This window comes from Pinus tabuliformis, chromosome 6 (genome assembly GCF_031772625.1).
Source record: "Pinus tabuliformis cultivar Carrire ecotype Pingquan chromosome 6, CPIR1, whole genome shotgun sequence".
Classification (NCBI taxonomy): Eukaryota; Viridiplantae; Streptophyta; class Pinopsida; order Pinales; family Pinaceae; genus Pinus; species Pinus tabuliformis.
In genome coordinates, this window is record NC_142292.1 from 1,551,727,481 (window position 1) to 1,551,799,569 (window position 72,089).

General features: G+C 35.6%; 2 protein-coding genes across 2 annotated transcripts; both read left to right on the top strand.

Annotated features, from left to right (window-relative positions):
• The first annotated feature begins 27,937 nt into the window (after nucleotides 1-27,937).
• LOC149264648 (transcription initiation factor TFIID subunit 4-like) lies at nucleotides 27,938-28,768 on the top strand. The gene has a single exon (XM_089400166.1). The coding sequence runs from the start codon at nucleotides 27,938-27,940 to the stop codon at nucleotides 28,766-28,768; it is 831 nt and encodes a 276-aa protein (XP_089256292.1).
• Nucleotides 28,769-49,224: 20,456 nt separating this feature from the next.
• Nucleotides 49,225-56,030, top strand: LOC149264649 (uncharacterized). Its single transcript, XM_089400172.1, has 2 exons — nucleotides 49,225-49,770; nucleotides 55,929-56,030. The coding sequence occupies exons 1-2, from the start codon at nucleotides 49,225-49,227 to the stop codon at nucleotides 56,028-56,030; spliced, it is 648 nt and encodes a 215-aa protein (XP_089256298.1).
• The last annotated feature ends 16,059 nt before the right edge of the window (nucleotides 56,031-72,089 follow it).

Below are 72,089 nucleotides of genomic sequence, written 5' to 3' on the forward strand. Positions count from 1 at the left end.
AAACTTTTATCACCGGTCATGTGGAATGAGGATCCACTGTCAAGATACCAAATACAACCCATCATCGATGACACCATGAATGTGATGAGGATAAAATCCATTTCGAACTGAGAGGATAGTGCCTCACCTTCTAATTCAACCAATGATCCCTTCTTGGACTACTTTGATGGGAAATTAGTCGTATAATGTCCCATATCATGACAACTAAAGCATCTCACTTTAGACTTGCCACCCTTCTTCCCTCCATGAGAAGAATTGGATTTCGAATGGGAAGCCTTCCCATTCCCTTTCATTGCCTTAATATCTAAGGCCAAATTTTCTTCATCATCATCCTTGGATGAAGAGCCATCCTGTGTGCTCCTCCTGATCTTCTCATGCATAAGATCTAACCACAGTCGTTCCCAATCTGGTAGTTTATCCCTTCCATTCACACAGTCCTGGTAGTTATTCCAACTCTTTGGAAGGCCAAGGAGAGCGAGACTCACCATATCATCATCGAAAATAGCTATTCCCACATTGATAAACTCATATTTGCAGGTAGTGATCTTGTTCAGATATGTGGAATAGCGCCACCCTTCTCCATCTTGATTTCTCGAAGCTTATCCTTGAGCATAAATTTCCTTTGGTCTCTACTATTCTGGTAGAGGTCTTTCAATGTCTTCCACATTGAAAATGGAGTATCCTTCCCATGGAGACTCGGGACAATATGGTCTTGAACTCCCTCAAGGATGATCTGTCTCGCTTTCACCACACACTTCTTCCACTCAGCCAACTCTTGTGTATTAGTTGAAGATGACTTTTGGATTTCTTGATCAATGAATTCCTTCAAGCCATTTTCTTTCAATACAGCCTCCATTCTATCCTTCCATGTTATGTAATTGATGTTGCCTTCCAAGGCATACTCGAGTCTCAAGCCATAGAACGCCATTGGCCAACCTTGAAGTATTATAAGAATTTAATTTTCACTTGCAACCCTGAACATCAAACTTTGAATTTTGTCCTTAGTATACTATTCACAGCTCCGATAAACCTTGCTCCGATACAATGTAGAAAATCTAGTGTGTAGGTTAATCCGATAATGTAATATAGATCAAAGCAGAATACTATAACCTACTTCTACTATCAATTTGTGGAAGCTTAATGATCGAGCGGAAAAATATAAGCAGAAGAAGAAGAATCAATTCACAATACACATAAAAATACTTTGGGGTAAGACTCAGCTAAAAACCCCACTATCTGTATTATCATACAAGGTGGAAATACATCAGCTCACAAAAGATTGAATAGATAGATCAACACCTTAGAATTTATCCTCTTCGAGGGGGCTACCTCCTTTACATTAAATAAATGAACAATTATTGGATGATACAAATGACAAGGCCTCCTTTTTATATATAGGAGTCTAAGGGGCCATAATATAATCAGAGCCGACATAGCAATAATAATGTAAGGGCACAATAATAACAATAGTGGGCTTCTATGGGGCATAATAATAACAATATGGGGACTACATGGGTACAACAATATAATAAGGGGGTTGTACTAATAAACATAAGGGGTTACACTAGTAGTATAGGGGGCTAACATGCATTTCTCCTTCAAAAAGTGTTGTCCTCAACGCATGAGTAGTTCTTGATGCTTCTGTATAAAATTCTTGTCCTCCCATCTAGAATCTTCTGTAGATAAGTTCTTCCACTTGATGAAATACTCTGAAATTGATCGACTTCGTCACTGTCGGGTTCTTGCTTCTGTGATTGCTCCAAGTTCCAATATGATTTTTCCATCCTCTTCAACTTTTGACAATATTGTTTGAATTGGGATCTTCAACAACTTTTGAATGAGTGGCCACACTTCTTAATCCTTCTTCCATTCATCCCTTGCTATTTTTATCCAATCTGGTTGGATAATAGGAATAAAACAAAACAATGCTACCACATCTTCATCCTTTCTTGAGAGTGCATCTGCAACAAACATTTTCTTCCATTTTCTATAAATGATATCAAAGTCATAACCCAACATATTTGTGACCCATTTTTTCTGTTCCTTTAAAGATAATATTTGTTCTATAAAATATTTAAGACTATCATGATCCATTTTTACCTTGAAGTGTCTTTTCATTGGGTAAGGTCGCCATTTCTTAAGTGCATGTAGTATTACCAACATTTCCTTCTCATAAATAGTTTGCTTGAGATGTAGCAATAAAAATACCCAATCACCTACATCAAAACATTTTTCACTACGATGTTGATCTACCTGTTGGTTCATTCGATTTTTCGCCAAAGTGGCATTATCCTTTAAAAGTTGGAGAACTTGTGTTGATGCTCAATGTGATCTTTCAGTGCTTGAACCTTTTTCTTCTTGATATGTCCTTCTATATTGAGAGTTTGAGGAGTGGTAATTTCTTCCAATGATTTACAAGATATGGTCGGATTCATTTCTTGATGCTCAATGTGATCTTCCACTTCTTGAACATTTTTCTTCTTGATAACTCTTTCTATATTGATAGTCCGAGGAGTGGTAATTTCAGCTAATGCATTACAAGATATGGTTTGATTCATTTCTTATTTTTCGATGTGATTTTTCACTTCTTGAACATTTTTTTTCTTGATATGTCCTTCTATCTAGATAGTTGTAAGGGGTATAATTCCTTGTTGCCATAATTTTTCTTTCCACTTTCTAACAAAACCCTTTTTCTCTTTTTTCTTCCATTTGTTGTGGTTTTTCTCAAAAGAAGGTGTTGCTCTTTGTATTCTCATAATGTGCTATAATTTCCTCTGTGAAAATTGACCACGTAATAAGTTGTTTACGAGAACAAAGCCCTTTATACCACAAAAATTGATCTTGTTCTAAATATGAAGATGCAATACATACTTTTTGTAATAGTGGTACACCATATAAATCAAAATATTTCTCCATCTGTAGTATCCAATTTACTGGATCCTTGCCATAAAACTTCTTCATCTCACTTTTTCTTGATTTTAGGAGCTCGATCTTGAAACAATTGTAACTATGTACTTTCGAATCTTTAAGTTATGAAATTGCGACCTACAATAGCCCTCTGCGTACTATTTTGAATGCCACCAGTCTTATCGAATTTAGATTCTCTAAGAAAGATTTATGTACAATCTTCCACGATGACCTGATTATATACCTTTTCAGAAGAGCAAAATTATACGAAGTGCCACGTGTCACTATTTTGACCTTAGGATCTGAAAAATATACACAGGAAGCTATAGTCTGTCCTCTTTCTATAACTTCTGATGAAATTTCAATCTGATGCTCAAAACAAAAGTTATGACTAATTTCCCCAGGTCCCTTGTTTGGAATGTAATTCAGGAGCCTTCAAAAAGGCCAACTTCCTCAGACCATATCTCTGCAAATATAGCAGGAAAATATTTGAAATTTGGACCCAAGGTTTAGAACGATTTTAACCCAAATGGGTTTTTTTTGCATCTAGAACATCGCAGAAAAATGTTATAGCGAAAATGCGACGATGACATGTTTGGAGCAACGAAACCCTAGGATCCAAAGCTCTAATACCAAATGTTATGAAACCAGTACACATAAAGATAGAATAGATAGATCAACACCTTATAATTCAACCTCTTCTACAACCTCCTTTACATTATAAATGAACAATTCTTGGATGATACAAATGACAAGCCCTCTTTTTTATAAATAAGAGTCTAAGGGGCCATAATATAATCAGAGCCGACATAACAATAATAATGTAAGGGCACAATAATAACAATAATGGGCTTCTATGTGGCACAATAATAACAATATGGAGACTATATAGGTACAACAATATAATAAGGGGGTTGTACTAATAACAATAAGGGGTTACACTAGTAGTATAGGGGCCTAACATTCAAGCCATTGTCTTCTAATACAACCTCCATTTTATATTTCCATGCTATGTAATTGGCACTGCCTTCCAAGGCATACTCGAGTCTCAAGCCATAGAACACCATTGGCGAACCTTGCAGTATGATAAGAATTCAATTTTCACTTGCAACCCCAAACTTCAAACTTCAAATTTTGTCCATAGTATACTATTCACATCTCCAATAAACCTTTCTCCGATACAATGTAGAAAATTTGGTGTGTAGGTTAACTCGATAATGTGATATAAACCAAATAAAAATAAGTCTATAACCTACTTCTACTATCGATTTGTGGAATCTTAAAGATCGAGTAGAACAATATAAGCAGAAGAAGAAGAATCAATGCATAATACACATGAAAATACTTTGGGGTAAGACTTAGCTAAAAACCCCACTATCTGTATTATCATACAACGTGGAAATACATAGGAATTATACAGAGCCTTATCTCTCATAGCTAGCCGGCGCTTAGTACAATCATCACAAATCCTCACAAGTAGTCATGGCTTCTCTCAAGCCTTCCTCTTCCTCCCATGCTCCTATTTCCTTGGGTTTTTCCTCTATGGGATGATCTACCTTCAACCAAGTGGAACACTATCTCACACACTGTAAGAACTATGCAATCCTCAACGAATGATTCCTTCTGCATGCATGAGTTTTCTTTATAAGAAAACACATGCAACTGATAATACATTGTCCTTGACATTTAACTTAATTGGGTCTTTCTTAGAATAGACATGCATGAGTTTTTGATGAGGGAATCTTCAGTTAACTGGGGTACAGTGGTTGAATGCATACGTGCATCAACTGATTGTTAACTCACCATTAGTTCCTCAAACAGTTCATAAAGAATTTAACTGGAATTAACGCAATTGACTGAGTTAACTAATTACAACTCAAATATAACTCAATCTTGTCTCCTTAGTTTAAGGGATAACTCTTGCATGACTTTAGAAAGACTTCTAACTTGAATTTCTCCAACTAATTAAGTCAAAATAACTTAGTTAATTATTTCCAAGTAGCTGTTAAAACTAAATTCGATTTCAATTCACATTTAATTCAACGACAAATTAAATTGGAATATTCTTGTTGAAACATTTCAACAAGGGTCTTATATGATAAGAAACATATCCAGATACGCGATGTGGAAACTAACATGGTGAGATGTGAAGGTGACACCTCAAAAGGATATGTCACCTATCAGCCATGTGGAGTTGTAGGATGTTAATGTGGCCCTGAAGAGGTAATATTATATTAGCAAAGTTTCTATGTAGCTGCAAATGACGAGACAATTACTATGGGTTGATAAATTATTTATTGGCGCCGTGAACATAACTTAAGTAGTAAATATGACAGAGAGTAATCCAAAAATTTCTAGCTCTTTGAATGTGTTTCATGCTTGAACATATTGGCGCACCTTGTTCCCTTAGCATTCAACACTAGTGTGTTTCAGACCCAACAAATACTAGTGTGATGGTACTTCACCTAGGCTACACATCACAACATAATATCTTTTGAAGCGGCTTTAACTTAATGTTACTCAGTGGAATTATCATAACATCATTATAGAACCAAGTTGTTGCATTGTCACATCCATATTTTTTATTAAAGTTGTAGTAAAAATTAAACCACAAATTCAATAAATCAAAACAACAACACAAATCCATAAGAGTTCATAAGATTTATGTAAAATAGCTCTCCAACCTCAATGTTTCATTACATAGGTGAAATTACAATTTTTGGATAATTTGGATTCTCCGGCATAACTCCGACCTTTTAAAATTCATAATCACAAATTCTTAGTTCAACCTCCCAAAATTACCAAATTTCAACTTCTACTACAAAAACACCAAATTTTAGTTATACGACTAGAACTCACCAAATTTGAGTCTGTCTAAAAAGCACCAAAATTTTCTTAGTGTAGAAAACACTATTTTTTTGTGTCCAGAAAACAATGAATTCATTGCCTCATGCAGTTTTGAATCACTTCCATCCCACCTAAGATTCCTATTCTCATTACATGCTTCACATAAATTGAACAATTGTGTTCCATCTATCCATTAATTTCTCTATCTGTAGATCATTTTGTGCTTCTTCTCAATCAAACTCACCTTGGTTATAAATATGCATCAAGGTTGTGAAATGAACGAATTTACTTTCACACCCTTTCATCTATCCCATTCATCGGCTCATTCCATACAACCACCTATAATAATTCCATTGATCTACTTCTCTACCCATATGACCAACATGTCATGTTGGTCATTCTAGCAATCTATTCTTCTACAACTACAACAAAGTAGTTACTTCCGTATGAGTTGTATTGCATTTTTTTTAGCTTTAACTTTAATGTTTGAATATGAATTATTCTTTTAATGATCAAAAACTTGGGCACTCATGATAAGGGAGTCTCTTTTATCACTTTATTCATTATGTGTGCAATCATTTTCTTTAATCTATATTGAATCCTTTTGATCTCCTTCTTCATATATACACTACAGCTTATGTAGAATTTCTTTTGAGTTCCCACAATGTCTCACTTTATCAAAGTGTGGAATTTATATTCCACTCAAGATAACCTTATTCTATTTTGTATTATATTTATTCTTATTTCCATCTTACTATAGAAAACCACAAATCAAATCGAAAACACATTAAATAAAATTTCATACTTACCTTGCAATGTGCATAAAGTGAATGATTCAATAATGGTGCTCTAGATGAGGAAAGTGAATCCCGATTAGCCATGGTCCCTTATGATCTATCTTCTAGTGGCTAAAATCTTCCTAAAGGAACCAACTCTAATACCAATTATTAGACTTATGATTATACCGAGAAGGGGGGGTGAATTGGTATAAAAGTACATTTTATAATTATTAACAATATGAAACAATTTAAGACAATTCATCAACAATTAAATAAAAAACATAGTATAACACTAAATGTACGTGGAAGACCATAAAAGGAAAAAAGTACAAAACTTATGTCATAATATTATTTTAGGCTTCAACATACTATTACATTAAATTTTGTAAGAACCAACTAGAAGGATACTCATGTCACTTGATGTGCAGGGACCAACCCACTCAGCCTTGTAGATCCCTCTTTCATCCATTTTCAAACTCAAACCCATAGAAATTTTTTTCATTAAATCTTCATAATTATTTGAACTAGTCATTATTTCAACACTCAATCAGCGAGATATTCTACTCTGACTCAAACATACTCAAACCACCAACATTTCATTCAATCATATCTATAGACCTTGTCTCTGGATTTTGTCTCTTTCCTTGGGACTATATTTAATCATAGCTTTTCAGATCTATTATGTCATCTCTTTTATTTATTTTTCCACAACAACCTTCATATATCACATTCACTCTTCTTCAAATATATTCCTCTACATTTTTTATTTTGGCCCTTTATTTACCATGGTTATCAATTAATTGCATTTACCCATGTAATTATTGGTTTCTAGCAACCTATGTATCCATCAATGGCGTGTGAGAACTTATCATCATTTTCCATTATAAATTTTCCTCATAAAACCATACAATGGGCCCAAGGACTAATCATATCATTATATAGCATATGATATAGTTTGGTGGAAACAATACCTCGAGCATGGTATGATCCCATATGCTTCGATCTTCCCTTCAACCTTCCTTCAACATTAAGTACCTAACTTTCATCTGCCCTTGACCTGGGGCTGAGACTATTGACTTACAAATCCTTGATAACTTATCTAGGGTCAAGATGAACCATGTGACACTTACCTTGTTCACCCCACAAATCTATGAATAGGTTGTATGCCTTTTCCTCCATGTGGAACTTTGTTGTTGAAACCTTTACGTTGCTACCTCTTTACTTGAGCTTAATTGAGATATTTTTTATTACTACATTCTTTAATTTCTAATTAACTCTTTTTGAGTTTACCTATTTTTTATTTAAGTTGGTTGGCATAAAACCTTTCATATTATAGATTAATCACTATTTATTTACACATTTGGTCAGCTAAATAAATACAATGTTCTTCCGTGGATCTCTTAAGGATGGGTTGTTATATTTAGCCTATTCTTCATGGAGTATTAAAACACTCTTCATCTGGCAAATGCAATGCATCATTGGATGGATAGATCTCTTCACACTCGATGACTTTGATAGAGTGATAAGGACCCACTACTATTTTGGATCAAAAACCTTTTCCCTCAAATATTTTGGCCTAAATAAAATACACAAGAAAAAATCCTTAAAACATTGACTTGGAGACAATTCTTAAGACTGCCACATGAGCTATAATGTCACTTCCACATCATCACCATGTTATCTTTCTTCCATATCTCATGAAACATCACTACCACATGTCACTCGACAAAGAGACGCTTTCCCATCCAAAAATTCCAAATTCACCTGCCATGTGGCATGAATACAGAGTGTCGCATCATCATATGTTCCAAGGAATTGTCACTTGTCATCACTCTTCTACCTATCATCAATGTGGATACCAGATATGGTGAGATTCATATGATAATGACCATGCATGTAGAAATCTGGGCCATTAGATTAAGACATTCACAGTAGTTAGATCCACCACATACATAGGTGACGTTAAACTCTATGCATATTGTGAGTTAGATGTGAATTAGCTACATCGGATCAAACTCTTCTTTTTCATCAAATCCATCATGTGCAAGGAATCATATAAAACTATGTACATGTTTTAATCTAATGTTGACCCTAGACATTAGAACAAATTGTTCTCTCTCATCAAATTCATCGTATCTTGGACCGCACATTAACCTTCACACTTTCTATACACCTAGTTTAAATCTAAATTATTGATATTCTAATGAAGATGAAGCTTAGTCATTAACTTTGGAGCCAGTGCCTACGCCATTTCCTTGGACACCTGGATTCCACATTGTCTACCACATCACTCTTTTCCACATCACATGTATGTCCACATCATCACAAATTCCATGTGTCCTACTTCATAACATGTAATAACTTGGCCACATATGTGCCAGTTGTGCACTGACTCCGCTCCACCTATGTTGCACATGGAAACCTACATTTTGTGGCTTCTTTTCTCACCAAAACCATTTTTTTGAACACCACTAATTTTATGGACCCCCAATAGCAATTTTCTACTTGGGGGCGAGGGGGCCTTGCATAAAATCTCAGTCATCAATCTCCATTTCATGGTATGGTGTGAATCCACAATGCATACCCTCCTTCTTGTTAAATGACGACCATGTGGGTGGCATGGTGCGTGACACACTCAAAGTGAGTCATTGATTTTCACAAGTTGCACAATGCACCTTCAAAATTTTAAGGATGGAAAATTTTCTTGAAGTTTAAAAACATTGGCGAATCTCACTAATCCCTAATATGCAAAGTATAAAATGTTTATTGATATATTTTTAAAATTATTCAAATTTATAATGATTTTATATATAGTCTCTATATAATGTTGGCGATTTTTAAGGTAAATTAATTTTATATTCTAAAATTGGGGCGAATAATCATTTATAGAAATTGGAAATTGGCTAATCTTTTTTCTGGAAAGATCATGGAAACTAGCCCACTAGGCGAATATTAGCCCCTAAAATTTTCCATGTTATGCATAGACTAACATGTGGGGAAGGATTAACTCCCATGCAACTCAGGGGCCCCACAATCCATTTATTTGTTTCTATTGTGACATCCTCATATGATCACCTTTCAACGTTCACATGTCTTACCAATTTCATAATTTACCCTTGGGAGCTCAAAATTTTGAATTTCTCGTCATACCTAATCAATTTAAGTTTAAGTAGATTCTTATTGAGTGACTGAAGACTTTTGTGGTGAGAATTTTGGGTATCTTTAAAATTTGGATCATAAACCACAATAGCCATATTTTTGTGTCGACGTTTCAAGTCTATAACAAGATTCATCATAAGGACAAATCCATGAAGAAGAGAAAGGTTGTAGGGATATAAGTATGAAATGGACGCTAAGAAATGAAAAGGAGATGACTCAATTAAAATTAAATTAAGGAAATATTATATAATAAATTCTCTTAAATGAAATAATTATATTAAAATCATTATATAATATTTCCTTAAGTTAATTTTCATTGAGTCATCTCCTTCTCATTTCTTAGCCTCCATTTCATATTTATATCCCTTGAACTTTGCTATTCTTTGTGGATTTCACTTGACAATGAGTCTTGTTATATACTTTGAAACATCGACACAAAAATATGGCTACTATAGATTCTCATTATTTACAAACTCACATCATTTGCAAAAGGGAAATTAGATCTTCTTGAAACACCACACTGAGTGGATTCTCATTATTTACAGACTCGGATCATTTGCAAAAGAAGAGAAATTGGATCTCCTTGAAACACCAAGTTGCCTTTTCAATCAATTAATAATAAAAACAACCCTTCAATATATTCCTTTGACATCAATGACAATGGTTGCCATCAGTTAAAACACATTGATAACCACTTACAGGAAGAAGGGTAGAGGGGAAATGTAGCACCAAGGAAGCCTCAACAAAAACTTAGATTAGCAAGTTTGTTATAATATTTAAGAATGATTTATCATTATTTTCTTTCCTTTCTACTAGAACAATTTGCAATATTGCATGTTACATGTACAATGTGGCATTTTCCTTACAACATTAGTGTGAGATTTTTTTACCATCTTGATAAAGCATGACTTAGGAGTACATGTAGACATTCATAATGATTATAGGTATGCAATAAAAAGAGTTCCAAGAATCTCATTTCAACTTGAGTAAGGTAGCTTATTGGAAGTGAAGGATATGTTATATGTTCTAGGGTTAAAGAAGAACATTTTTTCAATCTCAATCATGGAAAATATGGCTTTTTCCATGGACTTCTAGAAAGGGAAAGAACTCATTAGGTAAGAATTATCTATCCATGTCATAGCTCACGTAATTGGGGTTACACATGGAAATTTGTACAGGTTATGAGGCGAGCTTATTTGAACCTTGGATCATAGTAATGGAAACCTATATGAATTGGGCATGAGAGGATATGGCACTTGCATTACAATGCATTTTTTATTTTGAGGGAAATTTCTTGGCATTATGACACAGGTTTGGCACTATGACACAGGTGTTGTCCTCGATGGCAACTCACTGACATGGCAGATCACTGTTCAGGCTCTAAGAATGAAAGAAAAAGAGATATACATAGGTTTCCTTTAACTAAGTCGCGTATATAGGTGGTATTTCCGATCAAAAGTCACATATGCGTATGTACACACTTTCATGCACAAAAAAGCGCGTACATGTGGGAAAAATATTTTTGGTCAATGGTATTTAGTCCTTGGTATTTGGACCTATGGTTTTGGACCATAGTATCTTGTCCAAAGTGTTGAACCCAGGTATTTGGTCCAAGGTATTGATTCGTTATGGTTTTGGACCATGGTATTGTGTAAGGCCTAAGACTATAAAAGGGGAAAGAGATCATTAGGCATTAACATTGACTTAAGTATTGAATATCCGATGAAGAGCTAAATCTAAAATACTGGTCATTGGGTTATGGTGCATAGCTGGATCTGAATCTAGGATGAACCTGAGCGCAAGAAGAAGGATAAGTACTACTGATGGGTCAAGATCTTAAGGCTTGAATAGTAGTATCTTTGTGTGATTTTGATTTGTTATTTTTGGCACATGAATTGATCTATAAATCAGATAATCTGGGTATAACCGATGTCTGAATAAGTAAAAAAGGATGAATTATCTTTTAGAGATTTGTACACAAGTTCAGCGAAGAAAAGGCGTGTATACATGTTGGTTTTGTAATTCAAAATAGTGTATATGCAGGTTGGCCTTAATTCAGAAGAGTATGCATGCAGGTTGTACACATTGAAGTAATGTGTGCCTCTTGATATACGTTTTAGCTACTTCTGTTTATTGTTGCAGTGGTCTGGGTTTAGAATTGGTGTTTGGTTACTATTACTATTTTCTGGGTACAACATTCAGAGAAGTGACTATTTGATTCAGTTTTGTTTGGTGGAAAGGATATTGGTTGATACAGATATACTTGATGTTTGATTGATGTTATTCATGGATCCAGTCTGAAAATTTATGAAATGTGGTCCCTGGAAGAAAATAGAAGGTTGTAGCCTTCTATAGATCAGCACCTACATACTAGTACCTCAACTAGTATAAGAGCTAAGTGGGTTGTAGCTCCTTTCTAGGAGAAGCTGGAGAACGAGAGAAGGTTGTAGCCTTCTGTAGGCAGGAGCCTGCATACTGGTATAAGACTACACCAGTACAAAATCATTGTAAAAAGAAGTTTCTAATTAAAAGAAGGTAGAGACAAATTGCAGCAGGTGCTTTTCACCCACATTGGGTTTCCACCTTATATCTTTGTGTCCATGTGTGTGATGGTCTGTTCTATTTTACTACTCGTGTTTACTGTTCTTATGATTAATGAAGTCCTCATGCACTGATTAAAGATCAACAATTAATAAATCTTAAGTTTTCTGATATACACTGGTTTCTTTAGACACAGTAGCATATATACGCAGTTTCCCATAGCTGAAGTAGCGTATAAAAATCTGATTGTGAAATGAAAAATAATTGATTTGATAATACTAATTCACCCCCCCCTGTCAGTATTATTTACAACAATTGGTATCAGAGCAGGTCCTTCAGAAGAGGCTTGATCGCTTGAAGGAAGATCTATCATCATAAGCAACTACGAAAAGGAGGCATCTATCAGGCCACCAATCTTTGATGGAAGCAACTTCGCATATTGGAAGGTAAGAATCACAGCGTCTCTTCAATCTCTTGGTATAGAAGTTTGGGATATCGTGAAAACAAGATACACATTTCCATTAAAAACTCATACAGATACGGCTGGTAAAAAGCAACATGAAACAAATCCAAAGGCTATCAATACTCTATTAGGGAGTTTATCTCAATCAGAATTTGTCAAGGTTATGCAGCTCAAAACCACAAAATAAATATGGGACAAGATCGTTCTAAGCTATGAAGGATATGATCAGGTAAAACGTGCAAAACTACAAACTCTCAGAATCCAAATGAAAATCTCAGAATGCACAATGATGAAAGTGTGGCCAATTATTTCTTACGTATAGATGAGATTTTTAATTGTATGAAAAACTTGGGTGAAGATATAAAAGAAGCTACTTTGGTTGAAAAGGTTCTAAGATCTTTGTTTTCGAAGTTTGAATCAAAAGTTTCGGCGATAGAAGAAAAGCAGAATCTTCAAAGCATTACCATGTCACAGCTACACGAAATCCTAATCGCTTTCGAAATGAGAGAAGGGGGACCATTAGACATGAGAGAATCTGCATTCAAAGCCTCAGGAAAAGGAGAATACAATGAGTCAGAAGGAGAGGAAGAATCAAACTTTGTCAAGAACCTTCAACGGGGTTCTGGAAGATTCAGAGGTAAGCTACCTTTTAAATGCTTTGCTTGTGGAAGAGTCGGTCACTATGCAGCCAAGTGTCCTCATAAATATAAGCTTGACAAAGGTAAGGAACCAGTTAGATGGAATGGAAAATAGAATGTAAGTAATAAGAGCTATTATACACATGAAGACAGTGATGGACTTTCAAATAGTGATGAAGATGAACAAGGTATTGATTATAGACTTTTGATGGCTTTTGAAGATGATGATTTCTTGGATGCTATAGATGAAGAAGGTGTTTATGAAGAAATTTCTAAGCTTAAAATTTGTTTAGAAGAAAATAATATCATTATAGATACTCTGACATTCCAACTTGCTGAAAGGGAAAAACACAATGAAAAGTTAGAATGTGAAATTGTGGGACTTAGAAAAGATGTTGAGAAAACAAAAGATCTTAATCTTAGATTTGCTAAAGGATATGAAACTTTAGATGAGATTATCAAAGTGCAGCATTCTCCTCTAATCAAGATAGGTCTTGGGTGTACTGAAGAAGAATCTCAAGCACAGAATCCATCTACCTCCAAAAGTTACCTTGAAGCAGCAAGGAGAAGCGAACATGTTGACAATCGACAATAAAGGCAAAATGTAGATCACGAGGTAAATCACGGACAATTTACTTCAAGAATGAACAGAGATCACCAAGTAAATCGAGAGAAATCTACTTCAAGGATGAACAATAGCTACAACCAACTGCAGGTAAATCATTCTCAATTTACCTCAAGAACGAATGGCTATGGAAATTACAATCACCTGGACAGAAGGCTTGATAATCGCAGGAATTTCTTCAATGACCAATGTTTCTCTTGTCATAACTTTGGACAAAAAGCAGCTCAATGTGTTGCCTATAAGACCATCATGACCAGAGAAGCACGAAATCAAAGGAGTGTGACTGGAATCATGAAAATAACCTACAATAACTTTTCTACTCTTGAAAATGAAATAGAATGTGCTATTTGTAACGAAATCGGTCATGAAGATTCTGAATGCAGGAGTAGGTTTTGGCAAAAAACTCAGAAGGAGAGAGCTTCATTGAATCCCAAAACATGGAGGAAGAAAGAACCGCAATGAGAAAGATGTTGCATAGCCTTATATGTGGAAGGGCAGGAAAACCAGTGGTACATCGATAGTGGATGCTTGAAACATATGACAGGTGATAAAGAAAAACTTCAATCATATAGTGCCTTAGAAAAGGAAAAGAAGGTCTCATTTGGAAATGATACCCCTGCATTTATAAAAGGTAAAGGTTTTGTTCTTTTGAAAGAAAAGGTTAAAGCTAGAAATGTCATGTATGTTTATGGCTTAAAGCATAATCTATTGAGTGTCAATCAAATGTGTGATCAAGGAAATGAGGTAATATTTCGATCAAATGGATGTATTGTTCGTGAGCTTAATACAGGAGAAACAATGATCAAAGGAATAAGAACACCAAATAATTTATACATACTCAAGGGAGGACAACAGCAATGCTATCTAAGCAAGAATGATGAACACTGGCTATGGCAGAGAAGATTGGGGCATCTAAGCTTCTCTCAAATAAGGAAAGCATGCAAATATTAGGCAGTTTGTGATCTCCCTGACATCAAAATTCTAGAAAATACAATATGAAACTAATGTCAGTTTGGGAAGCAAACCAAAACTAACTTCCCTGAGAAGGAAGGATCAGCTAGTAGGCCACTTGAACTTGTCCATACTGATGTATGTGGTCCAACTAGGAAGAGGTCACCTAGAGGAGAAGAATACTTAATATTGTTCATTGATGACTTTTCAAGGATGTGTTAGATAGGACTCCTGAAGCATAAAGATGAAGCTTTTGAAAATTTCAGAGCATTCAAAGCTTTGGATGAAAACGAATCAGATCGTAGAATCATATGCCTCAGGTCTGAACGAGGAGGGGAATTCACCTCGGATGAAATTTTCAATTTTGTGAACAACATGGAATAAGAAGGGAGTTCTCTACTGCATGGACTCCTTAGAAAAATGGAGTAGTGGAAAGGATGAATAGAACGGTTCAACAAATGGCTCGTGCTATGCTTGATGAGTCTGGAACTCCCACAACCTTCTGGGGTGAAGCTGCATTTGTTGTAGTTACTATTCTCAAGAAGACAAATGTCAGGGTAAACAACACTCGGACTCCTCATGAACTTTGGTATGGTAAGACTCCCACAGTTAAATACTTCAAAGTCTTTGGAAGCAAATGTTACATCAAAAGGACTGATGAAAACCTTGGCAAGTTTGAACCTAGAGCAGATGAAGGCATTCTCCTTGGTTATTCTCCCCACATCAAAGGATACAATAAAAGACTTGGAAAAATTGTTGAAAGTATTGATGTAGTGGTTGATGAAGAAGGAAACATTCCTAGGCAGGTAAAACCCAAAGATTTCGAAGATGATGAGGACTATCCTTCAACACCAAATCAAACTTATGATGAAGAGGATACCCATGAGGCACCAGAAGAACAGATAAGGATAGAAGAAAACACTCCATCCAGGTATGTTCATAAGAATCATCCAGAAACTCAAATTTTGGGGCAGAAAGAGGCAGGTGTACAAACAAGAAGAATTATTTCAAAAGCTTCAAGCTATCTAGCATTGCTCTCCTCCACTGAACCAAAAAATGTAAGAGAAGCATGAAAAGATGAATGTTCGGTCAAGGCCATGAATGAAGAACTTGAGCAGATTGAAAATAATAACACTTGGGAGTTGGTTCCTAAACCAAACGATAAGAATGTCATAGGGGCGAAATGGATATTCAAAAAATAAGCTAAATGAAAATGGAGATATTATTAGAAACAAGGCCAGACTTGTTTGTAAAGGGTATGCTCAACAAGAAGGTATAGACTTTGAAGAAACGTTTGCACCGGTTGCTAGACTTGAAGCCATAAGAATGTTCCTTGTTCTTTCTGGATTTCAGAAGTTCAAAGTTTTTCAAATGGATGTGAAATATGCCTTTTTAAATGGAGACTTGGAAGAAGAAGTGTATATTGAGCAACCAGATGGATTCATCCTTGGAAATGATCCAAAACTTGTATGCAGACTTAAGAAGGCACTCTATGGTCTTAAACAGGCTCCAAAGGCTTGGTATTATCGTCTGGAAAAATACCTCCATCAACAAGGTTTTTCAAAAGGATCAGCAGATAGCAATCTATATGTAAAAATTGAGAATGATAAATTGCTAATACTTGTTGTGTATGTTGATGATATCATCTTTGGTGAGAATGAAGAAGCCATGAGTCAAAATTTTGCTTTGCTGATGTAGAAAGAGTTTGAAATGTCCTTGCTTGGTGAGCTGACATATTTTCTTGGTTTACAAGTCCAAAAAAATAAAGATGGTATCTTTTTGTCACAAACCAAGTACCTGAAGGAGATCTTGAAGAAATATGGCATGGAAGATTCAAAACCAGTATCTACCCCCATGGTAACAGGATGCAGCCTCAGCGCCAATGATGATTCAGCAACAGTACATCAACCAACCTATAGATCCATGATTGGCTGCTTTATCTGACAGGTACCCAGCTAGACATCATGCATGTAGTGGGAATAGGTGGAAGATTCCAGGCAAATTCGAAAGAAGCACACCTTCAGGAAGTTAAAAGAATTTTAAAATATCTTCAAGGGACACAAAACAATGGCTTATGGTATCCTAAAGATACAGATCTCACGCTTCATGCATATACAGATGCAGATTAGGCAGGAAGCGTGGATGACAGAAAAAGCACTAGTGGTGGTGCATTCTTTATGGGTTCCAGATTAGTCTCTTGGTTCAGCAAGAAGCAAAGTTCAATTGCTTTTTCTACAGCTGAAGCGGAATATGTGGCTGCTGCATCTTGCTGCACACAACTCGTTTGGATGATGCAAATTCTGCAAGATTTTCAAATCACATATACTCCACCTATCTCTATTTTATGTGATAATACAAGTACAATTAGCATTTCAAAAAATCCATTCATGCATTCAAATACCAAGCACATAGCTATCAAATATCATTTCCTCCGAGAACAAGTTCTTGAACAAAAGGTCAAATTGGAGTATGTTCCCTCCAAGGAACAGGTTGCTGATATACTTACCAAACCACTGCCCAGGGAGACATTCGAATACCTCAGACTTTAGCTGGGAGTAACTGATGCATCATCTTGTCGTTGAATCTTGTCTGATTCAGAGAAAAGTGGTTGTACACGAGTTTAATGAGAAGAATCTGTGCACATACGCCGGTTTATGTGGATACAGTCACGTATATGTTGGTTTGAAGACAAATAGTGGGCCAAGCTTACGATGAAAGGAGTCCGATATGGGTCTGACAGATACCATCTGGCACAGGTTCAAGGGGAGCATATATATTCTTCTAATAATGCATTGTTGGCATTATCCTAGAAGATCTTGGTTCAAGATCATAGTGTTTTGGTTTCAGGGGGAATAGGTGCAGAAGAAGAACATTGTTGCTGGTCTGAATAATGATTAATAGATGTTGCTGATGATATTCTTTGATAACTATCATAGTTTGGTTGTAGATATTTCATCTCTATGTCATGTATTTCTTTTCTTATCAAGGTCATGTAATGGCCTAATTTGGTTTCCCCACTATGCCTGGGATGGATAACATAATTTTCTTGTTTTATCTTGTGTAAACTTTTGGTGTATCCCCACTTGGTTGGGAGATGGATGTATGTATGAATCTTTGCTGAGAGGAAGGTCATTTATGATGTATAAAGTTATGTATCCTCTTGTAGAACATCTTCTTGTAGACCTTGCCTACAATTAGGGGGAGCATGGACAACACAACAGAGCAGAGATTTTAGCATGAACTCAAGGGGAGCATAACCCTTTGCCCTTGATGTCAAATGGGAAGAATGACTTTGAGTGACTTGGGGTTGCCATCAAGTCCAAAGGGGGAGATTGTTCGCATTATGACACAGGTTTGGCACTATGACACAGGTGTTGTCCTTGATGGCAACTCACTCAGATGGCAGATCACTGCTTAGGCTATCAGAATGAAAGAAAAAGAGATATACATAGGTTTCCTTTAACGAAGTTGCGTATAGACACAGGATTTCCGATCAAAAGGCGCATATGCGTATGCACACACTTTCATGCATGAAAAAGCACATACGTGTGGGAAAACTTATTTTTGGTCCATGGTATTTAGTCCTTTGTATTTGAACCTATGGTTTTGGACCATAGTATCTCGTCTAAAGTGTTGAACCCAGGTATTTTGTCCAAGGTATTGTGTAAGGCCTAAATCTATAAAAGGGGAAGGAGATCATTAGGCATTAACATTGACTTAAGGATTGAACATTTGATGAAGAGCTAAATTTGAAATACTGTTCATTGGGTTATGGTGCATAGCTGGATCTGAATCTAGGAGGAACTTGAGCGCAAGAAGAAGGATAAGTACTATTGATGGGTCAAGATCTTAAGGCTTGAATAGTAGTATCTTTGTGCAATTTTGATCTGTTATTTTTGGCGCATGACTTGATCTATAAATCTGATAATCTGGTTATAACTGATGTATGAATAAGTAAAAAGGATGAATTATCTTTTATGGATTTGTACACAGTTTCAGTGATGAAAAGGCACGTATACACACTGGTTCTATAATTCAAAATAGTGTATACGAGGGTTGGCCTTAATTTGGAAGCGTATGCACGCAGGTTGTACACATTGAAGTAGCGTACGCCTCTTGATATATGTTTTAGCTACTTCTGTTTATTGCTGCAGTGGTCTGGGTTCAGAATTGGTTTCTGGTTACTGTTACTATTTTCTTGGTACAACATTTAGAAAAGTGACTATTTGATTCAATTTTTTTTGGTGCAAAGGAGATTGGTTGATACATATATACTTGATGTTTGATTAATGTTATTCATGGGTCCAATATGAAAATTTATGAAACGCGGTCCTTGGAAGAAAAGAGAAGGTTATAGCCTTATTTAGGTCAGCACCTACGTGCTAGTACCTCAACTAGTACAAGAGCTAAGGGGGTTGTAGCTCCCTTCCAGGAGAAGTTGGAGAACGAGATAAGGTTGTAGCCTTCTACAGGTAGCAGCCTGTTTACTGGTATAAGAATGCACTAGCACAAAATCATTGTAAAAAGAAGTTTCTAATTAAAAGAAGATAGAGACAAATTGCAGCAGGTGGTTTTCACCCACATTGGGTTTCCACCTTATATTTTTGTGTCCATGTGTGTGATGATCTGTTCTGTTTTACTACTCTTATTTACTGTTCTTATGATTATTGAAGTCCTGATGCACTGATTAAAGATCAACAATTAATGAATCTTATGTTTTCTGATATACAATGGTTTCTTTACACAGTAGCGTATATACATAGTTTCCCATAGCTGAAGTAGCATATACAAATCTAATTGTAAAATGTAAAACAATTGATTTGATAATACTGATTCACCCCCACTCTCAGTATTATTTCCAACAAAATTGTCACGGTCTTCCAAATTTTAGTATTGAGGAGTAGGGTTTTTGAAAAGGGTACATGCTTAGAAAGTAATCCAAGGTTACTTTTGAAAGTAAGGAGTCCAAATATAAGGGTATTTTTTTTATAAATTTGCATTTGTGGGTGATGTCAGTGAAATTAGTACAAGGAGGTGTGTACTACATGTCTTTTACGGATGAGTTCTCAACGAAGACATGGATATACTTTGTGTTGAGGCCTATAGTCAATTCTGAGAGTCCATGACTCTTGTGCAGAACCAATATCAAAATCCCAAGGCCAAATAATGGGGGGTGATTATACCTCTAATGACTTCAAGGACTTCTACAAGGAGGTGGGAATTAAGAGGGAGCTAACTATATCTTACAACCCATAGAAAAATGGGGTTGCGTAGAGGAATAATTAGTCAATCATAGGGGTTGCTAAAACCATGATCCGTGACCAAGGTTTTTCCATGCTCCTTTGGCCATAGGCATTTAATACAATAGTCTACATCTAGAATATGATTCCTCACATGATATTGGAAGAAAATACACTAGAAGAAGCATTGGTTATTGTGAATCTAGAGGCGATCCATTTATGCATATTTGGTTTTCCAATGTATAAACATGTACCAGAAGAGAGGATGACCAATATGAAGTCACCCAACATAAAGGGTGTGTCTGTGGGATACACCAAGGCTTCTAAGTTTAACAGGATTTTCATTCTAGCCCAATAAAGGACTATGGTGAGTTAGGATGTGAATTTAAAGGAGAACATTTCCTTCCATGAAGTTGCGTGGGACCCTACTAGTGAGAGAGTATGAGAGGAAGGAATCTCTAAAGGTTGAGTATAGATCAATAGCCTCTAATGCAAGAATTCAATCTTCAAGTGGGGAGGAAGAGATATCAATTCCTTCTAGTTATTTTAGGAGACATTAATGATTCATACAAATATTGAGGGATGTTCATGAGAAATTGTAGGGTCCCATGAACATATTCAAGGAGAGAAAGTCTCTATAGAAGATTCTAAACTATATGGAATAAATGTGTAACATTGTTACTTCTATGTCTTCCAAACTTGAGGAGGTAAAAAACCAGTGGGATTGAAGGAATGTCATGACAAAGAATGATATGCTGTAAAATATGCTAATACCAAAGGGAAAATAATTTTTCAAGTAGCTTTTCAAGGAGATCCTTTTTTACTAAGAGGGAGTGCTGATGTTTGTAGCATGAGACCAAAACTTCCACATAAGTCTAGTCTTAGATGTGTGAAATCCATTGAAAAAAGGGCCTTTATTATCTTTGTAATTGAGTCTAATTATAGTCAATTATTAAAGTGAAAACTCTTTTTCATATAGAATTAGGAAAGTCTAATAGAAGGAAATTTCAGTACAATAGTGATGTACTTGAATATTATTGTGTCGCGCTCTACATCCCAGTATAGGGTAGATGTGTAGGTGTTAGATGTAATGTAATAAGGATTGTATGTCAACATTTTTAATGTAAGCTATATTATAAATAATAATAATAATAATAACTTAAGAAAACAATACAATCTTCATGTTCTCTTTACTCCTCCTTAGAGAAATAAATCGGTTTCAACCAAGTAATGAAAATATTTTAATTTTGTTTTTAATAATAAAATTACAAACATTTTGTTAGATGAAATAAAAAGATATTACCATGGGTCAATATCATGGTTTACGATACCATTGGCCCATTTAGGCTTTTGATTGTTATGTTATGAATCTAAGCTTTTAATTATTCTGTTACAATATCATGGGCCAATACCACATGCCAAAAAACTATAACTTATTTCACAATCAAAATATCTTATAAATATTTTATTTTAATTTTATTTTGTGATATTTTTAGTCCACTTGAGGTAGCTCAAGTGGCAGTGTCCATGGAAATGAAATCGCACCGAATCAGAAGTCTTGGGTTCGCATCGTGTGCTACCCTCCCCCCGTAGTGGGGTGAATAATGGACATGTAAAAACATGAAAATAAGAATCCTACCAAGCTTACAAAAAAAATTATGATATTTTTTTAATTAAATCTAAAAGAAAAAATGTTATAATTACTTTTGAGATATATCTAAACCTTCAACCCCTCCATCTTCACGACTACAAAAAATAGTCCCATAGAGAATAAATCAAGATTTAAAAAAAATAAAAATTAGAATACTTTTATATCTACATAGGTGAAATTTATATAATACAAGTAATATTGTACAGAACCATGACAAATGCATCTTAACCAAGGATCCAAGCGAAGAGAGAAAGAAAAGTTACTAACAATGATAGAGGAAAGATAATGCATAATTCTTTTATTTTTTTATTATTTTATTTTCTTTGACATGATTGATCCAAAATATATGTTTAATGTTTTACAATCAATTACGTTTCTTGTAATTTAGTTACTTTCTTAAATACAATACAATGGGATCGGATTAAGAGAGAGAGTGTGAGGGGGGAACAGAGTGGGGGAGAGACGGAGAGAGTGGAAGGAAGAGAGATAGGGGGTGAGAGAAGGAAAGAGGGACGGAGAGAGATGGATTTGGAGGGGGGAAGAGAGGGAGGGAAGAACAAACACATTGAGAGATAGAGGTGGAGAGAGAGGGAGTGACAAGGGAGAGATAAAGATAGAATGCGGGAGAGAGGATATGATAGAAGAAAGAGAAAAGGAGAGGATAGAGATAGGGAAAGAAGGGGAAGAAAAAGAAATGGATAAATAGATATTGAGATGGGAGAGAGGGGGAGTGAGAGAAGGAGAGAGGGAGAAAGATGGTTATAGATTTGGAGGGCGGAGAGAGAGTGTGATAGGGGAGAGACAAAGGAAGGTGTGAGAGAAAGGGAGATATAGAAAGGAAGAGAGAGAGTACTTGAGAGAGAGACGGGGGGAGAGAGATGGAGATGGACGGGGCGAGATAGGGATGGGAAGAAGAAATACATAGAGAGAGAAAGGTAGAGGGGGACAAGGAGTGAAAAGGGAGAGATGGAGAGATAGTGAAGGAGAGAGGAGAGGGATGGAATAGAGAGAGAGAAAGGGAGAGAAGGGGAAGAGAGAGAGAGAGTGAGATAGAAGGCGAATAGAGAGAGGGAGAGGAAGAGGGAGGGAGGGAGAGATAGATTGACCCGAATAGAAAATGACATCAACCCATAGTATTCATCCAACCATGGAACTTACCCATGGTATTGTAAGTGGCATCCACCCATGGTATTCATCCACCCATTGTATTCATCCACCCTTGGAATTTACCCATGATATTGTACGTGGCATCCACGTATGTGATTGAAATCCCCATCTAAACACTTTGGAAACTCAGACTCGCGTTGCAACTATCTCGTCATCACAAAAATTATGAAAAGATAGTTGATTTTAAGTCAACAATATTTCCCTCATGCGAACTCTGATTCAGTCGATTTTTTTGATTGAATTTGGGTATTTTTTGCAAGGAATCTAGTTCTAAAATTTTGTTTTGTAAATTTTTCTCCAAAAGTTTTTGATCTGATCTACAAATTCACTGCCCAAAAAAATCCTGCAAAAGATAAAAAAAAAATCTTCTCGTTGTGGAGGTTGTAGCATGCGCATGAAATTTGTTGAAGATCACTGCAAAAGATTGAAACTGAAATATACGTCAAACCCCCATTCCCATAGAAATGTAACCTGAATTCGATACCACTGATCTGGAACTTAGGGGGAGGCTCCCAAGATCTAAAAAATTGAAATGGATCTTTCGAGGGGGGAAGCACCCAAGAAGTGAAAAATTGAAATGCCAGAAGAAGAAAACCACAAATAATATTTTTTATTAAAACAAATAATAATTGTAAATTCTACATTATAGTGGACAGTCTGTCCTTTTACAACATGGGACTTGTTACTTATAGCCTCTTTTTGTTACAATACCACAGGTAAATTCCATGGGTTGATAAATATCATGGGTGAACGAATACCATGGGTGGATGTCACTTATAATACCATGCGAAAATACCATGGGTGAATAAATACAATGGGTGGATGCCATTTACAATATCATGGGTAAATTCCATGGGTGGATGAATACTATGGGTTGGTACCATTTTCTATTCGGATCATGGTTATGGGTTATCCACAAACCCACACTTCATTGAAGTGCATTTACTAGGCCGTATGTTGTTAGTATCACAATTGGTCGCAAGCATTACAGGAGAGATGGAGCAAGGTATGGATATAGATGCCAGTGGGAGAGAGGGAAGAAGAGAGATATAGAGAAAGGGAGGGAGTGGTGGAGAGAGGGAGGTATGGCAGAGAGAGGGAGGGAGTGGTGGGGAGAGAAGGAGAGAGGGAGATACATAGACACAAAGATGGAAGGTAGAGAGAGAGGGAAGAAGAAAGAGACACATAGAGACAAATACATACATAGAAGTTAGATCTAAAAATTCGTGAATAGTTTTTCTTTTCACTAAATAGATGTATTGATTAGTGTAGTTGTTGATTTCTAATATTATTTGATTGCTTTCAATAGATGCATTAATTTAAGTGTAGTTATTTATTTCTAATCCTATTTGTTAACTTGCGTTAGATGCATTGATTTCATTGTAGATGTTGATTTCTACTCCTATTTGATTTCTTGCACTAGACGCATTGGTTTCAGTGTAGATATTCATTTCTAATCGTAATTGATTGCTTGCACTAGATGCATTGATTTTAGTATAAATGGTTATTTCTAGTCCTATTTGAGTGTTTGCATTAGATGCATTGATTTTAGTGTAAGCACATAAAAATTATGGATAACGTGAATTGATTTGCGTTTTATAGTAATTCAAACATAAATAGAATACTTTAATTTTGGTCTTAAATTAGATGTTCATATACTTTTGTAAACTATTTGTAATTGGCTTCTTTTTTATTATTCTCATTTTCCATCATTCAACATTGTTAATCATTTTTCATGCAAACAAGGTAATAGGAAACAACTACTATTGAAAATTATTTGTGTTTTAACACTCCATAAGCCACAGTGCTTGACTTTGAAGAAATTTAATATACTTCTGGAGAGCAAGAGAGACAAGGTATGATGCTTACTATAGTAGCTCGAGTTAAATATTTGAGTAGTCTATGATTTCAACTACCCTTTTCATATGATCAATATGAAAAGATGGCAAAACTAATAGGTGTGACAATAAGAATAGCAGAAAGTTTGAGGTAGATAAAAATGATGATTTTTTGTTATTGACAACATTATTATTATTTGTATTGTTTATCGTTCAATATTGTTACAATGTCACTTTACATTCAAAAAATATATTTCATTAATTTTCATCATTCAAGTTGCTAGTAGTCTCTCTCATCTCAGTAAACTTAGGTAACTAAGCAAATTTGAAATTAAATTGACAAAACTAATCTTAGACATATTTATCTTATTTAAAATGATTATAATAATTATATGTTCAATGAATTTTGTATGACCACACACCACTGAAACAAACCTAGATCCATCTTAACCCCGGATCTATCAAGTGCCGAGAAGCATCAAATCTCTCGACGTGCAAACCTCTCCTGAAGTTTTGCACACAAATATTAGGTTTGCACCTCGAGAGATTTGATCCCTCTTGCCGCTTGATAGATCCAGGATTAAGATATATCTAGGCTAACTTATTGATCTCAAGTGAGATAAGATATCACATTAGTTGTCAATCACTTTAGAGATTAGAGTTTGTAGATTCAATTGAATGTTATATATATATCTATATATCTATATATATATATATATATATATATATATATATATATATATAACAAATTGAAATAAAAAGTCGTGACGTAGAGAGTGTTGGAAAAACATAAGTGAGACACAGATAGGGTGATAAAGGATTTTCATTCAATGTGCAAGTTCAAAAAAGAAAATAAGAAATTGTGTGAATAATAAAAGAAGATTAACGCAACTCCTAAAAATTGGAAGGGATGTATATAGAAAATGTAGAGGAACCTTACGAAGTCATACACAATAGGTATAGAGGAAAATTTAGGAAGTCATTCAACCCTACAAAAGAGAGAGGTAGATGATAAATTTGATCAGCAACAAGAGTCATATAGCTCATGTAACAACATATAGGTTGTAGTTCGTTTAATAGCTTATATATAACAAATTGAAAGAAAAAGTCGTGACGTAGAGAGTGTTGGAAAAACATAAGTGAGACACAGATAGGGTGATAAAGGATTTTCATTCAATGTGCAAGTTCAAAAAAGAAAATAAGAAATTGTGTGAATAATAAAAGAAGATTAACGCAACTCCTAAAAATTGGAAGGGATGTATATAGAAAATGTAGAGGAAACTTACGAAGTCATACACAATAGGTGTAGAGGAAAATTTAGGAAGTCATGCAACCCTACAAAAGAGAGAGGTAGATGATAAATTTGATCAGCAACAAGAGTCATATAGCTCATCTAACAACATATAGGTTGTAGTTCGTTTAATAGCTTGTGTTCATACAATCATACCTGGACAAATCGTTGTCATATAGGGTCAGATATAGCCACACCAATTTGTATAGGAGGGACTACTTGCAAGAAAGTTTATAACAGGTCTTGGCAAGGTCATACAGGCTCTAAGATGCACCAAAACAACTAGGTTTTGTTGTAGTTTTCTTGTTTTCTCAATTGTCTATTTTCCCATTTTGATTGCCTTGTAAGCTTGGATTAATTATAATGAAAAAATAATTTTTGAAAGACATAATTTTTTTTGTGTATATTTTGGCAATTAGTTTCCTATGCTTCTCCTAGTTTTTTATTTCTAAATAATTTTTTAACAAATAACTTTTTTTTACCATGTGTAAAAGTCAATCTAAATTATGTTTTCAATTAAAAAAAATTATCCAAATTATATAAATGAAGTTGAATGATAACTCTTTTAATATATAAAGAAAACTTATTATAATTTAGTTACAAAACCATTAAGAAGGAAAACTAGTTAATGAATGTTGACTTATCATTCTTATGGATGGAAAACCAAACCTCACCCATTAATAATCTGCAAAGGAACAAACTTTTATTACCTAAAATTTGAAAAAAAGTTCTTAAAATAATATATATATATATATATATATATATAATAAAAAAATAGATATAAAATTAAATATATCATAAATTTAAATTACAATGGATTTAAAATTAAGCTAACAACCATATACGCTCCCTCCGCATCTTCCTTTGACAATTCCTCCGCTCCCACTTATCCAATTCCTTCTTCTCAAATAAATGCTATTGGTTACATAACTTTGTCATGGTTACACCGTTATCTCATCCTTGATGAACCAAGCTTTCTCCTAAAATCCAATTTTCAGTTCATTAAATATTTCCAATAATGTGGAGGCCGAAAAAAATTAACCATAAACGAAAGGAGAAAGACAATATAAATATACAGTCGTCTTGTTTCCCAGTGAATTAAATAGATCCGAATTGTAGTTTAACGAGGCTGAGGAGGTGCTGGGAGAGTTATAGAAATTTCGAGTATATTTAGAGAAAATTTGGAAAAGATTTTTATAGTTGTTAAACTTCAAAATTTTAAGTGTCTTAGACTTTTTTGATGGTGCTAAATCCAATAAAAATACAATTCAAAAATTGCCTTTACAAGATTTTTTCAAATTATTTTACCCAGATTCGAACCACTTTTAACCATGCAAACAATTCCTCCGCCTTGTTTGACAACTCCGATCCTCAATGGCATATATGTATTATTTCCGGTTATTCGAAAATTCATTAAACGAAGCAGTTATTCTGCCATGTTTCCCACAATGTGGACGCCGAAAAATATTAACGAAAAAGGAAGACCATGAAAATATAAAGTCGGCTTGTTTCTCAGTTAATTAGACCTGCAATGGCGTGTAAGTATGGAATGTGGACAGCCAATAAGGTAAATCTTGAATACAATTTTTATTAACAAATCATATAAATATATGAGAGTGACCATTAGATTTCATATTCTAATGTCTTTTGGGTTCTTTTCGACGGTTTATCTTCCGCACCATATTTTTGGACTTCTTTTAAGAGTTTATCTTCCTCACCATAATTTTTTTCGAAGATTAGGTTTCCAACTGTATTACATTTTAGTTATCCGAATATTCATTGAATGAAGCAGTTATTCTCAACCATGGATCAAAATACAGAAGAAAAGTTATTCTCAACCATGGATCAAAATACAGAACGAGAGGAAAAACCCGATGAATATTTGACTGAAACTGGAAAAGCTACGAAATATTTCCCACATCCATTTGGAAACGCTGTAGCTCCGAATACCAGGCCGATTGTTAAAAGGGAAGCAGAAGAAGAGGAGCTGCCAAGTGCATGGCCTTTTAAAAAGCAAAGAACTGAAACCGAAAGAGAGCAGATTGAAATTCGGAATGAAGACGAACATAATAAACTGATGTTACTGCACGATCGAATGGGTAAGAAATTAGTTGAAATTACTGGAAAATGCGGTGTAAAATACATAAGCAGAGACGTTTTGCTCTGCCTTTCAAGGGCAGTGGAGCAACGTTTGAGAAAAATAGTAACCCGCCTAATTGAAATAACCAAATTGCGCGCTGATCTGGGAAAGCCAGGGAATGACAAAATAGTTATCACTTCTAATGTAAAATCTCAAATTATATTCTCAGATAAGGAATCAGTGACTGATGAGGCGCCGAAAGTTTCAAGTGATGCAGAGGACAAATGTCAAGATCACTTTGAGATGGCAAAGGCATCGATGGTGACAAGAGCAAATATGGCTGTAAGAAAAGCAGTTGGGGGAGATGAAGAAGATCAACTATCAAAATGGCAAGCGTTAGCTGAACGATCCAGAGAAAAGCGTAAAGAATTCGATAAAACAACTAAAGTCTCCACTGATAAAAGAGCTTCTGCTGAACTAATTCAGAGCAAAATAACTGTTAAGGACATCATTCACTATCTGGAGAGGGAGCAACAGATGGCGAGATCGACATTGATATATCGCTTATATGACAGACATAAAAACGGATGAAGAAAATGATCATGAGAATCCGCCGTTCTATGTCAGATCAGGTTGAAGGTGTTGCTGAGTATTTTTTTAATCCAGATAAAAGTTTCCCGTTGATATTTTAGAACAAGATAAATTCATAGTTTGAGTAATGAAGATCGTATCATTTTAAAGAATTTAATGTTAAAGAAATAAAATGAATCTAGCTATTTGTTATGCAAATATTCAAATATAATTTTTTTATGGTGAGATGAGTAGCTAAAAAATACAAGACACTTCTAAAAACTGGCTAAGTAAAGAATCATTCAGATTGGCCACCTTGTAACCAAGATGTGTTGAATTAGGTTGGAAACGAAGATTGAAATTTATGGAAAAAATGATAAAAGCGAAGTTTTGTTTAGCAGATATCATTAATTGTGGAACTCTTTGTTAGTGGTACGCTTTGTTAGTGGTGGGATCATTATTGAGTACTGTTATAATAATTAAATAAATATAATGTGTTTTTTGGTTTACTTTAGAAAAGTTTTTGACACTTTTTTAGATAAAGTTTTGGAGGATGTTGGAAGAGATGAAAGTTACGGTTTTTCTGACAAGTATAAAAATGTTATTGCCAATTTCATGACCATGGTAGGTAATACAAATAAATTAATTGTAATATTAGAGTAAAGCAATAGTATCCATGGTTCTTTACCTTTTTTCTAATACATAATAATTTAGAAGAGTGTTTGGAGGAAGCAAATCATGTTGGCCTAATTCTCTTTTGTATAGTCATTACTCTTATTCGTTATGCTAATGATATATGGATGTAAGATTTAGGGATGCAGTGTCTACACAAAGTCATGGAGAAAGATAGAAAAAACCCACCCAAAAGAAATATGGAGAAAGATAGAAAAAATCCGCCCAAAAGCAATTTAATGTATAAGAAGAGGTTAAACAACATGGAAGACAAGAGGCTTCCTAATATTGCTTCAAGCTTTAGCTCAAAACACCTTTATCTCATCAAGAATGATTAATTTTTTATAAACAATTGGAGGACAAGGAAAAGATCATTTTGCAAAATAAGGATAGATTAAAAATATTATCACCTCAAATTTAAGAGGAAATTGTGGTGTGATAAGCTGTTAGAGAGGGGATGGAAATTAGGATATATTAAGTTTGGCTAGTGTAAAGAAGAAAATAAACATTGTTAAAATAAAAATAGATTCTTATCAGCTATGACCTTCATGTTGGAACTCGGCATTAGTCAACTCTGAAAATCCATTGAGTTTTAATTAATTTCCTTGTGATGAATAAGTTTATGACCTTAGTGACACTAAGGTAGTTAAGATGAAAAGAACACTAAGAAAGTTAATATGAAAAGAAATTTCTCCTAGATTGCCCATCATATACTTAAATTAAATCTAAATTTCAAAATATTTGGCATACTATCAATCCTCTTGACCATTTATCTCACCAAAACTATGCTGATTTTGGAACAATTTTCTTAACTCTTTCATAGCATAAAAATAAATTGATAAAAAATTCCAAGTAGTATCTTATCTTCTTAACAACCATTTTTTGTCTCAATGGCCTAAATATCACATCATCAAGTACACGTATCTCTCATACTAAATAGCACATATTTAAATATAAATTTATATAGAAAAAAAATACTGAAAAATATTATTTAATTAAACATCTCCCTCGTATTAAAATATAAAAAACACACACCTATAAATACACCCATATTCAAATACCCATATTCAAATATATTCTTTCTTTGAAAATACATATACATAAGTACTTACTAAAAAACACCTTGATATATTGATTTAACTCTGATATTTTTTTAGTGTATGGCCATAACTATGGTATAGCTATGGGAAGGATTTCCATCACCCTCAAACCCCTAAACAGATTCCTATGGCCATCCATCACTCCGTCTCCGCCTGATATTGATCGGCACCACCACTTGATATCATTTACAAAATGGTATGATATTGTCAAAATGCTTATATGCAAAATGATATGATATATGATACACATATACAATGCGGATTGGTAAATAGTAATGTACACATGCTCATTGGAATTCCGAGTTTGAATTTAAAAACCCAACAAAACACATTCAAATTAGAAATTTGATTTATATAACCATCAGCTGATGTTTTTCCTCTCATTCATGCCCTTGTGCTTCCTGTAATTTTTAGTAGTTTAATTTTAGATGGTGAAAATGGGCAAATGGGAGGAGCAAGTAAAGGTGCTGGCGTGTTTGGATTGGATTGGAAGAGGAAGGCGCGAAATTTGAATACTAGGAAGAGAAACTCGACCCCAAGAGTGGCCTGGTTTTGCATATGAATCCTATTAACAAGACGGTACATGCTCTTACATTATAAATGTTATTCAATGCATTTCAGTTTGCATCATTTTAGCATTACTCTATTCAATTTGTATTATTCCATTTATATTACTAGCACTTTCTAATACATATGAAATCCTGAGGATGGTTTCAGTTTTTCGAAGATGCATTGTTTGGCATTTTGAAAATGGAGAAGTAGAAGAGGGTAAGCGTTACAGGTTGAATTATTCTTGAAGGGGAGCTGTTAGTCAGCAGAGGTAAGCCTTATTTTGGAGCGGAGCAATTTGGCTACGTAGACATTCGTTTCATTCTCAATGCATGTTGGTTTCATTCGGTTGAAACGTTTGGGAAATGGGCGATGCCATGGGAAAATGAGTTCCCAAGGCTACAAGAGTGGATGAATACATGCATGGAGAGAGACAACGTGAAAATAATCCTCCCGAACCCATCAAGGTTTTCGAATACGCCATTCAGTATAGGAAGATAATTATCATTTCTGAGTGACAAAAAAATCCTAATTTGTTGCATGACCGCTACCACATATATGGTAGTAGATTAGTAATGCAGATGAATTCTTCGGTATTTTCGATTGTTTCTCGAGCTACGAACATGTTTCCTTGGATCCCCAGAGAGCCTTTGACCGTTCAACTTCAGATTTAATGTGGCTTCCACACTGCAAACACTCACCAATAATAAGTTTTATTATCGTTACGTTGATTTTAATAATTGGATCATTCTATTTTACTTATATCGTTTCGGCTTTGAGTGATTTAATCAGATCTTTGCAAATTTGATCTTAAAGTCTTAAAGATATATAATTTCTTAGCATTTGAGAAGAAAGTAAAGGTAATGCAATGTAATATAATGTAAATCTATATGATGTAACATATGATGTAATGTGTGAAGTTGGGAATGTAGAATATAGGATAAGGGTCATAGTTTCAATGTGTCATGGTGTTTGTTTTTATTGCTAATTAATTGATTAAAAGATGTGTGGAGTGCAGAGAAAACTATGCACAATAAATTTTTTCAACAATAAAATCTATCTACACAAACTTTGTTGCATAATGAAAGCTCTCCACACAAATCTCTTCACACAATGAAAGTCCTCTGCACAAAATTCTTTTCACAATGTAAATTTCTCTCATACATTATGACAACGTCAACGGATTGGATGATCATGTGAGCTAATTAGGATTGGAAAACCGATGTGGATGTGAACTTGAAAATTTAAAATATGAGGGAGCATCATCTTGAACTGCGAAGAAGTCTCTCCACCAAAAACTCAGCACAATAAAATGTATCCGCACAAAAATCTGTTCACATTGAAATATCTCTCCACAATGCTCCTTGCACATTGAAAGCTCTCTAAACAAATCTTTTCACACAATAAAATATCTCTGCATAATGGAGATTCACACAATGAAATCTCTTTGCATAATGGAGAACTCTCTCATATGGATGTGGAGCAACCCATAAATTTAAAAGAGGAAGGACTATCATCTGCATTTGGGTACCATGTAGCGGAGAGTTGCCCCTACCACTAATTAATTTATTAAAGGTTGTGCAGAGTGTGAAGAAAATTTTGCACAATGAAATCTGTTTGCACAAAACGCTCCGCACAATGAAAGCTCTCTGCACAGTGAAAGCTCTCCGCAATTGGGATTGTTATCAGGATCATCATAGATGCTGCCATGGAGGTGCTTGTTGCAGACTAGATATAAACTGTCTCCATGGATTTTCTATCTCTACATTGAGACTTCTTTTGTTGCAATGTTTCATACTTCCACATGAATTCTTCCTCCGCATAGTTCTCCCACACACTTTCCTTCTGACATTACTAGTTCATAAATGATTGAAGCCAATGAAATTGCATTTAAGTTCAAAGCAAATTAGTGAATATCTCAAAGTGAAGATTGTTGAGACAAAGAAATCTAGTATCCTTACTTCGCATTTGTATAGGGCTATTCACATTATGAAATGCACTAAATTCTACAACATGAGATGGAAATTTTCTTTTAATTTGTGATTTATGCAACAAAACAAGTGTGAAAAATAACAAATCTAAGTGTGTCGGTATGTTCTGCATTTTCACATGCATTCTCTCTCCGCATAGTTCCCACATACTTTAGTGAAATAAGATTTCATTATGTGAAGTGTGAAGGTTTCTTTATTGACGTTGTATTCTATCTCTTAGATATCACATCAATCTCACATAGTGAAGGCCATCTTCATCCATGATGAAAGCTTGATCTGTATCTCTATATTCAGAATTGTTATACCACAATGTTTTATATTTCCACATGCATTGTCCCTCTACACAGTTCTCCCGCACACTTTCCTTTCTTAGAATACTAGATTTTAAATGATTAAAGATAGTGAAATTATATCTTAGTTCAAAACACATCATCATATCTATCAAAGTGAAGAGGCATGCATCCTCTCTCCACATAGTTCTCTCGAATACCTTAGTGAAAGAGGTTTTCATTTTTCGAAGAGAGGAGGTCTTCTTATAGATATGGTACTTTATCTCTTAGATAACACATAAATCCTGCACAGTGAAAGAAATCTACCTCCATAGTGAAATCTTGATTCGTATCTTCATATTCCATTTTTTTTTCCAAAATGTTTTGTACTTCCGCTCTCATTCTCCCTCCACACAATTCTCCCGCATAGCTTCCTTTCACATAATACTCCAGTGATTTCAATCCACATTTTTATAAGGCTCTTGAAATGATCAAATGCACTAAATTCTAGATATTGTACTTCTCTACAATGTTTTATTAAGGTTGTGTCTCTTTACTAATCAAAGAATTAGTGCGGAAGTAAGGATTACCAGTAAATATTAGTATTTATAATATATTATATTACATAATCTTTCTAATGATAATAGATAACATACATATTGTTGAAATCATTTAGTACTAGAGCATGCAAAAAATCATGTGTGTGCAACATAGCCATATATGTTAAAAACTATGTCAAAACGGAAATGTTTGCGAAGATGAAAAAAATGGAGTGATAGACACTAATTATGTTGCAAACAAGTTGGCACTTAGCATTGAATAATTAAATTAATGCTCACTACTACTTTTATTATCTATTCAACAAATTTACATGCAATCATGTTATTACTCATGTGCTCACTAACATTTATTCTCATGCATTGTGTAATGATTAGTGGCTACAAACATATCAATAAAATTGTATCTATCGATATTATAAAATACTTTTTTTCCATTTTTTCAGTGAATCGATGTGAAATTAGCACATAATTCGAGTGCTTAATAGCGTTTACCGTTTATAGACAATTCAAGAATATGCACAGGTCTCTATAGCTAGTACGCCTCATAGCAAATGGAAATGATGTAAAAGTATCCTTCGTGCACTTCTATTTGCATATTTCTTTTGCACAATGGAAGCTTCCTTTGCATCTTCATATTTCACACATGTATAATGATTATTTTTCATAAACATATCAAGAAGAAAATATTTATTGACATTATAAAATAGTATTTTCACCATTTATTGAGTGAATCGACACATAATTAACAAACTTGTTTGCTTCGCACATTTATCGCACACATTACCTTATTTTCCTGTAACATTTTATTGATTATCAAACATAAAAGAATAATCGATACGAAATGTGGACATCATAAAAAACTAATTGAAACTTAATTCTATGGTTAACATATATATTTTTTAGATATTATAAAATAGTGTTTTCACCATTTATTAGGTGATCTCACATAGAATCAACAAACTTGTTTTCCTCAAACACTTCTTACGCACATTGCCTTGTTTGCCGACAATATTTTGGCAATTATTAGATATAAAATAACAATTGATATGTAATAAGGAAACCATAAAAACCTAACTAAGACTTAATTCTATGATTAATAAATATATTTTTAGATATTAATGGCAGGTACTATTGAGATCATAAGCATTTGTAGCAGAGTAATGGCAAAATCACTATATGTTTGTAGCCAATGTGAATTCAACTCTATTGAATTTTGCTTATGTTTTTAGTTTCTTAATTCTTGTTTATTCATGCTATATAATTGTCATGTTTTTACAATGTATAGACTTATGAACAAATTGCAATAGATACCTCTAGTGAGGTTATTTACATATGAAACATTATTTCTGAAACAATATAACCATTCTATTTCTGAAACAATATAACCATTTGTAGATCTCTATTTTCTATACCAGTTACCTAAGGAAAATCACATTAAATAGAATAAATCATCTACTATTATTTTTCCAAATTGCATGAATTATGGACTTTGCTCTAATTGCATGGATTATAATTACTCATTACTAACTTCATTATTAATGAAAAAATAGAAACACTGCAAGGATATAATCAATTAATTTTGCATCCCCGTACTCCGGATATTGCAAAGTGAGGCATAAAAGGAGGAATTCATTGAGGCTATCTAGCAAGATTTATTTTGTATTGAGGTTGAGAAAGAGACTTTGATAAAATGAGCATGAGTTTGTATGGCTCAAATTTCCTAGGTAAATAAGGTTACTCATAAATGATAGTGTCAATTAAAGGATAATCATATACATATTTAGGACCTACACACTTACATTGTTGATGACTATATAGGAAGCATAACATGCCACCTTATAAAAAGAATGAAAATTACGTGAATGAAACTACAAAGTATTTGATTGATACAAAAGGGGCCTTCGTGAAATGATGAGAACTTAAGAGAGATACGTCAGTCGTGTAAACACATGCTTTATAAATAAAGAAATAGGAGTCCAAATTAGTTGCAAAGTGCAATTTTATGTGTTGCGGTTCCTCATTAGCCACTAGATTGTGACCCAATTACATTGTTATCTTGTGACCTATCTTTCCCTCCAAAATGTGATTGGGTTATCCTATTAATTCATTAAGTCACAAAATTATAAAACCACACTTGTAAAGGTTAAAGGTTTATGTGACCTAATCTATTATGCAACTCTCCAACATGAATTCTTGCAACCTCCCATAGATCACACTATCTGCATGTGAGATTTCCTCAAGTCGCATAATGCTTTTGTAATCTCCCCAAGCCACGCTTCTATCTGTGATGAGTATAGGTGACAATCCCATTTGCGACCTTCCTGAAGTTGTATTTACATTAGTGACCCCCACAATTTGTAGTCACAAAATGTGACCTCCATCATACACTAGTTCCACCTACTCTTTTCCTTAACCATTTATATATTCAATTCATTTTTCCTTCTAGACAGGGCAAAATGAGCATGAGGAAAATGTTAAAGTATTGTGGGGTAGATGGAGGAATGATCACGCACTATTCACTTAAAAGTCAACGCACTTTCAACATGCATTTAGAGTTGTAAATAGTTAATGGGAAAGAGATTATTCATAAGATTGAGACTCTTTGTTATTGACCAGAATGAAAGGCAAAAATAAAGGTAGACGCTTATGTTGTCCAAAATATTGACAAGAGAGCGATTATTATTAACGTGACCTACTCCAAGAGTGTTTCATTATAACTTATGGGCCCATGTACATTTGTCTTATTTTGAGTCACATAACAATAATGAATTGTTTGATCGGTTGTTATACATGATGAAAAATCTGGTTTTTGTTTCTCAGGAATTGATTTTCACCCAAATATATAAAGACATCAAACTCTAGAATGCAAGGAAAGGATCACATGGAAAATTCATCATTCCAAGAGGAGCAACCTCCTTCCTCAGTGCCTTCATAAGGGAGAAATACTCTCATCTCTATCACAATGAACAAAGGATTTTAGTAACATTGCAAGGAGCTGAGTGAATATACACTACATCACAAATCACAATCTCAGTCTCTAGATAGGTATGTGAATTTCTCTATCACTCATAAGTGAAACTTGGACTAGGTCACATTTCCGAATATGAGTTGCTTTATAATGCAAACGTGTGACCACTCTAAAGTTTGAATTGTGGTTAAGCCTTAAGGTGCAACTGACATTATGGGGAAAGGGTGTGATTTTCTTTGTGGATTGTGAATGTGACCTATGTTAGAGCGATGTATTATGAAAAATTAGATATAGTTTAAATATGCTAAATTCATAATTTGATACCAACACAGAAAATGACAAGGTTGTAGATCAAGACTTTTTAATGAATTCTTATAAAGGAGTGTTCTTAAAATTAGGTTTCTTTTGTGGAATTTGGAAATCATGCACTGTACCGATTCTTAGATGGTGAATCAAATTATTTACCATCATTTAAACTAAGGAGGGATTTTATTCATTTTCCTTCTAGTGCAAGGGGTTGAAAGGGCTTCTTAAAATTGATGATATAAAGAGGCTTATGCTAGTCGTAGGTATGAAACTTGGTAATCTATTTAAGGAAAAGAAACCACAACTTTATCTTTATGGTGGAGGACATTTCTCCTTACGAATACTGAGGTTTGGTCATGTTTTCACTACAATGGCCATAAATGATGGATTTGATACATATATTTTTGTTTCCTATGTGAATGTTACATTTGTACTATCCATAGTGGGTTTCTGGATGTTACTCATTCATTGTTTATTTCTCTTATGGCAAAAGATTCCTTAATACAGGCCCAAATTACCCTGAGTGAGGGAAATATTATTTATTCTAAGATGGATATGGCAGGGTAGCTAATGAAGGTGGAAAAGTGTGAAATTCCTAGAGATACGACCTCTCTAGATACTACCTCGATCCTTGAAGGATCTATCTTCTCCTCCATAAGTTTGAGTTTATGTTGAAGGAGCAATGGCATAGATCATCTAGCGAGTGTGTTTCGAATACTAGCCTACAAAATTGGATTTTGTTGGAATTGGGGTAGATATGGAAAATGGTGTTTTTTTGGACACCTGGACAAATTCTTTAATTTAAAAGCACCAAACTTTTCTCCTATAATGAGAATTCATTGGAAAACTCGTCCTTTATTGGGTAGGAATTAGTTGGGCATTATTTATTAGAGGAACTTCTGAAACTCTGGAGTATACATCATCATTTTCCCTCTATCAGTATGTTAGAGTCGTCGTTGCAGTTTTTGGGGTTGCACTTATGGTTTTCATGATTGAAAGGGTTCAAGCATTGCAGAGAAAGATGGGAAGCCAAAGCTCATTTGTCAATTTAGAGGAGAATAGGAACAGGGGAGTCAAGCAACAATATGGTGTTCCTCTTCCTTAAGCATAGATTCAAAGAAGTAAGCATCTTTCATAAAGAGTCCTAGATCCCAAAACTGGTAGAAATGCATGCCTCTTGGCACTAGAGGCTATTGAATTGTATTCAAAATTTTCTTTATAGATGATACCTCCATTAGCTTAGGTATTGGATACATGAATTAGGTCAAAGGGAATGGCTCCAGAAATGTGAATGCCTAAACTGAAATGAAAGCACCAATCCTCATTTTCGAACAAAGAGGAATGTTGATAGTTATTTTGGGATCCACTGTGAATATTTTGAAGCCTAGAAAGACCATGCAAAGGCCACATGCACTGACAGCACCGTGGCACAGAAAGGAACTATATAGGAGTCAAAATTAATGTCTTTCTTTGATCAAATGATTTTTTTCTTAATATCATTCTTTGTGAATATGTATGACCAATTTATTTTTTTTGTAGGTTGAGGAAAGGAAACAAAATTTTGATTTGCATGGAGGAAGTGAGGGTTCCTCACAAAAATTGCATAACTAGGTTTTCGACAAGTCAGACATTTAGGTCCACACAAGCTTTTGGAACAAGATAGAAATACGAAGGGCACAACATCAAAGGTTGCTTGGATGCAAGTTGCAGTAGTAGGAAAATAGGCATGTATCGTGACCCGAAAACAACATTGGCAATGAGTACTCTAGGGGTTCTAAGAACAAAATTACTCCTCTGAAATAATGTAAATATTTCTCATCATAATGCCAATAGTTATGTTGAGATTGATTGGGCATGTATTAGTCATTGGACATGAGATAGCAATGAGGAAGCTCAAGAGTTATGAGGGTAGGTGAAAGGTCACAGTAGGTGAATTGTCATCTCATCTATATAAATATACCCTCACGCCTCATTTTGGGCGGAATTTTAGCACTTTATCTTATAGTAATAGTAAATATTTGATCTGAGCTTGAAGATTTAGAGGTACTCAGCTATTGGAATCTAGTAGGGTGAGTTGAGGTGAGGCTACAATTTTTCTTTGGATGATGGTATGAGCAACCCATGTTCCACTATTTAGCTTGATGGTTTGCATGACTTGTACTTGTATTTGTAGGAGCATTAATAATAAGTTATTATCTTTTAGTATGGATTCTCATACACCGTTAGGATGGTTGTATTGAATTTCTTGTATTTCCTTCATGTTTGTATGTGTGCTTTTATATGCGCATATGTTAATGAAATCATTCTTAGCTTATGGATTTCATGTCTTCTTTGAATATCTGCTTACTTATTCCATGCCATGCTAGTAACTTATTGCGAACTAATTTTCAGTTAACCTCTGGCATGTTTCTATTCTACTATGTTTGAGATGGTTTTAGCCCACTGATCCTTCTCATGGCATACTTCTTCTTATTTTCACTGTTACTTTCCTGTATCTCATTCTCCAGTTTGTCAATCTTGGGTTGACCTTGTTCCCATTGTCTATGCATTTAATTCTTGTCCTTGCTCTAACATCTCCTCATTTGAAAATCAAGAGAAAAACCAACATGATTACAGTTGGGACTACATACTAGATGGGGCTTGTATCCCAAATGGTGTGAGGTCTAATTGGGACTTCATAGAAGGGAGACCCGCTAGCTGTTGGCGGTACATTCTAGCCCATCGATATATTTTTGGTGCTAGAAAGAGGCCCAAATGACCGATTGAGCTGATGGAGCCTTATTATAACCTCATATACTTTAAATGGTTGCTTCCAAAATCTCTATCCTGGGTTGTTTTGAAAAAGTATTAATATATCGATACCCAAAAAAATAGTTTATCACTTGTCGTTGTTTAATTTTAATGGTGAGGGTCGAATAACTGTATTTGGAAACATGTGTTAAGTTATCCATTTATTTCATCCTCATTCTTAAAGTTTGTGTCTAGTAATAGTGCCACACATTACCAACCACTTCTATCCATTCATTCAAGCAACTTATTAAGGAGCTTTGATAGGATTTTGATACGTACAATTATCAAGATGTGTTTAAAAGTATAAATAAGCTTAAAATGACACACAAAGAATCAATAGAGGATTTTTCTTGTAGGATTGTTCACCTTTTTTATGAATTTCATAAAAGGGACGTGGATTGGATGTATTTGAGTAAGAAGTTCTTGTGATTGGTTTATGTTTTTCTACATCAATTTCAATCTGAAATGAATCTAGATAAAGTGACTTTCATCTTCAACCCTCTTAGTATTAAAAATGTGATAGATTCTTTCATCCTAGGGTGTTTTAGGAATAGGCCAATTCTTAGTTTCACTTCGAATCTAATGAGAATTAGTTCTTATCTTCACAATGTTCATTTTCTTCTGAGCACTAGTCAATACATGAAGAAATTTTGGTTAGCAAGAGTGGGGTTGATCACTTCAATTTAATTTTATTATTATTTTAGCCAACATTTAAATGATTACATGGGTGCTACAACATCTCACCCATACTTTAACCTTTTATTATTTATTACTTGAGTTGAGATGTAAATGTTTATAAACATTTACACCACTACAACATCGCTCCCATACTGGGTTATAGAGTGCCTCTCAATGCAATTATTATTACACATATAATTAGTATATAGTAAACAAGCACTACATGGTTGTCAGTACATGTCTCTTAGTTAGCTAAATTAAAGTAAAAATATTGATTTCAAGTTAGTGTTAATTTTTAGTATCAAGTCAATTAAGGTATTACTAATTTGTAAATTGAGGTATTTTCTTAGTTATAACTTCGCATTGTGGTGGTGGAGAATCCAATCCTACCCAACATCAATAATAATGTCTTATTGTAGTGACAATGTTTTTGTTGAGAAGGTTTTCCAAACAAAATTACATTTTCTATGTAATGTATAGATAGATATATTTGAAAGGGTAGATGTTCTTGCTAAATATATTTGTCAAAGATAGGTTGAATATATTCCTTACAAAAAACAATATTAAAAATTGAGTTGCTATATTTAATAATTTCAATTTTTGGTGCTTTCCTATGAAGCTTAACAATGAAAAATATAAAAGTATCTAAAACTCATGGTATAAATATTGCAAATTCATCCAAAAATTATGGCAAAAAAAATACGAGGAAATTATCCAAATGGCATTGTGTTGTGCAAACTCTGTGATAATAATCATTACAAAATAAGACTTGGACTAATCATATTGGAGATAATTAATTTTCAATATTAATAAAAAATTAAAAAAACCAATCCATAAGGTTAAAGTATGGAGAATTTGCAAAATGTTTTGGTCGAAAATAAAGTAATACCCGGTCAAAGGAAATATATAATACATAATACCATGCCTTGTAGGTATAATAATCATATTCATTTTACAAATTGAGTGAGCCTAATGAATAAAAGGATGTGTTTCCTCCTAAGAGGTCACCACTTCAAATTCAAAGGGGGTTAGAGTATTTACATGTGCAATGAACTTTAATAGTCAAATTGTAGGGTGGAGATGAGCCCATTTTCCCACAGATAAGGGGCTCTCATTCACCAATTTGGGGATTTGACCCTAAAATTATTATTATTATTATTATTATTATTATTAATTTCATAATAATAAAAATATTACAAAATAAATAATTATACATTTTTTGTGTAAATTAATACTTTATAATATCAAAATAAACTCAGAAGTACATGATTGTTGCATCTATCTAGTAGACGATTTCTCTATGATTTTCTTGGGATACAAAGACATGCATCCAAAGGTAAGCATAGAATAAAAATTTTCTAAGTATCCCCTAGTCCAAAAAGAAGCCATACTACTAAACCCAGATTACAAAAGCCTTTCTTGCTAGGATGTCTTAACTAGACAATACTAAAAAACCTTTCATATCAATTTTGTATATGAAAAGGAAAATAAATACATAAAATAACTACATAAAATAAGCATGTGTAGGGTAAGTTGGTGGAGATGGAATTTAAAGATGGTGTTTTCTAGCTAGATTATGATTTCATCATTTTCTAACTAGGTGATGATTTCATCTGGGCAAGGAATTTCTGAAGAATTTGGTGAGTTTTTTTTTCAAGAGATCTTATTGTGGAGTGTTTGAATGGTGTTTTTTTTTATTTTAATAATATGGTGGAAATGGATTTAGCACCCTCGATAACCAATGAGCACCAAAATCATAAAACATGAGAGTTATAACCCAAATTTCCAAAATTTGTGACCCTTTAAACTATTATTTTCAAGATTTAGTGATTTTATTCCAACATACTATGAGTGCATTGTGTACAAAAAGAAATAAAAGCATGTGAATGAATTTTTTGTCTAAATAAGAAGAGTTAATACCGTCAAATTGTTGGGTTTACATAAAAGAATAAATGATAAAATAAAAATACAAGGACAAAATGGAAGAAAATAAATTAATTTGGAATCTGCAAAAAGGAATAGGAGGAGATTTTAATGTGCTTGCAGCTATAGCTAAAGCATCAGCTTGCTCATTTTGCTCTCTTGGAATAACAACTATAGTATAGTAAAGGTATCATCCTTACCCTCTGAATGAACCTTCCCTTACTAACCTTTCCGTCCGCTTTCTGTTCGCAGCCACTGGACCTATCACATCACTTATCCACTACCCCCTCCTCACACTTTGATTTGGTACTACCCATTCAATTATAGAGGTAGGGAACTCTTCTGTTGGACTTGGCATGGCTGGTGATGAAGGCGGAAGGTTGAATGCTTGCTGGTTTCTCTGCCTCCTTGCCTCCTTGATTGAATGCCTATCATGTAGTAATGTGTACATAATGTGTAGTATCTATCAAGTATAAATAAATTTTGTCATTTGTATCTAATTTCCTTTCCATCCCATCACATATTTGAAAATGATCATATATAGGTTTGTGAAATAATTGAATAAGTGACTACCATCCACATGAATTAATGAATTTGCAAGTTGGAAAGAGGAAGGGAGAGGAAATGCTTGAAATAACCTCACTTCTCAATGAAATAGCTTTGTCTGGAAAAATCAAAGTGGAAGTATCAATAAGAATGCCATCATCATCATCACCATGGCATAATCATGACCAAGAGCAGCAGTGGCTTGAGAAGCAACACCAACAACAATTAGAAGAGGAGGAGGTAGTGGTGAGAATCTATTGCAACATGATTAGTACCAAGATGAGGCAAGGAGAAGATACTGATTGCAACAACATGATAGAATATGAGTTTGAAGTTAGCTGAGAGTCTGATTTTGAAGTCAATCAGGAATCTCACAACATTGTAATTAATGTGACCACTCACACCCCAAGTAACAACAACAAAAATGAAGAAGACGGAGAGACTCACATCGACATGATAGAATCTGAGTGTGAAGGTAAGTATCACACCCTCAGTACCTAGGAATCTCACAACATTGTAATTAATGTGACGAGTCACACCCCAAGTAACAACAACAAAAATGAAGAAGATGAAGAGACTCACATTGACATGACATAATCTGAGTGTGAAGGTATGTATCACACCCACAGTACCTATGACTAGTGTGGCAAGTCACAACACAATTAGCAACACATGTACTAGGAAGGAGGAGAAATAAATAACAGAGGAGTGTGAGTGAACTGTGACGATATTTCATATTTTTTAATCAATTTTATTTGTGAGTGAAATGTAATTTTGTTGGATGTTTCATCTTCTTAGGAAAACTTGTTTTGTTTCTTGTTTATGGGCGTCAAATTTAGCAGAAGGCTTTCATGTTGTCGTATTTTTCAATGACTTCTCATTGTTCTAAGGATTAATTCAGAGGTATTTATTTAGGATTTCAGTACACATCTTCTATTCTCTAATTTATTATATAGACACAATAACATTGACTATGTAGTTTATTTAAATTAATCTCAACCTCACATAATTTTTTTTAAATATATAAATTTTATTCTTTTGTTTCAGTTAAATTAATAACCAAGCGCTTTTATTCAATTTGTCAAACATAAATTTGTATATATTTAAGAGTTTCAAAGTAGATAAAATGAAAAAAAAAGAAAACTCACTAGATATATTGCAACACAAATATTACATTTTTCTAAAGAGTAGAGCTCCAAAATTGGCATATTAACCACCATATGCCATAGATTCTCCATCATCTGGAAAAAAAAAAAAAATTTGTTTCTTAGATTGATTTAGGCATTTCAAATAGGGCTCTGAATTTAGTTTCAGCCTCACAACAAACTCTCCCAAAAAAGGAGAGCTCCTCTAGGAGATTCTTCAGTCTTTTTATTAAGTTTTTCTGTAAATATACAAAAGAAAATAGTTGAGAAATTATCTTCGAGAGTCAAAGAAAATTTCTAGTTTGTTCCTTACATTTGCCACGATCATTTTAGAATTTGCCAAAAAAAAATTGCCTTATTCATAACAAAATTTATCCCGATATTAATTGCAATAAATTAGATTTTGATTTCTCTTTTGATTTTTGAAAATATATTTCCTTCGCCAATTCCAAAATATTTTTTTATAATGATTTTAAATACGATGCCAAAATATTTTCGATAGTGGTTTTAAATAAGGTTTTTTTTTTCACAAGATACGCTTTTTATACGCTTTTTTAAAAAAGAGTTAACTTATATGTAAATTTCCAACACCATTCCTTCTCCATTTTCAACTTCTTCCGATCCTTTCTATTTTAATATCATTATATATATACAAATCCTTATTAAAATTTCCTCTTCACTTTTATTGTACTATGTTTATAGCGGTTAGTGAGATTAAATTATTCTACAACAAATTTATTAGTATCATTGTTTCTGTATTGAAGTTAAAAAGAATCTTTCATATTTGTCGCAAACTAGTGCAAATGCTCAAAAGAAGTTAAGAAACGACAAACAAAGGCAAATCCAATCACCTTAAGTGAAGGTGGTAAAGACTATAAGTTTTTGATCAAGTGAGACAGTTCAATATTGAAAAAGAGGATGTTTTAAATAAAATATTTTCTATTAGAACTTAAAAAAGAATATTTGAAGATTAAGAGGCAATCTATGTTGTAAAGCTTATAGAATATGTAAATTTGGCATAACGTAAGTGATTTCTCTTTATCTTCTAGCTCTGAATAGCATTTTGTTTACTCATTTTTATATTCAATGATCTTCTATATCTCAAGATTCTTCTAGAATTTATCCCTTACGACATTTCCTTTGAAAGATTTTGTGCAATTGATTGTTTAAATTTGTTTACAAGTTTGGAAGTGGGCAATAAACAACAATAAGGCATTCGTGCATTTGTTACTTTATCAATTACAATATAAATAATTTTTTTATAAATGAAACATTTTCAAATTTGTAGTAGTATCATAATAATATACTAGTGTCTATATACTTGGAAAATATAAGTCCTACTTGTCTCAGCTTTGATTCTTTCTATGTAAAGGATTTTGTTCTTATTCGCTAGGAGTTTTTAAGATCTAGTTGACTCCTATAATGGTGTGTTGTCGAGATATTCTCTCAACCAATTGATTGTGTGTCCAAGATTGTCTACCTAACTTGAGACAATACTTCATGTATATATATAATATTATTTATCAATGTAAATTAGTGCATCATCAAAATGTACGACGGTATCAGAGCCCTCTTGGCCTAGGCCTTCGTCCCTAGTGGGCTGATGTATTAACTGAGTATATTTATGTTGTTTTAGTGTTTTGTTTTCCATCATTTTGATGGTAGCATGAGGACTCAGTCCTACACATGGTGATGTGAAGTTGTGTGCTTTTCTCAGTACTTTGTACGAGTGGTGGTATCAGAGCCCCTCTGGGTCTGGGCCAAGGAATTAACTGAGCATATTTATGTTGTTTTAGTGTTTTGTTTTCCGATCATTTTGATGGTAGCATGAGGACTCAGTCCTACACATGGTGATGCGAAGTTGTGCGATTTTCTCAGTATTTTCGAAGAGTTTGTCCGCACTGGCTCTCTTAATATTCAGATAGTTGAAATCGGCCAGCGACAGAGTCATTCCGTAATCATTCTTTTAATAAATTGGCATGGTAGATTTGTGTGAACCAGTGGACAGGAGTAAGATTTTTGTTGCTCATATTTTGACAACAATTTCATTCTGACGTGGACTCTTGTTTCTCAGATCCAAAGATTTTGACATCTATTGCGTCTGGTGTGTGCTGGTGTCTGCGGTGTTTGCTGATTGAAGAGATTTGTGACCGTGTTGAACATTTATGTGCGCAGTGTCAATCCAACCAGTGACTGGTGTAATGTGGACACTGTCTCTTTCATGTTTTAAGAGCATGTAGAATGTTTTCAAAGACTAATTCCAAGTAAGTTCTACATGATGTTTTCTCCCAAGATCTCACAGCTATAATGTCCTCGTTGGCAAAAAAACATGATTATTGTCCTTCTTTGTAGCTTTTGGGTTGCAATTTGACACATATAAGAGGATTTGTGTTGGCGCTGAAGTTTCCCAAGAATTTCCCCTGTTTGTGCTCAGGTTTGAAGAGTCGACTAGCAGAAGAGTGATTGCTTTGGAGAGTCACTGGTGGTATTGGAGAAGCACATACCTTGATATCAAGTTGGTGTGATTCAATGTCAGAGAGCTACAGACCAGTGCAAACTGAGTGTGGGAGTGTGTTCTGACCAAAATCATGGAAGAGCTACGCTGAATTTAGTGTTGGAAAAGCATCCAACATGGAAAACTAACAGTTTTGTTGTGTGGAAAAACACATGTGCTAGACCACAAGTGGATAGCCAACATGGAGGAGAACCTGTATTGTGTTGTAGAGCTATTTGATCCTTTGTGAAAAACAATCTATTTAGCATTTAATTCTTGTTTAGATCATTCTCTTAATTTATTATGTTCAAAGAGCTGCAAAGAGAGCACATTTGGTATAAAGATTTAGAGTTTAACCTTGGTCGCCCATCCCTGTGTGCATGGACAATGTTTGTTCAGCGTAGAGGAGTTGTTGAGATAAAGAAAATCCTTTAGAATCCTCTTAGTGCTCAACAAGGTGAATGGTGAAGGTAAAAAAGATTATTGAGGTGGTTGCTCACGTTAGTGGATCTCAGGTTGTTGTTAAATGTTTGAAATTTTGATTTGAAAAGACTCAACCGAATAACAAAATTTCTTAGTTGTTCTCACACACTAACGATTACAATCAACCCATGTATGATGGACCATTGTCGAAAACGTGTATTTTTGCATGTTTTTCGTGCAAGCAATATTGATTTAACTCCAGCACTTGGAGAGAGAATTTATTGGATTCCAACAGAAATATTTCAGCAACGTTGGGGTTCTGTCCGGCCTGTGGAGAATCGAATATGTGACCTGCGACTGGTGTCAGATATGAGCAGCCAAGGAGCCATTAAATTTAATGATTCATTTAAAAAAAATTAATTTAATTCTTTGGTTTTTCTACGCTTTATTTTGCAAGTTGTTGCAGCTTCTAAGTTTGCGTTCATTCTTGTGTATTAGTATGTCATGTCATGGTATTTCCGGTTGTTATTGAAGTGACATTGGTCTAACCAATTATTGTCACAATTGTGAAATTTGCAGGAAAGTTATTGATTATTAGATATGATGAAGACATGAAACTTAAGATGGCATAAAAAGATAGTGATGGAAGCATCATCAAACATTAAAGCATGGAAGACAACTAAGTTTGTATCAGTTTGTAGAATATCCTCATGGCTATGATAAAGTATGTGTCACACATTGTAATTATAACAAATCTACATGTCATATATATTGCTTTGTAATAGTTCGTTGTGGTCCTTGAAATTTTTTATGTACATACTATCTTCTTAAGCTCGGAGTATATTAAAAGGGAATATGGATGTAAGAACGAGAGAGGCATGCAAAGCCCTTTGTTATGTGTTCCCTAGTAATATAAAGTTTTCGAATCAATCACTCGGTAAGTACGAGGGTGGAAAGTGTACTCGTATCTAAGCTCGATATGTGATCAGAAAATTAAGTCTTTGATTAATGAGAGGAATTTTGAGATGGAATAATCTCAAAGTGTGAAGGACCAAATTATTGAGGGTTCATAAAGAAGTTGAATGAACCATGTATGTGAAGGAATTCCTACTAAACCAGCTGCTACAGCAGTTAGGTACCCATGAATTTGATGGATGATTGTTCCTTTATATGGGCGTAGACAATTTGATGATCTCTGCATGAACAAGGTACAAGGTGTAGTCACGAGATTGGACTAAATGTAGATATTTACTAATTGATATTGAGACAAGTATCCATTAAGGGGGTGAATGGGAAAATATAATTCCTACTTGTCTTAGTTGTTATTATTTCTATGTAAAGGAATTTGTTCCTATTCTCTAGGAGTTGTTTAGATCTAGTTGATTCTTAGATTGGTGTGTGGTTGAGATATTGTCTCAACCAATTGATTGTGTGTCCAAGATAGTCTACTTATCTTGAGACACCACTTCATATATGTGTGTGTGTGTGTGTGTAATATTATTTGATCAATGTAATTCAGTGTGCATCATCAAAATTTATCTCATATATATTTGTGGAATGCTTTAGGATGTAGTATTTTATTATGCACACCATTATCTTAGTTTGTTAAAAAATTTCATAATGTTTACGTTGATATTTTGGTTTTTCAAGGAAAGTAATTTATTTTAGTATAGTAAGTGCAATGGTAGCTTATTCCAACAAAAATATGACGAAGTTGGAAGCCTAATATTCTTGGATTATGCTTGAGAGAAAGGTCAAAAGCCTCAAATGAATGCCAATAGATATGCCAAGCCCAAGAAACCTCTTGAAAGATGAAAACCAAGCATCAATAAAATTTTATTGATATGTATATCTTGTGAATAGAATAAATGATATAATTTAGAAAATCTACCTTTTTAATTTTTTGTGTTCAACATGGTATAAGAATAGGTATATTCCTTCACTACTCGAATTTGAGCCACTGTTATATGGCCCTTCTTAGAAATCAAATCGGTTTGTGAGCCATAGGTGTGTGGAATTTTCTTAACCATAAGTGTGTGGTGTAATAAACCTAGACGATCTTAATGGGTAATCAGGAATCCAAGAAGTATGTTGCAAAAATTCTCAAGCCCCTTGTCGGAAACACTGATTCCTTCATCAAGGACTCCCAGGACTTTGTGAATCTTATTAAGAATGAAAAATTGGAACATGATGATATCCTTGTTAGCTTCAACGTGGTATCCTTATTCACTAAGATCCCTCTTGATGAAGCCATTCAGGTTATAAAAGAAGTTGTTGATCCAGGGACTGCAAAGTTGGCTGAGATCTGCCTAAGGTCGACTGTGTTCACCTTCCAAGGAGTATTTTATGAACAGACATCCGGTGTGGCAATGGGGTCCCCCCTTTCGCCAATAGTAGCCAACCTTTACATGGAATACTTTGAAAAGAAGGCCCTGAATTCTTACCCTTTGAAACCAGCCTGGTGGAAGCGATTCGTCGATGACACCAATATAAAATGGACTCATGGCAAAGCAGAACTCGAAAAGTTTTTCACTCACTTAAATTCGATCTCTCCAGATACAAAGTTTACAATGGAACTTGAAGAAAACAAGAGCATTCCGTTTTTAGACGTCCTAATCATCAGAAAAGAGGATGGCTCTTTGGGCCATAAGGTTTTCAGGAAATCAACCCACACAGAGAGTTACCTCCATGCTGATTCCCACCATCACCCTGCGCAGAAGATTGGTGTTCTAAACACGCTGGCCATCAGAGCCCTTCGAATTTCCGACTCAGAGCACCTGGAGGAAGAGAAGAATCATCTAATCTTAACTTTTAAAAGTATAGGCTACAAGGAGCAGGAAATTAAAAAGGCCATAGAAAAAGCTGAAAGGAAGTTGTTGTCTCAGGAGCCTAAGGCTCAAGACCAACCTAATCGTGGTATTGTTTTTCTACCATATATCCATGGGATTACGGACAAAATCGCCAAAATCCTAAAAAAGAAAAACATTATCACTCATTTCTCAGCCCCAGGTACTATCAGACAAAGTTTATAGTCCGTTAAAGATGATATCGACAAGCAGCAGCTTAAAGGAGTTTATAAAATAGAGTGTTCCTATGGAAAATGCTACATTGGTGAAACAGGTCGCTCCCTCCAGACAGGACTCAAGGAACATGGCGCAGATATTAAGAATGAAAGATCTCGTACTTCAGCCCTGGCAGAGCACTCCTTAAAAACTAAACACCATATCTGTCTGGAAAGCGCATCAATTATCACTAGGGAAGAGCAACATCAGAGACGAAAGATCAGAGAAGCGCTTGAAATTATCAAACATCCTCATAATCTGAACAGAGATAATGACGTGGAGATTAGCGAGAGCTGGCTTCCCTTGATCAAGGAAATAAAAATCACAAGCGCATCCCCTAGTAAAGGCCTCAGCAGGTAAGTTATCCCTCTCCTTTCTTGTGTCTTCAGTCTTTGTTTTCATTTAGATCTAGGTATAGAATTTTGGTTAAATTCTAGAATATATTAACCCTAGATTTTAAATTAATTTCCTATTAGTATCATTGTTTAGTCAATTTAGTGTTCCTAAATTGATGTCATTAATTGTCAACCCGGGGCTCGTAAGCTGATGAAGTGAAGGTGTACTATATGTACTTAAGCAACCTCTTAGAGCTTTTTGTCGTTTGGGGTGTTGTTTGTGGTTAATTTATCTTCCTAAGATGGAGTGATGATTTTATAAACAGATGAGTGATAGTGTGTGTAAGGTGAATTCTAGATGAGTGAGGGTGTGTGATTGGTGGTTTCTAACTACTTGCTGAAAAGGAAAAGCTTGAAAGAAATAAATAACTTGAAATGAGCTGAAAGCAAAGAACCACTTTCTAATGGCATTAGTCACTACTCATGTTGCTGCAAATAAAAAGATAAGAAAATCACTTCAAAGACCAATGATAATGTTTATCTCTTCCTAACTCTCTGCTTCTAACACATAGTACTGTGTAAAACACGATTAGGAAGTAGCTAAAGATAAGTCTAAGAAATGATAAAGCTCTAAATGACAAATTATAACACCACTATGCCTTTCTCCATCATTCTGCTTCCAACATACATGGTTATGTGTAACAAGTGGAAAAAAAGAGTTAGTGATATAAGCCAAGACTACTTCAAAACAAGCTGTAATTCATTAGTATTCTGCTCTCTTAAAGATAAACAGTTTATGATAAAGAGACCATTAATCAGTTAGCATACAACTTGAGAAGCTAATCTAAAAGCTAAACTAGAAATCAGAGTAAAAGGCAGCACTATGAATATGACAACTGAAACTACCACTAGATATAAAGCAAATACACAAACACACACACAATCTCGGGTTAAAAACCTGCAGAAAAACAAATCTGATCAGTCAAAGTGAATGCTGCAAATGAAATGACAATGAAAGTGAATCAAGCTGTACATGTTTCAAAGAAAAGGAAATGTTGAATGGAAAATAAGGAAATAGCAAGAATATGAACATAAAATACTATACAAGGGCTGTCATGAACGGGGGCCCTCCATTCATAAAACCCAAAGAAGACTCAAGGATTTGAAAACATCAGAACAGCACTGTCTTCTATTACTCCATATGCAGAAAATTACAGTCAAGAGTGCTAGAACAGCACTATCAAAACAGAGTCTTGAAATGCACTAAAATTATAACAAGTTCATAAAACACAACAACTAAAAAGTAACATTAAGCGTACGCAGACGCTAGTTTTTATAGGCATCTAAACGATTGCCTAATGCGTAAAGCTAGAAACTGAAAATTAACTAATCTGTCATGCGTAATAAAGGTTCAGCAACACGCCATGAGCCTCGTGGATGAGCTGGAGGTTCTGGTCGTCATGGGAATTGAATACAGAGTTGGATTATGTCTCCCACAACCTGCGTAACACGGACAAATCACCAGTTGCATTGACGTGACCCAACAGCTTACGCAACACCGTTTAAGCTGCCTTTGTTGACCGTGGCTTGACCCTCATTGACCGGAGGTGTAGATGATGTGGCTGACCGAACCAATAGCACAGGAACCTTGAGCACCTTTATTCCCACGTGCCCATGTGGTTTGTTTTGCAAAATGACACGTGGAACCTTGAGATTAATAAAAAGGCTGCAGAATCACCAGATGGCTGCGGAATTGCCACACAGCTGCGGAATCTCTGTAAATATGTCAAAATCTAAACAAAACAGTCACACATTAGCAAAGTTCACTTAATCATGCTTAAAGACATCAAATGTAATGATCTGGGTAGGTTTACAAGGAAAATAAGGCAAAAGAGAGAGATGAGTGAGGGAAAACTGTAGGTAATAATGGATGATTAGGTGTAAGTTAGAGGCTCTACAATCATTATTCCCTAGGTTAAAATCAATTTCTTATTAGAATTAATATATCCCTAGATATAATATTTATCTCATATTAGAATTAATATTATATATTAAAACAAATTAATACTAGTATTATAATTAATATAATTAACATAATTAATATAATTAATATTAATTAATACATTAATATTAATAAAATAATATATTAATAATAATATAATTAATATATTGAGGAATAATAATACAATTAAAATAATAATAGAATTTATAGAATTAAATAATTAATTAATAATAATAATTAATATAATTAGTATAAATATAATTAATATTATTAATATTAATTAATATATTAATAATATAATTAATATAATTAATATTAATAATATAATTAATATAATTAATATATTAATAATATTATTAATATTATTAATAATATTATTAATATTAATAATAATTTAATATTCCCTATGTTAAAATCAATTTCTTATTAGAATTAATACCTAGGTATAAAAATAAAATTATATTAATTTCATATTAGAATTAATATTATATGCTAAAACAAATTAATATTAATAATATAATTAAAATAATATAATTTAATTAATATAATTAGTATTAACAATATTATAATTAATAATAATATAATCAATATAATTAATATAATTAATATAATTATTAATAATTAATTAATATATTAATAATATTATTATTAATATAATTAATATTAATAATATATTAATAATATAATTAATATAATTATTATTAATCATATATTAATAATATAATTAATATTAATAATTTAATTAAATTATTGAGAAATTAATTTCATGTTATAATTTTTTTTAAAAACATATTAATATTATATATATAACATTAATAAAGCAAATTAATATTTAATTTATTTTTTTTAAAACAAATTAATATTAAATTATATAAAAATAAAATAAAAATAAAAATTAATTAAAATTATTATTTCCGTGGACAGTTGGGGTTTTTCCAAAAGTTTCTTCCTCATCACTATTTATTATTTCTCCGCTGCTTTTTTGTCATCATCATTTCTCATATCCTGAAGATGGATCCCATTTGGGATTTGAAAGGTTGGTAGAAAAATGATAAAACTGTGGATTCTCTGGTCAATGATTCAAAAGTTATAAGCATTTATAATCTGCAGTGTACATTATGAATAATGAGGTTAAAATAAAGGTAACACCTCTGCACCTGAGCGTTGTGCCACTTTCAGCATGCCTCGTTATCGATTATTGACACATATTTTATTCGTCTCAAGGTCCATTCACTACACGTGTGAGCTTCAATTCCTCATCGTAGAGGCTTCGCCTTGAAATCTAGTTTTCAGAAAATATTAGTTATCGACAAAGAAAATAATGAATTTCTCCTTGGATTTACCATGAATATATCTATAATTTAGATTTTTGCGGTATGTATAATTTGGCATTGGTATAATTGCACTGTTTTGATTCAAGCATAAGGAGTATTTCTATTATGAGTTCGGTGGTACAAATATTCTAGGTGTTTCTTTGCATCATGCCTGAGAGTCTTCAGACATTTTTAGTCATTCCTCTAGCTTTGCATACCGAGTATGCTCCAGCACCCTTTTTTCTCCTCAACTATTTTTTCCCCTAAATGGAAAATGACCATTTCTAAATTTTTATATCTGTGTCCAGGCTATGGTGAAAAGGTTAGGAGATCGAAAATATCCCATGCACAATAATGCTCCTAGGATTTTTCTTGCACAAGGGTATCCCAATTCTCTAGCCCTATAAAAACCTAGTATCCACACTCTACGCCCATGGAGAAGCTATACACATCAAAACATCCTGCTAAATTCTTGTCTTTACAATTACACCAACCATCCTGTCGAAGAGAACAAGAATCTATAGATTTTTGAATAACCAATCATTGGTTTGGTCATCTGATTCAAGGGAAAGATTTTGAATTACAGTTATCTTCTATCATGTAGTAATGTGTATGAAAATACAATAGTACTTTTATATTAGTTGGCGCATATATAAGCAGATGTTAGGGCCCTTTCTACCATGGCTCCATTGGGAAGGAAACATAATATACTAGTGGCATAGGAGTGACGGACGGACAAAATATCGTACGTTTATTATCGTTCTATAGCCATCGTATTTCCCTTTCAAGGCTTGGAAATGCTTACTTTCTTCAATTTTAGGTCGATCTGTATAAACGGTATGGTAGAATGGATTTGCAATTATTCCTTTCCATGGAGAATCTTTCGAGTCATATTTATTCTTATCAAAGGTATTCGCCTATCATGTAGTGATAGTGGGGAACCCTCCCAATCTCTTTAGTTTTTTTAAATCTCATGATCACAAGAATAGAATTATTTGCATTATTGTGTATGTCGTTTAAATGACCCATTAAGTGCAATGGATAGATCATAGTGAAATAAAATCAAAACATAGGAGGTTCAGAATTATTTTAATTAGAGCTAGTGTTGCGAACCTTTGAAATGATAGTCCCAGCTAAGAAATTGGCCATAGAAGAACAATGATATAATTGAATATTATAATTTCCTTAATTTCCTTGACTACATGAATTTTGTCATCAACTATTGACTGTAAGTGTCAGATGTTGCACACACATTGATATTCAGTAGAGTGGATTTGTTAGGCAACATGTATTAGCACAGGTTGTTTGTAAAGCCATTTCATTTCCTCTTTTCATCAAATGATCACCAAAATACCGCTGAAATTATTTTATTCTTGGCATTTCTAAAATAGTTGGCATTCGTTTCTACCAGGTATCAAAAGTCTCGTTGGATAATAACGAGTTCTGTAAAAGGTAAACTTAGTTTCATTCAAAGATATCTTTTATTGTTGGTACACGTTTTGTATTTGTTATTGTCACATTATATGATCATGTACTTTTGATAGGTACATTTTTTTTTTGTTGAAGTTGACAACCTCCAGTTGTTGATATACGCTATTAAGAAAAGTGGCACAACCCTAGCATCTTTTACTACTGGGGAATGTAGATTTGATGTTTATTTGCTTAATATTGGAACATCATATTTCATTATTGTTATTTTTGGTCATTATCATTTTCACCTTCGACATTTTGAATATTGTACCTTCAATATTTGGAAAACAGAATATTGTACCTTCAATATTTGGAAAACAAAAGGAATCAAAGAATTGACTATACCCATTCTTTTGTTTGGATTGAGTTGTTGAAGATCTTTTTTAATAAGGTAGTAGAGTTGAGAAATACACTGATACACTCTATTATTCATGATATGATAAAAACAACAAAACCATTGTCGCAGATATTCAAATTTGTTTACAAGATGCACATGACACGATTTGGTTTTTACCTCTCAAATATTAACTCCAAGTAGATGAACTACAATAGAATATTCATCATTCTGGACTTGTTCTTGTTCAGGACAATTCTCTTTTTAAGTTAGAGAAAGACTCTCATCAACATCCAACACCTGATCAGATCAATGAGGCCATTGTAGGAGAAGATTTCCATGATGATGCATAGGCTCATCTTATAATTCCTAAGGACATTACAAAACCTTGGGAATATCTTATCAAAAACAAGAGTAGAAGTAGGCTTTGATATGAAAATGATGAGACCTTTCACATTTTAGACTATTCTAAACCAATATAGTTTTAAAGTGTTTGATTCCATCAAGACAACTCATCTTCGCTTGCTTCACTTTTAGTCCACTTCCACATAAAATTTGCATATGCCAACATTGTGATCAAGTTGGCCACATGGAAGATTACTGTATTAATATTCACCATTGTGAGAATTATCAAAAACATACTAATCATTCAAAAATATGTTATAGACATAATATTCCTATAAGAGAAAAAATTCACCTTGGATGGATTACTCCTTAGCAATGGTATTTAACTAAAAAGAAGATTTATTAATGATACCTAATAATCCATTCTCAAGTATTGACACATCTTGCAATGTATAACTTATCATCTCCTCAGCTTGAATCTAAGAAAGGGGTAATTAATGGCCAACTACTAGCTTCTATTATATATTAAGAAAGCCTAAGCCACAACTAGGATGAGATCTTGGAGCCAAAGTCATAGCTATAGAAAAATACAAAGTGATGTTTCATGAGTATGATTGGTTGGTGGCCAACCTTAAACCACCATCGGAAAAATAATTTTGTTTTTGGTACCCACTTTATTAGTTTGTGGTCATATTCAAACCATCATTAGGAAGCACTTCCACTTCACATGAGACTTTTTTTTCTAGACATATTGAGAATTATACCAAGAACTACTTCAAGTCAAGTTATGAAGTTGATGATCAACCTTAAGCCACCACTAATAGAAGACTTTGGATTTTCCTACATAATTTTGTTTTGGTCTCCCTTAAACCACCATTTAGAGAGAACATAAGGCCATTGGTTGCTATCCATCATTTTATTTCAGCTCTCTTCCTTGAATTATATACATCCCTTCATATTATGGGGGGATGTTGGAAACATAATCATCTTGGGTTATGAAAAATTTCCTTATTCACTTGAAAGGAGAAAAGCCACAAAAGAATGCCAACAGTTATGAGAAGTTCAAGAGACCTCTTGTAGGATGAAAATCAGTGGCCAAAAAATTTGTATTAATATGTATATCTTGTGTATAGAATGCATCGCGCGATTTATAAAATCTATTTATTACTTTTATGTGTGTTTAACAGAGGTGAGTTTTTTAGGATTTATAAAAAAAAAAAAAAAATTGAGTTACCCATAGGTTTAAACTAATGATGTGTAATAGTTAAATCATGTCATTCAGAATAAAAACTTGAAGAAAATTGATAAGATTGTTCACAATTAGAGTGCAAAAGAGTATAAAATCTTTATGGAAATATCACAAAGAGAGGAATTAGGTGGAAAATGATTGTACTTAACATAATATCTCTTTGAATTTTTAGGAATAATTAGTTTCTTAACATTAGTTTCTAACATGCCTTCAATACTCACTTTCACATATTTTTTATGTTCTATAGGCACTAATAGCAACATAACAAGAGTATCATTGCTTCAGCTCTCGATACATGCACCCCGACTGCAAATCGCTTCAGAACCCTAACCACTAGCCGCCTCTGACGGCTTACGCTCTCGCCGCCGCCGGACTCCTGCTGGAAGCCTGCAATGGCAAAGACTGCAGGAGGGGAGAGCTCCGCCTCCCCTCCATTGGATACTCCAATCTCTGACAAGGAACAGCATGCAAAGCCTCTGAACCCCTCTGGCGCAGTCCCTGAAGCTGTGCAGGAAGGACAAAGGACGAATGAAGAAGAGATACCCACAGCCCAGACTGAAGAGGAAAACACAGAAAAAGAGGCGCACAACAACGCTTCGTCGTCACAGCCAAAGGCGACCTCGGCCACCTGTATCCCGAAGGCTGCAGAGCGTATCAAGGTCGATCTGCCAAGCCACCGCATCAACGGTGAGATCCAATACATGCAGGATCACGCGCTAATAGGAAAGTTTCTGGGATTCTGGCCTACTGAAAAGGCCTTACAAGGCTGGATAGCCTCAAAATGGAAGCCCAAAGGACAAGTTACCCTGCAGCTTGGACCAAAAGGCTTCTTCACAACCATCTTTCATTGTGTGGAGGACAAAGCGCGAATATTCTAAGGCGACCCATACTTCTTTAACTCTTCAGGCCTCTATCTCACGGAATGGAAACCAAGATTTAACCCTGATAAAGAAGATTTCAGCTGGGCTCCTGTCTGGATAAGAATGTATTCCCTCCCAGTGGAATACTGGAAAGAAGAAACGCTGGCAGATATTGGCAACAAACTTGGGACCTTCATCAAAGTTGCGGCTAAAACAAAAACCCACAAATACACCTCGTATGCCAGGATCTGCGTCCAGATGCACCTAACCAAAGCTTTAGCTGATTCGGTAAGTCTCTTTCACGATGACTTTGAATGGATACAGCCTTTAGATTATGAGCACATCCCCTTCCGCTGTCGCAAATGTCATGAGCATGGCCACCTCTTCCGAGACTGTCCATTAAATTCGCAGTCCAAAGCCACATCTAATGTCTCTGATAAAGACTCGGAAGGTTTCACCAAAATTCCCAACCGCCGCAGGCATGCCAAGAAAAGCCAGGTAGTCTCGGATAATGCCTTCAAAGCCGACTCCCAGAACAGATTTTCTGTTCTCGCTTCGCAAGATATGCAAGACCAACCCAGCTCTGACCCCCTGAAGAAGCCCTTTATGCCTTCATCCTCCCACAACCCCTCAGCCCCCATGCAGTCCTCAGATCCCGCCTCTTCTCACCTCACTCCTAACCCTTCTTTGGAGAATGCAAAATTGGTTTCAGATCTTAGTCCCTTCACCTCCTCCCAGGGGAAATCTATGTTGGATAATAAACAGCAAGACTCGGCCATGGAGCTAGATGCAGCTCTAGCTCTCAGTCTACATGAAGAAGCAGATGAGGAAGACCAGAGCTCCCCTATTGTCATGGAGGAAGATCAGGTGGATGTCAGCTTAGATGGTCTTGACATCTTCAAACTTGAAACGGCATGCAAGCAAAAAGAATACAATTCAATTCCCCCCTGGCAAATAGACAGACTTGAAGGAGTCCTGACCAAGGTGCAGCACAATAAAAGTCTTGGCATACAAGGAGGCAGCCCCTGGGACGGAAAAAAGGCGCTCAAAGAAACCAAGAAAAGGGGAAGAAAGACAGACCTTCAGAGGACCATAATAGTAGGTGAAATACTTATGGAATCGGGGCGATTCCCTAAGTTGACAAAGTTCTATAAACCTAAACCTCAGTTTACATGAAGCTCATCTCCTGGAATGTGAGAGGACTCAACAGTCCCTCAAAACATAGAATGATCAAAAACCTGATTCAACAAGAAAAACCATCCATAGTTTTTCTTCAAGAGACAAAAAGCAGCAACGCAGCTATTGAAAGAATTCGAAACAAGATCTGGGCAGGAAGCAGCTCTATTTCAGTAGACGCCTCTGGGGCTTCAGGCGGTCTGGCCATTCTGTGGAACCCGCAGATTATTTCATTATATGACTTCCATGCCACCCTTCATCTTATCCAAGCTTCCTTCCACCTTATAGGCACCAGTATCCATGGGCATCTCACAAATGTTTATTTTCCGCAGACAATACAGCAAAAACTGGATCTTCTGGAAACGATCTCCATCCTCAATGAAAATAGGCAATTTCCCCTCTGGATCGGCGGCGGCGACTTCAACATAATAAAATCCATGGAAGAGAAACAAGGGGGCAGAATCAGGCTCGACAGTGACAGCAATGGCCTCAGACAATTCATACAGACCAATCATCTCATGGATATTCCAACCTCCAATGGAATTTTCACTTGGACTAATAAGCATCGAGGTATTCACCATATTTCCTCCAGGCTCGATAGATTCTTCATCTCGGATAATGCGATCCACCTGGGAGGGGACTTCAATGCTTCCATTATTCCCCAAGGAGGATCAGATCACTGGCCAATTTTGCTACAATGGTCCAGGCCAGGTAACTGTTGCAATAGACCTTTTCGATTCGAAGCCTTCTGGCTCACAAATACCAATTTTAAGGCAGTGGTCAACGAGGCATGGACATCTTATATTCCGCCAGAGGGAGCCAAGATGTATCAATTCCAACAAAAGTTGAAAAACTTGAAACAAGTTCTCAAAGTATGGAATCGCACACATTTTGGTAATATACAGGAAAATCGCCAAAAACTGGAGCAGCAAATGAAAGTACTTCAACAAACTTTCATTCTAGAAGGCAGAACAGATGAACAAACACAACAGGAGCAGATACTCTGGAATCAAATTGAAGAGCGTCGAAAACAAGAGGAAATTCTCTGGCGGCAAAAGTCCCGAATCAGTTGGCTAAAAGAGGGGGAGAAGAATACAAAATTCTTCCATAAAACCACAATCCAAAGGCGAATGCACAATAACATTACCTTCATCAACAATCAACAAGGTGAAAGAATCGAAGCACATGAAGACATGGAGAAGGAATTCACAGGATATTTTAAGGATATTCTCAAGGAACCCACAGATAACAGGGATGAAGCAATCAGAGCCATCACGCAGCACATTCCTCGAATCATAACTGAGGATCACAATAATAAACTGCTTCAGCCCACGTCACTAAAGGAAGTTGAAGAAGCCATGGCTCAGCTTAAAGATGGAAAGGCTCCTGGGCCTGATGGCTTTACAGCCAATTTCTTTCATGAATTTTGGGAGCTCATCAAAGTTGAGGTTTGGGAACTAGTAGAGGAATCCAGAATCATGCACTGGATCCTCCCGGCCCTTAATACCACCTTCATAGCATTGGTACCCAAAGGAGAAGAACCAAACAGGCCGGAAAAATACAGACCAATAGCGTTATGCAATGTGATCTACAAGCTTATCTCAAAGGTCAACGCGAACAGGCTCAAACCACTCCTTCCCCTACTCATCTCTCCAGAACAGACGGGATATGTAGAAGGCCGGCAGATCATGGATGGAATAATTCTATCAAATGAGGTAATTCACTCATTAAAGATTCTCAAAAAACCAGGTATGATTCTAAAACTAGACCTTTCTAAAGCTTTCGATAAGCTCAGTTGGAATTTCATTCACAAAATGCTTTTGGCTTTTGGCTTTAGTGCAACTTGGACCAGATGGATCATGAACCTTATCACCTCTCCCAGCTTCTCTGTCTTGCTGAATGGTTCTCCCTCATCTCCTTTTCGTCCCTCTCGTGGCATCAGGCAGGGGGATCCACTTTCACCTTTTCTCTTTGTTTTAATGGCAGAAGGACTCAGCAGGCTTCTCAAATCCGCTGTTTCCTCCCAAGCTCTTAAAGGTATCTCCATCCATGGCCTCAATCCTCAGTCCCATCAGCAGTTCGTTGATGACACCATGTTATTCGGTCATCCTTCCTCGAGAGAAGCCTCTGTATTCAAATCTTTACTTTCCCTCTTCTCCGATGCCTCTGGCACTACCATTAACGCCTCGAAATCTCAGCTCTTCTTCTTCAATACCCCCCCCACTACGCAAAGGAATATTGCCAGAATTTTGGGGTTCACCATATCCCATTTTCCGTCCAAATACCTTGGGGCTCCCCTTTCTGATTCGGCCATCAAACATGCTTCTTGGAGGTCTCTCCTTGATAAATTAGAATCAAAGCTTTCATCTTGGACTTTCCGTGCTCTAAATATGGCAGGCAGACTCGTCTTAATCAAATCGGTCTTACAAGCAATGCCATTGTATCTTTTTTCCATCATGGCAGCTCCAAAATGGGTCCTTAAAGCCATACGCAACCTTCAGCGCAACTTCCTATGGGGCTCCACTGGACTGAATCGAAAATGGGCTCTTGTTAATTGGAAAGAAGTTTGCAAAATCAAATCAGAAGGAGGACTAGGATTACGGGATCCGCTTCAAAGCAACAATACAATGGGAGCACGAATGTGGTGGAACTGGATCTCCAAACCTCATTCACCATGGGCTAGATTATGGCAAGCAAAATATGCCCCGGGAAGTCAATGGAGCGATCTCATAAGAATCAACTCCACAACCCAAGGATCACCCATCTGGAACACTGCAAAGATTCACAGCAACTTCATTCAAGAACACAGCTTCTGGGAAATTCACTCAGGCATGACAGCAAGGTTTTGGGAGGATTCGTGGCAGCAACTCCCTAAACTCGCAAATTTATTTCAAAAGCCTCTTTGGCAAACTCATATGCAGCAAGCGAACCTCACCCATGTTCACCAATTCTGGCAACAATCCACGCATCATGACTTCCAAACATGGAAACCAGCTAGCCTCTGGCAGATGGATTGGCAGGGAGAAACGTATTCTGATATCGATCAGGAACTCACATACTGAAGAATTCGTTACTCCAACCAGCAGGACAAACTCAGATGGGGTCACACACCCAAAGGAACATTTACCACTAAAGAAGCCCATCAATTGCGCTATTCAGACCTCCAAGCGGACAAAGATCAAATATGGGGACAAGTTTGGCTACCAGGGCTATGGCCCAAGATCTCAACTTTCTTATGGCTTCTAAGTAAAAGACGCATTCTCACATGGGACAATTTGATAAAACGGGGATTCATTGGGCCATCAAGATGCCCAAATTGCAATCTCAACTCTGAAACCATCAGTCATTTAATGGAAACATGTCCGCTAGCTAAGCAACTTTGGGAGAAAGTTGAGAAATGCAACATGAGAACGGACCCAAGGATGGAGGATGTAACGGAAAATATCAGGAATTGGACCAAGAACCCGTTCAAAAGCCAGCTTCTCAAATCTCTATGGAGTCTTATACCAGGCTTTTTGTATTGGATTCTCTGGAAGGAGCGAAACTACAGAATCTTTAACAACACATACCGGTCAATAGACGCTCTGTGGCTCATCTTCAAAAAAAACATACAGGAAACCTTAGCCATAAGAACCTGGTATGATACAGACATGCCAGAATCTCAGCAGGAGCGTAATATATTGAAAGAATGGAATCTAGACCTTTCCGCCTTAGCCAAGGTCATCACCCGTCCCCCAATCAGCTCCACCTCCCCGTCATCCTGGTCCCCACCAGCAACCAACTCATACAAGCTGAACTTCGACGGGGCGGCCAAAGGTAATCCTGGACCTGCCGGATTTGGGGGAATCTTCAGAAGCCACACAGGAGCATTATTGCACATATACTATGGATCAATAGGCAAAGACACTAACAATGCAGCAGAACTGGAAGGACTCTGGGAAGGGATCTGTCTAGCAGAACAAAAGCACTTCTTCCCTCTTGAGGTCGAAGGAGATTCTTTCATTCTTATAGCCGCGGCTAAAAGAATACAGGCTGGGGCTACTGCAGTCAAGATCGCAACAAGTTGGAGACTGCTCAGTAGATTGGAATCCCTGGAGGAAAAGCTAAAAAATCCCCAAAGCATAACCTTCCAGCATGTAAGAAGAACAGCAAACCAGGTAGCAGATAGAATGGCTAACCAAGGCGTATCTCAGCTATTACCATACTTCTCAGGCTCACTGGACATGGTAGATGATGACCAACTCAAAAAGGACTGCATCTCTTTGGTGCAAAAAGATCTCTCCCTCCTGGATGCGGGTGTCTTACACGCGTAGCAGCCCAGAGGCTCGTCACATGGGCATGTGTCAGCCCGAACGAGCCACGCAGTACCCTGCAGACTGTTTCATAAGGGCGCCTGCAGTTGATCCTCCGCGAGTGTTATTACCAGTCCTTTCCGCCTTTATTGTCCTCCTGCCAATCTGTGAGATGGCGCTTCAAATGCCGGGAACCTTTGTCACATTCTCACATTCTTTCGAAGCATATGGGCACTCGGCGGCAGCGTTGGAACATCCTCTGGTTCTGTGGGGGATTGCGCAGGGACATTCCTGCTCTTTGGTAAACTTGGCAATGCAGCGCGAGCGTCTGAGAATGAGCAGCCGTCGAGGAAGCTCAAGGGGTCGAGCTTCAGCTCAGAGGACCGCAATTTCTCCCTCTTCCTCAGTTGAGGTAACTTCTGACCATCACCGCTTCCATGGTAGAGCAGCAGGCCGTGGCAGTGCACCTGGGTGTGGAGAAATCCTGGAATGTGGACACACAGCGCATCCCACAGTCAGGTATAGAATACCCTGCACTCTGGCAAATTCCACATTCATCGTATCGGTTTCTGTTGAGCATTGCGGTAATTCTAGAGGTCAAGTGGAAGCAACGCAGGGAAACCCTCCTCCAGCTCAAGGGATTGCACCCACAATTGATATGTAGGTGCCTACTATGAATCTGCAATGCCCTATCAGGGAAAGATTTTCCCCAGCCACTTAGGCTACCCTTGCGGGCCCCAGCGAACCGGCTCAGAGGATCCAGCTCTCCGACTCGGATGACCCCCAGCAATTCAGGGGCAAGGTGGAGGAAGAGCCGTATACCACCGACGATGAATAATTCAACCAACAGTTCGCTCTCAGCAGCCGGGAAGGGAAAGCTTTTCTCTGTTTTCGCTCCTCGTTATCTGTATGTGTTCGGTTTCAGTCTAGATTTCAAAATCTATGTGTTGGCTATCCATATGTTCTATGTGTCGGCTATAAGCAATGTCATGTGTCGTAATGTTAGTCTGTCATAGCATCCAATTTTTGTACCTGTTCAATTTTGGATATGTCTAAACTTGGGCAAACTGTCAATCTCTCGGCAGGAGTTACAGGGCCACGGCCCTGTTGTAATACTGATGTAATTTTTGACTTTTTGTAATATAATAGAATAGCCTGATTCAGAAAAAAAAAATAGCAACATAACAAAATTTTGTCCTAAGAAAATTAAATTGTGGTCATGTACATGATGTAAATGATGGAATGGAATTGGAAGTTAATGAGAGAGGGCGATATTTTACAAAACTATGAGGAATATAGTGGAAATAATGTATAGACATACTTTCGACCTAAAATATAAAAATGAATCCAATGACCTCAAAAATTATGTTATACATAAAATATGGGAAAAATTTTCAATGTAATGGTCAATTATACATGCGAGACATGCAACTGTAAAAAATCACAATAACAAACATGAACCATCTATAAAGTATTATTTCTAAATATATTTTTCTATAATATGTTGCAAAGGCAAACAAATTAATTTTTTCGCTACATTTATTTTGGTGTTAATTAAATATGTTTCTATTATGCCTTTTATTTTTCAGGAAAATTGTAAAATGACGAAAGGAGAAATGAGGGAACATACAAATATATGATGGTAGGGATATATAAAAGTATGTACAAGGAGATGGTAATACAAATGAACATAATTTCATGAAAAGAAGATCCATCTCACGACAATGTGCATAAAAAATATGCAATCATTGATTTATTCTTTTATGTACATAAAATTAACTATTGTATGAAATATTTATTTTCATTTGTTTCGTTTTGAAAGTGATAACAATTGAAAATAGCAACAAGAAATGTTAAAAATAGAATCAAGAAATTCCAATTTAATCTGTTCTTTAATTAAATTGTGAATTAAAATTGTAACTATTTTTTGATATCAACTTGTAATACTTAACTAAGTTAAGTTGACTTAGTTAACTTAGGAATTTTGAGTTGGAATTCTTTTAGAAGTCATGCATTTGTTCTTCCTAAGTTTTAGGTGTCCAAGATGAGTTTATTTATCAGTTGTAATTAGATAACTCATTTTACTGAGTTATGGTCAGTTAAATTAGATCCAACTATTTGTAGAACTAATAGAGGACTAACAGTCAGTTGGTGACCTGGTGCATCCCGGAGGGTTACTCCAGTTAACTGAAGATTCCCTCATTAGAAACCCATACACGTCAGTTCATAGAAAGACCTAGTTGAGACTAAAGTGTATGAATAGTGTACTATCAGTTGTATGATTTACTGAGTTGTAAATATCATGCATGCAATGAGATAAGGACCTAATTTTGGATTACATAGTTATGGATGAGGAATTTCCCTTCAAATATGATCTAATTATCTAAGGAATTATGAAAAGAATTAGAAGCTCGGAGGCTTGGAAATTTGGCTAAGTATTGGCCAAAGGAAGTCATCAGGCAGAGGATATCAAAATACTTGTGTAGGTTAAGCTCAAGGTTGAGTAGAGAATATTGTATTCATCCAAATGTTTTGACCAAGGGCGCAAAGGAAATAAGGCCTTGGAGAGTAGCAAAAGAGGCCAAGGTTTGGCTTGAGCTTGCTTGTGAGGAGGGATACTGATCATATTGAGTGCTAGGATTGTTCTTGTGAGAACAAGCATTGTATTATCATGTTTGATTTCTAATTTAATGCAATACAGATAGTAGTGGTTTTGAGCATTGGATTTCCCTACATACATCTTGTGTTATGTGCCATTGATTTATCTTCATCTTGTTCATATTGTTTTCATCGATCTATTGGCTTCTGCTAGTTGATAGTAGAAGTATATTCTTGTCTTATGCTTTAGTACATTGCATGAGCTTGTGAATGTATAGGAAATTCTACATGGTATCAGAGTTGTATTTTTTTTGCGCTATGAGTTTCCAAAGAAGATATAAAATATTTTGTGCAAAATTTTCAGAAATAAATAGAATATCTCGATTCCTTGCGAAAAATACTCGAATTGAAAAAATAAATCAAGTAAATCAGAGTGCGCATGAGGGAGATACCACTGATTTAAAATCATCTCTTTTTCTGGAAAAATTCATGGCAATGGGACAAATGAAATAGATTGTTGTTCTAGCCAAGAACCTATATGCACTTGAGGTACAAGATGCATGAAAATCCTTGAGGAGCAAGGAAAAGGTTAGAGACTTGGCGGTTGAAACGGAGAGCAAATTACTTCTCAACATGCAACCCCAAAAGAAGCCTCAGAAGGATCTCCAGTAAGTTATGGAGCAGCCACAATTAGAGAAGCTAACAGGAGAGTGAGTGGAGAGATCCACTCAAGCATAGAAGAAGAAGTTGCTAAAGTAGTCTTAGACACTTGTGGAGTAGCAACAGTTAGAGAAGCTAAGAGGAGATAGAGTGGAGGCATCCACTCATGCAGAGACCTCCATTAGGGGGGATTTTAAGCCAAGTGGGTAGAGGGAGCACATGCAACCATACGTCCAAGTGTGAGGTGGGGTGATGTGAAGTGCTAGTCCTAAGAGGGTTGAAATTAGGTAGGGCCATTTGAGAGGTTTTATTCCATGGATCGTACCTTTCTACGAGAGCCCAAAGTACATAGTAGTGGTTGGAATAAATGGTGATTGATATAGTCATAGATCACAGTGACAGAGGCTACAACAATCAGATACTAAAGTGCACAAAGAAGGGTTGATAACAGTGCAAAAAGTTAGAGTCAATAGAAGCGCATATTTTTCAATCGATAGAGGCAATAACAGTTAGAGACTTTGATGAAAGATGAATCATATTGATTCAAGTTGGATGTTTTTTTATTTCTGGAGTTGATTTAGCAACAACAATAGGGAGAAGAATTGAATGGAGAACTGTTGGCTTAAGGGGGCTTGACCCAGGTTCAGGGTTATTCACACCAACCAACAAAACCCTAATTGCTAGCCCTTTCGTTAGCAACCTACATAACGCACGCTACATTCTCACCTGAAGTAGTATTGGGGGATGCTAGAACTAGGTTTCTGCATCTAGAGACCATGTGATGTGTATTCCTAAACCATTGCAAGTCAGATTTTCCATTGTGCAGATCTATTTCTTCCTAAGGTTCACTACTGAAACTCTATCCAAACAGCTCCCAAACCTTCATGAAAGTATACCATCAATTTTTTCAGGCCTAAAAGAAGCATACTCACAACTTTTACTTAGTAAATAACAACACTAGATCTGCCTTCGCGCATATCTACCTGTTCTATATAGTTATATTACAAGATCTACTTAATATCTTTGTGAAACAATTTATTACACTTTTCATGCATGAGTATTAAATACATAATAGATTTGTGTAGAGAATACACTTTATTTCATAGAAAACATATCATTAAGAGATGATGCATAATCTCAAACAAAAATAAGAACAAGGCACAAATGCAATAGATTTAGTCCAATTAGAATTTATTCAAAATTCAATTTATAGACTCTTTCACCCTACGCAACCGGCTACAGGAGCCTACACACTCAGCTATAGACATTCCAAGGTCTTCGCGCACTCAGCTACAGGAGCCTTCCCCTTTCGCATAAGTAGAGGAAAACATACCTTTCCTGCCTTAGCACTTTTTCCCTTACACTTTTTCTTCACCCCAATGTTTTTCCCCTATACTCACTAAGACTCAAATATTTATAGCCTTTCTATTATAATACCATGGCATTCAACCTATGGGAGAGTCTCAAAAAATATCCTATCACTTACTCATACAAGGGTCTAAATCTCCTTTGACTCTTACTTAGTTGTGTGCTCCTCTTCCATATCTTGCAGAGAATTTACATTCTTTACAAAATTCTACTCAAAAATTAATTAAACTAACCCAAAATGGACCCTAGGGACCCTATCCCAATAGGCCCCCAACAAAAATATGGTGACTTGCCCTTGAGTCACTTAGCTACCTTCTCTACTTTGTCGTGGAGCTCACTCAAACCTTGCTTCAATGCCTACAACTCCATGATGCCTTGTATTACAGCCTGCTTCACCTCCTCAACCAGCTTTTCTGTAGTTGGTCCTTCTATACCAAGCTACATGGTCCTATGCATCTGCTGTATAGCTTTCAGTTTCTCCTGAATGTTATGAGAAATCTGGTTGGCCTCTTCTGTCAAAGGTCGAAATCGAGCCTTTAACACTAATTATTTTTGCTACGACTCATGTACTTGTGCCTGTATCAGCTTCCCTTCCTGTAGGTGCGTGAAGCACTGGACTGGTGCCAATGTGCACACAGTCGCATTGATCTCATCATATCTTTGTTGGGCCTCTCTGATTTTTGTACTTAGTCTCTGCAAGTTTGGGTCCTCCTGCAAAGTGTCCCATAACTCCATGGCATTGTTAAAAAGGAAGTCGCAGCCTTTGACTACATTCTCTAGAGTAGTCATGTGCTCCTTTATAGTTGTGTTGCACTGCTCCCTAACCTCTGGCAGAGTATTCAGCTATAAATTTAGCTTTAATTTTGATATCTTCATCCTAAAGTCAAATGTGACGCTGTGTATCTCATATTTTGATTCTCATACTGCAATAGTCAATTTTTTTATCTTCATTGTAGTTGCGGTGTCTTCTGGAATATGTAGCTCGAGGACAGAATTACACGCCTGTGTAATTGTTGCTTTTAGGCTCTGACTCCTTACTTCTAGCTCTTCCTCTTCCTTTAGGGCTTGAGCCTTCTTAGTGAATATTTGTTCATTGTTTACCTTAACTTCATTGATTACTACAAGTGCACAATGTTCTTTGATTTGAAGCTTGTCTGAAACCCCCTGATGAAGCACATGGAGGGTCTGAAGTGGTAGTGTGGCTAAGTTTACCCCTATGTCTTTGAACATGCCCAGTAGAGTGCGATCTTCCTCTGTTTCTGTGCAGACTGGTCCTTTTTGTAGGGAGATGACTATGAGGTCTAGATCCCTTTCAATCCCCAAGACTCTCTCACTCCCTTGTTCCAGGCTCACTTGCACCCCGTTCGCTTGCCCTAGGTTTTCATGAATCCTACTTGTTTGGATCTGCAGCTCACACAAATCCTTCTAGATGCTTCATAGTGTTTGCATGTATTGCTACTGAAATTGTCTCCACAACTCTATTGTGGTGTCTCTGCATTTGTCCCCAATTTCATTGAGGTCGCCTATTGTGATGACCATTGGTTCAATGCACGCTTGCTTATCTCATTTGTGCTTCTTCCTTAGTCCAGAAATTGTCTCCTTACTTCGATTCTTCAATGTGAAGGGAGTACTCTATGTCTCCCCTCCATATCCGCCCTACTCGGATAGTTCCTATTCCTCAATGTGATGGGAAGTCGATGCTTCGACTTCCACTGTGTCAGTGCACTATGTCTCAACACACTCTTTTAGCACGCTCTTTGTCACTAGCTTCCTTAGCAACAACTTCTTTCTTTCTCTACTCATCCAATGCCCAGGCTGTTGCCTCTATTTCTTCCTTCCATTTCTACACACCTGTCGTCTGCATAACAAATATTTCTATGCCCTGACTGGTACCTATGCCAATATCTATGCATTGTTGCCACTCTGCTGACTAACTCCCCACAATTTCCTGCACATCTGTCTCTGAGACTAGGTATGGAAAACTTGTTCTAGATATGCTTAGGGTCTCACCTCGCCTGGGTCGAGACATTATGGAATTCAACCTTAAATTCCACGAAGGCCCACAGTTGCTTAAACAAGGTTGGAGACAACCTTGGTTGCTAACTTATCACAATGTGTAGGTCCATCTCAACTAGTATCCAGAAAACCTTTGACTCCATGATTCATTTTGGATCCTTCGTTGACCACAGCGAAGTGAACTTTGCTACCTCTAGTAATTCTTCTTCCAGTGGAGGAAACTGACTATCCTCTAGCGATCTCCATGCTACTAATACAATTAGTAACAGGAGCCAAGCATAGTGAAACACCTTTCCCTCCTCCCGTGCTTTGTGGCAATTTGCTAGGAATCATTTACATAAGTATTGTGCCTAGTTATACTGCACCCCATTCATGCACTGTGCAGCCAACGAAAATTGGCGTCGGAACTTTGTCCAAGCAACACTTCCTCATTATCTTTCCTGCTAGAATTTGGGCAACAAACTACACCACCTGGTCTTGAATTGACCAGATAGAATATACGCATGATTTTTTGATGAGCCCAAACTCTGTCTTCATCTTATCTAGCCAACTGGTTTTCTTTGCTTTTTCCTCCAAACTCCTTGGCAGGGTCCGCCCCTTTATAGGGAAACTTTGTAATTCTATGAATAATCATATTAGTTATAGGGATGAGTTCACCGAGCCATGAGCACCCATCATGTATCAATGCAATTAGCTAGTGCACACAAACAATGTTGATGATCGACTGGTGCAAGTGTGGTACACAAAGCATATGTTGTAATCCAGCCTGATCAATGCCTTTGACTCCTTTCATGGGTTCTAGTCTTGTGACCCTGGTTTCTTCATAGTAAATATTCGTCATATACTTATTGGTAGCTAGGTGAGGGAATTTCTCATGTTCAACGATATCCCAATCGTCCATCTTCAACACCAAGATGCACGCTAAGAGCGCACGTTCAAAAACTACCTCCTCGAGAAATAGTGGTGTAGAGAGTGTGAATTTGCTGGAATTCGGGTCCTTGGGCACCTTGCACTTGCCTTTATGCGAATTGATATACTATGTTGCCATGAGATAAGCTCTCCCCCCTCAACATCTAACTCCTTAACTCCATCGTGGAGTTCCTCTACCTCCAAGTCCACTAGTGTCTTTGCCTACTTCACCCTGTCCTTCTTTTCCTTCTGTCGAATCTCCAGGTTCTTCCTCAGTGAGTTCCTCACCGATATAGGTTTCTTTTTCTTCTCCCTAGTAGTTGATTGCTTTAGCCTAGGCAACCTCAATGTCATAGGCACTAAGGGCGTAGCTTCCATGGACATGATTTTAGGGCCTTTCACTTGAGAAACATCGGCTTTAGAAATGACTAGCATGGACATCTTTTCAATGATGATCTTCTGGTTCTACTAAGGTAAGGTTGCAAATATTGAGCTTGAAGCTAAATCCTCCAAGAAATTTCGACTCATATACTGGGAATAAGAGGGCTCATAGATAATCATTAGAATGCAAAGTGTTCTCCAACATGCCTAATTTATAGGCAATTTTAAGTTCAAGTCCGACTGTTCCCTCCATTTTTTGATCATAAATGTATTTTTGGTGGAAGATCTCCAAATATTTTGACCATAAGTGTCGCCTACCCGATCCTTCTAATGTGATTCTTTCCATCCAATCATGAATAGTGACTCCAACGACTATTTTTGGAATCGACTGTGCGGAAACTCCCCCTATGGTGTAGCTCATGTATCGTAGCTTCTTCTGCCTCACCACTTTCCTCGATCATGCATCCACCTTACTATACTTTTATCCCCTCTAGGCAACATCGTTTATAGTATCCTACTCCCTTATAACTGCCTGGAGTGCTAGGAATGTTCTACTAC

Bases quoted from the DNA above. Each gene is read 5' to 3' on its own strand.
- LOC149264649 (XM_089400172.1), top strand. From the start codon at position 49,225: ATGGGTAATCAGGAATCCAAGAAGTATGTTGCAAAAATTCTCAAGCCC. The intron at 49,771-55,928 runs GTCCTAATCATC...GTTCTTGTTCAG, and splicing joins AGAGCATTCCGTTTTTAGAC to GACAATTCTCTTTTTAAGTT.
- LOC149264648 (XM_089400166.1), top strand. From the start codon at position 27,938: ATGGATCAAAATACAGAACGAGAGGAAAAACCCGATGAATATTTGACT.